Source organism: Marmota monax, unplaced genomic scaffold, assembly GCF_021218885.2.
Source record: "Marmota monax isolate L192 unplaced genomic scaffold, Marmota_monax_Labrador192_F-V1.1 WCK01_AAM20220418_F8-fsc00069, whole genome shotgun sequence".
Taxonomy (NCBI): Eukaryota; Metazoa; Chordata; class Mammalia; order Rodentia; family Sciuridae; genus Marmota; species Marmota monax.
Window position 1 is genome coordinate 4,710,002 of NW_026695243.1, and position 70,852 is coordinate 4,780,853.

Consider the following 70,852-nt stretch of genomic DNA (forward strand, 5'->3'; position numbering starts at 1 on the left):
AAGTTTCCCAGAAAGCCTGGCCAGCAAGTTCCTCCCTCTGGTCAGCATCTTAACTTGGCTGCTCCTCAAATTCCAGCAACCAAGACTTCCTTAAGGCCAGAGGGGGTGCACAGAGCCCAGATCAGAGTAGGTTTAGGGGCAGCAGGAATAACTGACGGCAAGAACCTGCATCTCTCCAACATGCTTTCCCCAGGGGACCTCAGGCACCCTGACACTTGTGCACCAGGACTTCATTGGAACATTGTTTGCTGTAACAAAAGAACAGAAAACAACCGGTTTCAATAACTCCGATTGTGTGCAACCAAACACTGCAAAATTTAACTGCCCAAAGGCTACTTTCGCTTGAACTCCAGAATATATCACTGGAGCTCATCTAAACGAAGTCACCGATGACCATAAGATACGTCATGGATTTATGTAGCATTAAGAAACATACACCACCAATTAAACCATGCCATCAATTGTACAAGAGGCTGGATTTCAGAGATGATACACGGTGGGGAAACTGTGAAATATTTTAAAGGAGAGAGCTTATAAATCATAAGTGTTTTAATAGACACAAAACATTATATATCCAAGAAACTGATAGCAAGACTGGCCTTTATAAACCAGAATAAGGGGTGGGATTCAGGATAAGAGAGAATCCCTGTTTTCATCGTTCGTCTTTTTGTAAAATCTGAAAAATTCAACCACATACTCCCTTTTAAAAATAAAATTCTGAAAATATACTGAACGTAAAATAAAAGAGCGCGTCCTCCTGTAATATAATATTTGGAGCCAGCATTGCAGCTGAAGCCGGGGCATCCAATGCCGATTCCACCCCAGCAACCTCAGGAAAGTTCCCACTCGGACTGGGTCTTGGTTTCCCTGAAAGTCTAATCGGATGTCGGAAAGCTGGTCTTGCAATATCCCTTTGGCTCCGAGACCCGGGCAGCCGGCGAGGCCACAGCGCTGCTGGTGCCCGGGGTCTGGGCTGCAGCCGGCTGACACCCCGCGGTGCAGACCCGGCCAATCAGCGGCCGCGGGGCGGGCGGGGTGGCTGCGCCGCACACACGAAGCGGAGCGCGAAGCAGAAGCGCCACTGCCGTCTCGGAGCAGGCCATGCTGCGCTTGTCGCCGCTACTCCCGCTGCTGCTTATGCTGCCGCCGCTGGTCCCCAGCCTCGGGCTCCGGGACGCGGGCGGTCGGCACCCGGAGTGCAGTCCGTGCCGCTCAGAGAACTGCCCCGCGCCCGTGCGCTGCCCTGAGCCTGGGATCGTTGCGCGCGACGAGTGCGGCTGCTGCGCGCGCTGCCTGGGCGCGGAGGGCGCCAGCTGCGGGGGGCGGGCAGGCGCGCGCTGCGGCCCCGGCCTGGTGTGCGCCAGCCGGGCCGCAGGGGCGGCGCCCGAGGGCACCGGGCTCTGCGTGTGTGCTCAGCGCGGTCCCGTCTGTGGCTCCGACGGCCGCTCCTACCCCAGTGTATGTGCGCTTCGTTTGCGCGCCAGGCACGCGCTCCGCGCGCACTCCAGCCACCTTCATAAGGCACGCGACGGCCCCTGCGAGTTTGGTGAGTCTTCTGGCGTCCCAGGGCCCTGGCGGGTAGAGAAAGTGGGACCCCAATTCTCAAGGATGGGGGGCAAAGGATCCTTCTGCACAACGGTGGATCTCGCTGCCTGGGGCCTCAATTTCCTCTTGGGGAGCAGTATTTCGCATTTTGCTGGTGTTCAGATAGACCAGGGTAGAAATTCACATCCTGCGCTGGTTTATTAAGTGCTTGGAGACACCAACCCTGGAGAGAGAGGAAGTTTTGATAAGCCTGCTGCCCTCTTTGGTACTTAGGTGCCTGCTCATACAGTGATTTGCAGGCTGGCCTCTTTGTCCCAGGGGAACTGGGAACTGGGGAGAGGGTTTCTCATTGGGTGTTCCCAGGTGTCCTGTGCCAGGTGGATTGTTTGAATGGAGAGGAAGAAGAGGTGAGGCTACTGGAAGAGCAGGAGCTCCTTGCAGGAACTCGGGAGTAATCAGGACAGAACACCAGGGATCCTGGTTTTGTGTGAGGCCCAGTCTAGGATCCTAAAGGAGCTGCCACCCAGAACAGCTGAGCCCTTTGGAGACTTAAGCTCTGAAAAGATTATTGCACAATCAGAGGCAGACCCAGGTTTTGTGGGTCTAACACACAAACAACTGGAAAAGTCCTGCTTTAAGAAAAGGAATAGAAAATTATGAATTGCCAGGGACTTAGAAACTTAAACTTCATTAACATTGCAGTACAACCATATCTGGGTGCCATAATTGCCCACCTTCTCTGTGTAATTTTTAAAAATCAAATAGAAATAAACCAAAACGTTAGTATACAGGAATGTCCAGCAAAGCACCCTGCTCTGCTAGCCCACTTTGCCTTAATGCGGACATGACCCACCCATGAGGTTTTGGAGAGCCACTCATGTCTACTCTGCCTGGAGAGGGCAGTGGAGAGTTCAGGGTGAGTAAGCCTGTGGCTGGTGAGTCCACAGGAACGTGGCTTACCCTGGGCTTCAGGCTTCTGGGGAGGAATTCTGGCCTGGACCTGGAGACCAAGTACAGGCTAAATGCCTAAGTCAGTGGATGACTTCGGCTTCAAGATGGAAACCTCAGGGTTGGGTGAAGCTTTTTCCAGGCCTTAAGAAGTGTCTAATATTGTGTTATTCCCTACCTCTCCAACATATTCCAGGTAGATGTACTCAAGTCCAGGAGATTCAATGGCTTGTTGAAAATGGGGCAGGAAGTCTCCTGGCTGGGAAACAAAGACCATGTGCAGCTCTGTGTAGTCCCAGTTGACAGTAAAGTGGCCATTGCTATTCCTCCTTGGGCTCCCAGTGCAAGACAGAGCTGGGGGGCTTTCTGAGTGGCCTTGGGCCAATTCTTTCTCCTCTCTGGCCAGGTCAGCCCCTGGGGAACTATTGTTTAGGTCCCTTCTCCCTCAAACTCTTGTTTCTGCCCTGCGGTACTTAAATGGTCCTGTCCTTGCCTAATACTTGGGTTTTTTTTGTGTGTGTGTTTTTTTTTTTAAATAATCTGCTTTCCTCAGCATTAAATTCACAGACAGTTCTCTTTGTCTGCAGACAGGTAACAGTCCACATTCAGGAGATGTAAGAAATGCTGACCTGGTTCCCCAGAATCCACCCAGTGCTGATGGTCTCAGATCATTTCTCCCTAGAGTGGTATTCTGTTCTTAAGAGAAAGACACTTTAAAAGACATGTAGAATAAATTTTCTATTATGCAGAGGAGACTGAGACCCAACCAGGGCAGGGGACTTGTCCAGGATGTCCAGTGAAGGCTGACTAGCTCCCAGGGACACCCTATCCACTGCTCTTTCAGGACAGGACTTGATAGTCAGGCAGATGGTGGTTGTCATGGTTACCAGAGTAAGGACAGATGGCAGATGGAAACCCCATACCCCTAATTCATTGAAAATTACCAAATGACAAGTAAATGTGACAGCCTCTCAATTCTGATCTATGGACTCTGAGGCCCTCCCCAGGCTCAGTCCCCAGGAATAAAGATGTACTTGGGGCCAAACGGGAGCAATTCAGAAGCTGCTTTTCATGACCTCATCAGTGACAGGCGTCCTGGCTCTCGAGCTCAGCTGTCCTTCCCACCAGCATTTGTGTCATACACCGTCAGACCTGACACCCGTGCCCTGTCACCTTCTGTGCTGACTTGCTTGTGGGACACCCCCACCCCCACCGTGCCTGTGTCTTGGTAAGGCCTGAAGGTGTAGACAGGGAGATGTTTCCTTTTCCTAGCTGCTGTGACACCTCATTCTGTGCTGCCCTAAAGCCATCTTTAATTCAGAAGACACAGCAGGAGCACTTTTTAACAATGCCCCTGGGGACCCTGGTTGAAGGAAAACAGGAGTCGGAGCTGAGCTGTTCTGCTTTAATATTGGTGAGAAAATCACCCTTAACTTGACCAGAGTGAGGCGTTATTAAGTATTAATTAGGCTCCTCCCAGTGTGGAAAAGTGTCTGACACATGCCCCTGAGAGCCAGTGGGAAACAGTTTGGGGACTTAAATGCTGCTCTTTCCTTCTGTGCTCTGAAATGCCCCAAACTGCCTAAAAATGACAGTGATCCTGTGATCCACACAATGATTAAAGGCTCATGTATAAATAATTCTTTCCTGTTGGACATTGTTTTCGCACTCATCTTCTTACTGCGTTTCTGCAAATAAATTTGTTTTCATTCGAGAGGGCTCACTCCCATTTAATAGAAGGGAAAACTGAGGCATGCAGAAGGGAATTCCCTGGAGCCACCTGGCTACCCCAGCTGAAGGCAGCCCAGGTTTGCCTGGCTCCTTGTGGCTCCCTGCCATCCATCTCTTGCCTGCAGTGTATGAAGCCCCTGCGGCGGCAGTGAGCTCTTGAGATCCTGAATCTCAGAAAATTCACCTTGGTTGAAATTCCAGCTCCACTTAGAAACCCAAGGCGCCGTAGTGTTACCAGGTAACCAGAAGAGGCAGCGAATGCCACTTTGTGAGAGGGACAAAGAAAGGGGCCTCATGTTCAAAAGCCTTTCATTGCCAAGGGAGGGGATTTGAGGCACGGGCTGCAGGGAGCGGGATTAAGCTGTTCCACTTCCTATAGTGACTATTAGCATAAATTACCGGGGCTGCTCAGTGCGTTGATGATTAAACTCTTTGGTTGTGCACTTCTTAATACAAGCAGATGAGACCTGGGGGATGACTTTTGATATTCTTTCTTTCCCTAGCACCATTAACTTTAAAGAAATCTCAGAGGCATTTGAGAAGATCTTTTATTCCAGCCATCGAGGACCCATTTAATTGACGGGCTAGGGAGACAGATCACCACACACGATAATAATAATATTGATCCCTTTCATCTCTGCAGATCCCCACGGTCACATCCATTATCTGCCTGCCCCCCAGAGGGTGTGGCAGCGGCCGCTTTCTTCATTTGCACACAGGGAGGAAATGGCTAGCAACTTGCCCAGTCCTGAATGCTCGGCACCTGGTCCCCAAGTGTTTGAGTCTCCCTGGCTTCTGTTTGCCCACACTATGGTACTGCCCTCTGTGACCACGCGCACCCGGTGGCTAGCCATGTTACCTGCTGGTTAGCCTTTGGGTGGGTGGATTTGTGCCCTCCCTATTTCTAGGACCATTGTTAGCACGAGCAGAAGGACAGAAGCATTGAGCAAGGAGGAGCTAAAGAGATGAAGCTGTCACCGGGGTTGGGCTGACCAGGTGCCGTCCTCCCTCCTAAGGGTCACGTAATTCTTGTCAAAAGTAGGTGGGAAGGAAAGACCTGGTTCTTCAGGGATTATGGCGGTTTTGGCAATGGTAAGGTGAGAGGATGTGTGGGTGCCAGGGTGAAGGCTGTGGGTCATGGCCTCTGGTGCCTCCAGGAAGAACCCTGATGGGCCCTGTCACCAGTAGTCAGCAGAGGGTTGCAATCAGGCCAGGCACCATGGAAGAGTCCGCCCCTGAGATAAGACAGCCGGCCACAACTTTGGATCCCTCTGTAAACTTTTACAGTTTGTGGGGGTCTTGGAATGCTTTCTTCTCACAGCAGCCCACAAGGAATGGGCAAGGGGATAAAGGGCCTCCTGTGCCCTTTCTAAAGAAAGCTGTAATCTCAGTGGCTCCGGAAGCTGAGGCAGGAGAATCCCAAGTTGGAGGCCAGCCTCAGCAACTTTTAGCAAGGCCCTGTCTCAAAAATAAAAAATAAAAGGGCTAGGGGTATGGCTCTGTAGTTAAACACCCCTGGGTTCAATTCCTGGTACTTACTAAATAAACAAATAAACAAACAAATAAATAAATAAAAAGGGGAAGGGCCAAATCATGACACTGGGAATGGTACAGATAGAATTCAAAGCAGGGTTCCTCTGTCCCAGCTAGCACACTGTCCCTCCTGCCTCTGGTAGCATCCCCATGTCATACATTTAGGGTAATAACGGGGACTGGGACTGTCCAAGCAAGGGCACAGTCCCTTGTGCGCTTTCAGGGCACACAGTGCATCATATGCATTTTCTCTGTCCATGGCTGTGTCCAGTGCAACCCCAAGGAACGAGCTCTTAGGAGCATAGGTCCCCCACGTCATAACATTGCCCTTTGGTGATCTGCTTTTTATGCTTTGCTGAAATCAGTCAGAGCCTAGGAATCCTCCTAGTAAAACTTTGGACCTGAGGGTTCTTTTTGGGAACCCCTAGCACAACCCCTAAATAACTAATCTCTCATTGTAGAATGGAGTCCATACAGATAACAAATGTTTCACTTTAAAATGGAGTCAGGCACGATGGGACAAGCCTGTTATCCCAGCAACTCAGAAAGCTGAGGCAGGAGGATCTCAGATTCAAAGCCAGCCTCAATAGCTTAGAAAGGCACTAAGCAACTTAGTGAGACCCTATCTCAAAATAAAATATAAAAAAATGGGGATATGGCTCAGTGGTTAGGTGACCTGGGTTCAATCCCCAGTACCAAAGAAAGAAAGAAATACATATATGGGCAGCTTGAGCAGTGCCCCCATCTGGCAACCGGGAAGATTCCTGGAAAGATGAACCCCTCAGTGCTTGGTTGTAAAAGAAGAGCCCTCAGCACACAGCAATGCCACGTTGAGCCGGTCGTCATTACCATTGTTACTGAGAATATTATTGACTATGAAGAGCTGCTATAGATGAAAATGTCTTCAGTTTTAAAACCAACCATGTTACAATTAAAAGCAGATGATTATGGCAAAGCACGACATGAGAGCATTTTTTGAGATAATGGAATGGTTGCGGATCTTGGGAGTTAACTGACTGCCTGCCTTTGTCAAAACTGTGAACCACGCACCAAGAAGAATGCCCTGTCCGTACATGCAAATTTATGAATAAATCATTGTTCAATGTTCCTTTGAGTGGGGTCTCTTTTGTAAAAAGAAATGGTGTTTCCTGCCATGAAATCCAGGCAGACCCAGTATTGCCAAGGCAGTCTTCCTTAATTGTCGTTGTTGGAGAGAGGGAGGGTCAAACACGAGGAGAGAGGAAGAGGAAATGTGATTTGCTGGTTTATTCATTTAGGCCTGAAAGGGAGTGATGAAATCTCATTTAAAATTTATGACTTTACATGAATGGAAGTGAAACACGGTGATGGAGCGTCCCCTTGGAATCTACTGGGGGCTCTGGAATAAGAGGCGGTTCTGTTTGTTCCCGCAGTGAGACTTTTGGGGACAGGTTTGGGCTCTGGTGAAGGTGGCATCCCAGCGCCTGTGTGGCTGAGGAGGCGCTGGCAGGAGGATGTGAATAAATTAGCCTCTTTGTCATCGCAGATGGGGTCCCTGCCAGCGAGCCTGGATGTGGGACTCTGTGTGGCTGGGGGCAGGATAGAAGTCCATGGCTCCTGGGTAAACGTGGGTTGGGGTGGTCCTTCACAGGGCAGGCAGTCGGACCTGGCAGAGGAGTGGCGGGGAGCCTCCTGGGAGGGGAGGGGAGTCCCTGGAGAGCTGTGGGGCACCCAGGGGCTGTGGGCTCCGGAGGGCAGTCCCGGGGTCAGCAGGTGGCCATTACAGAGACGCAGGTTTAGCTCCAGGTTAGGATGAGCTTTTTTACCAGGAGAGCCTCCGAGGAGGGCAGGTGGTCTCCGGTGATCTCTGCACCAGCCCAGCCTCTTGCCTGCTTCTCTCTCTCCCTTAGTTCTCCTTTTTTACTGCACAAGCACCTGTCCCCTCTCAGGGCAGCCTGTGGAGACCAGGGTTGTCTCTGAGTCACCAAGCCTCTGTAGTTTGATGGCCCTGGAATGAAAGAATTTGTTCTTTTCTTTGCCAGGGATTTCTTCATCTAGTCTCCTCAGTTGGCCAGACCTGAGCCCCGTCCCCTGTGTCTCGCTCTGTCACTCATTCCATGGGTAGACCCACTCAGCAGTCTGGGAGCAGAGTTGTTATCCCCGTTTTACAGAAGAGGAGGCCTGAGCCAAGAGCATTTCACTGGCCAGGCCTTCACCTTGCACCTTGTCCAGGACTCCTGGGCTGGATGCCAGGGTGCTGAGCTGGCCATCGGCACAAGTGAGACTGCAGAGATACACCTGGACTCTGAGGCCAGCTGTGACTCAGCAGAGCCAAGAGGTGCAGCCCCTGGTCCTGGGTGAAGTTCCCAGCCAGGCCCTGTGGGCTGGGGGAGATGCCCACCCAGGGAGCTGTGGGGGTGGGTGTATCCCATTGGAGGGAAAGCAGGGCACTGGGGGGAGGCTGGATGGGGGTCTGAAGGCCGAGGAGGCTGGACTGGGTATTACACAGCCCAGTGGGGGCAGAAGCTAGGGGCAGGAGGAAGCAGGGCGTGGAGCATGAACTAACAGTTTGTAACTTGATGCCAGGGTGCTCCCAGGTCCCCTCCAGAGAGCCCACCTTCCCCCTCCCCCTGTAATATTATGGCAACCTAGAGTGGCATTGCCTCATTTTCTGAGTAGCTCTGGCTCTGCTCCCTTGACCTCTGGGTTTCCAGGTCTGCACTTGGGGCCGGGGAGTCCATGGTGTCTATGTGGTGCCCATGCAGACAGAGGCATCTGGAGTGGACGGCAGGGCTCAGCGCCAGGGTGTGGCAGCCATTGGGCATGGCATTCTCCTTTGGAACACCCTGCACGTGGAAACAGAAACGCCCATCTGCTTGAAGTCTCTGCCGTCGGTGATGTGACATTGGTGCTCTTGGAGTCCGTCACCCCCATCCTGTAGCTGAATAAGCAGATGGCAGCCAGGGAGGGGCCGGGGAGGGGGTATGCTGAGACCCAGGCTCTGCCACTGAGCTTGGGAAGTTGCCAGCTTCCTGGTGGTGAAACAATGGCAGTAGGTCACAAGAGCAGCAGAACCTTCCAGGTCTGAAGAGAGCACCCATCTATGATCCCTCGCGCAGGGCAGGGTCCTGCCAGGCCCTCAGCAGGCAGGGTGGTGTTGGAGGTGGGGTGCTTGGGACCTGCCAGGGTAAAGGGTGTGTTCCCTTGTCTTCTTCTCCCAGCTCCTGCAGTCATCCTGCCACCCCGGAGTGTTCACAATGTCACTGGGGCACAGGCATACCTGTCCTGTGAGGTGAGGGCCGTGCCCACCCCAACCATCACATGGAGGAAGGTATTTATTTCTCTCCAAGACTTGTGCGTCATTGTGTGTGTGTGTGTGTGTGTGTGTGTGTGTGTTGGTGTCTGTGCCAGAGAGACAAACATGGAAACTGCCAGGCAGGTGTGGGTGGGAAGTATTTTTTCTTTAAGTGGTTTATGTGTGTATATCTTTGTGTGGGGGCCAGAGGATTAGGAAAAGGTACTTTGTATATCACTTTCTGCCTCAGAAACTTTCACCACAGCACTCTCTCCGGAGAAGGGAGTGGGATTGCAATCCTTCCTGTGCCATTTGGTCCCTCAGGTGTCCAGAAAGTTCTGCTGTCACCTATCCCACATCAACTGCTAGGACCCAAGACCCTGCTTCACCATGGAGCTAAGTGGTTGGCAGGCTTGGCTGATGGCAGAAGCCCCAATCCCCTTCCAAACCCAAATCTTCCTAAAGACCAGTCAGCTTTGTCGTCTGTCCCCTTGTCTCTGCAGCCCTCTTAGTAATAAGACCAGCAGAATTCCTTCTGCCACTGTGGCCGCCTTAGTGGTGATGTGTGGTGATGTCCAGCAGGGGGTGCTGTCTCTACGCACATTTAGGAATGAGCTGTATTAGGGTTTCAGCCTTTTAGACAGTGAGAGCAAGCGTGCGGGTGGCGAGGATGTCTGCGAGGTGTCCTGATCCAGAAGTCCTCTCTCTACACTGCTTATGTTTTCTGCGTGCTCTGTAGGTCACACACTCCCCTGATGGAACTGAGGTGCTGGAGGAGTTACCTGGGGACCATGCCAATATAGCTGTCCAGGTGCGAGCTTCCAACCATGAGGCCACAGCCTGGATTTTGGTGAGTGTTTAGGATTATTGGGTGCCACTGACTCACCCTATGGAGCACCCTTGATCCTTGGGTAACACATTACCCTTTTCAAAGCTGTTTCTATCCATTGCTCACAAGACCATCTAGTGGCTGTGAGGTGGGTGGGGCAGGTTGTGTACCTCCTGAGAGCACAAGAGGTCTGCTGCTGTGGCCCTCAAAAGATGTCTTTGTCCTAAAGTGCAGGGAGGGGGAGGGGTTGCTAAATGGCCAACTTTAAGATGGGATGAGGAGCCAGGGGAAGTGGGCATGCCCATCATCCCAGCAATGCAAGAGGCTAAAGGCAGGAGAACTGCAAGTTCAAGGCCAGTCTGGGCAATTTAGTGAGACCCTATCTCAAAATAAAAAATAAAAAGCTAGGGGGGTATTACTCAGTGGTGCAGCATCTGCCTAGCATGCAGGAGGCTCTGGGTTTAATCTCCAGAACCCCAAAACAAAGGGGAGGGGAGTAAGCTAGATTACCCAATGGGCCCAATTTAAAGGTGAGACTTTAAATGAGGACAAGGGAGGCAGCATCAGGGTGGTGTGATGTGCAGGACTGTACCCACTAGTGCTGGCCCTGCAAATGGAGGATGGGCCCCAAACCAAGGAGCACTGTTGTCCTCTAGAAGCTGTACAAAGCAAAGAAGCAGATTTTCCCCTAGGACCTTAAGAATTCTGCTGACACCTTGATTTTAGCTCACTGAGACTCTTTTGGGCTTCTGACTTCCAGAACTATAGATGATGGATTTGTGTAGCTTTAAACCATCGAGCCTAGGACGGTTTGTTACAGCAGCCTTGAGAAACGAATACACCCATGTGACTGATAGAGGGAAGAGGCACATTCAAGACCTCCTGCAGGGCTCTATTATGTCACTTGCAGCATTTTTGCTAAAATAAGGGAATGCCATATGTTTCAAAGGCTGGTGGAGCAAGGAGCTAGGGGTCCATGTTGAATAGTCACAGTTATCCTATCTGAGCCTCAGTTTCTTGTGACCTTAGCAGGCCTGAAAATGATGCTAGTTTTATTTAGAGACAGTGTCTCACTGAGTTGCTTAGTTCCTTGCCTTTGCTGAGGCTGGCTTTGAACTTGCAATCCTCCCGCCTTAGCCTCCTGAGCACCTGGGATTGCAGGCATGCGCCAACGCGACCAGCCCTTATTTAGTTCTTAATGGTATGGCCGAACACTTGCTGAAAATGTTCAGCTGGTGTGTTCAGAGGGGGATGGTGTGCGTAGCCTGGTTTGCGAGAGATAGAAGCAGTGATTGGAAGAGAAAGCGCAAGAGATGAGAGCCGGTTATGGATCTGGTGGTGAGCACTTAGGGACACTCCGCGAGGAAGTCTTATCCTCCATAGCCCTGGGAGGTTTGGTGATGCTTCACTTAGCTGAGGGACTCGGAATGCAGTGCACATTCCCTCATTTTCTTACAAGGAAAGATGGGGAAAGGTTATATCTGGTGGTGTTTTGTGAAGGTCACCCACATAAGGATCATGCTATGGGGTCCTTCTTTGGACAGTAGATTTTGGTTCTTTTTGTTTGCAGTATATTCCTCATAATTTGTATATGTCACCTTCAATAAAAGGGTCAAGTAGCTTATGTACAATGCAAAGGAATCATTAGAATGAGAGTCACAATCGGGAGCATGCTCCTCAAGAGGGTCCCGAAGAATGAATTTCACTGTGTGCTCTTCGGCAGCCAAAGCAAGAAGAGAAATAGCTTGGTCTTATTCTAAAGAGGAGCAAGTATTCGGCCATACCATTAAGAACTAAATAAGGGCTGGTTGCGTTGGTGCATGCCTGCAATCCCAGGTGCTCAGGGGGCTAAGGCAGGAGGATTGCAAGTTCAAAGCCAGCCTCAGCAAAAGCAAGGCACTTAGCAACTCAGTGAGACACTGTCTCTCTAAATAAAACACAAAATAGGGCTGGGGATGTGGCTCAGTGGCTGAGTGGCATTCCTGGTACCAAAAAAAAAAAAAGAACTAAATAAGGGAACCATGTGCAATAGCACATGCCTGTAATCCCAGCAACTTGGGAGGTTGAGGCAGGAGGATTGCAATTTCGAGGCCAGCCTCAGCAACTTAGTGAGATCCTGTCTCAAAACAAAATAATAAAAAGGTCTGGAGATGTGGCTCAGTGTCAAAGCGCCCCTGAGTTCAATCCCCAGTACCTGCACCCCCCCCCAAAAAAAAAAAACAAAACTAAAAAAAGGAAGTCATTTTTGTCTACTACATACAACTATCTAAACATGTCTGTTGTATTTCTAGATCAACCCTCTGAAAAAGGAAGACGAAGGAGTGTACCAGTGTCATGCGACCAACATGGTCGGGGAGGCCAGGTCCCACGGCACAGTGACCGTCCTGGATCTGAATAGATACAGAAGCTCCCTCTCCCCCGCTCCAGCAGGCCTCCTGTGATGGGGTAATGTATACATTCTAGTCATTGCAGTGTCCCTACGCCCACGTCTAAGGGATCGGAGGCAGTCATTAGATGTGTAATATAAAGAGAACAGTACATAAGTGGGGAGAGTAGAGGAAAGCAGGGCCGTGTGAAGATTAGCAGGCGGACCCCCTGTTATGTTCTGCACATGTTGCTCTCTGAGTTTCCCAGCATGCAATGCCCAGAGCCATGGACATGATGGGTGTCCATGAGATGGAAAAGCCAGTGGTGTTTTCAGTTTCTGAGGCTGGAGGGAATACTTCCACTGAGCCCTGAGAGAGGGCAGACGGTGTCATTGTGACGGCATCCAGGTGGAAACGTTCCTGCAGAGAAGGCTGCTAGGCTTCATTTGCCTCTTCCCAGGACGCTTTGTGGGACAGCCCTCCAGCTCCAGGCTTGTCTTGCTGGCCCCAGCCCTGTACGCTGCTTAGCAACGGCTCTCAGGGGGAAGGGGAAGGTAGGCAGGATCTCTGCATCTCTTTTTAACCAGGTGGCTTAGTCTTCCTAGTCACACAGGTGACAGCTGGGGTCACATCTGTCCCCTGCCCACAGGCAACTGTGAACTTGGGAAATGAATCACTTTAATTAGCCCACTTTTGCTATATAACAACTCCCAAACCTGGCTGGTTCACAGCCACAAACATTTAGCTCTTGCTCACGTTCCACGCCACTGATCCGTGTTTGCTGTGGCTCCACCCCATGTCTCCTCACCCAGTACCTGCACCGCCCCAAAAACCAAACCCAGCTGGAGGAGCAGCCCCAACGTGTAATATGTCCACTCTGCAGCAGAAGGGACGAGCAAGAAGCTGGGCCAAGCACACAGTCTCCTTTGAAGTTTCTGCTCAGATGTGATACACATCCTGCCTCCTTACAATGCAGGGAGGGAAGAAGAGCCATGAACAGCTTCCATTACTAAGACAGACCAACAGGGTCTGGATAGAGCAGGAAAAATTAGAGACAAGTGTGACAGAGTCTCTTAAAAGCAGAAGGATTTTGCTGGGTGCAGCGATGCTTGCCTGTAATCCCAGTGCCTTTGGAGGCTGAGGTAGGAGGATCACAAGTTCAAGGCTGGCTGGGGAAACTTAGCAAAACCCCAACTCAAATAAAAAGCAAAAAGGGCTGAGGATGGAGCTTAGTGGTCAAGCACCCCAAGTTAAATATCCAGTACCAATAAAACCCAAATGGACAAGAGCAGAAGGATTTGGCTGTGGCTTGAGCCACACAATGCCTTCGGCCTCTGCTGTTGCACCCACTCTGTGTGCAAGGCCTTACATCAGGTCTGTAGGGGATGCACAGAAAAATGTAAAGTGAACATTATTACGGTATCAGGAAGAGTGCTAAGGGAACAGGGGAGCTGTGCGGGCTTGAGGCAGGAGAAACATCCAGAACTGGGGCAAACAAGGAAGGAAGTGCTTTAGGGTTCAAGGGCAGGTGTCTGTGGGCAGTTAGAGGTCCCAGAAATGGCTAAGAAAATGTGTAAGTGTAACCATGAAGTAAGAATTCAGCAAAGAGTTAGGAAATCAGGCCTTCCTGATACTTGACTTCTTATTTTATCCATCTATATAAAATAGGTTATTCTATGCATTGTAATAATATATGCCATATAGATAATACACACATTGTTTCATTTTGAGGTTTTGTGTTCCTTTGACACCGTGCAGTATGGAGCAGCTCTTGTTCACAGGCCTCCAGGAGCACAGAGCTCACTATCACCTGCCGGGTTTCTGTTCTCACGACTAAAATGCTCAGGGGTCACTCTAGTTAAACTGGGCTGACTGGGCTGCACGAAATAACCACACAAGAGACACAAATACCTTTTTCTTTGGGGTTGCTGTGACGGCTCCTCTGACCTTAAGGGTCCACAGAAAGAGAGAGAGCACACACCCTGACCCCTTTTATTGAGGAGAAGCTATTCAAATGAGGCAAGGGGTCAGGTTTCAGGCGGCTGAGTCTATCTTCATGATGTCCACTGTCAGCAGGTTGACTGACACCTGGGTAGGCAGCCCCACGAAGCCCTTCTCAGGCTCCCAGTCCCTCCATCTGCACCTTTTGTGCTGAGGATACTGAATTTAAAGATGATTTCCTCCACTTCCCAATAAACACAGGGTTGGTCGTAACAGAACAGTCTTCTTTTCTCTAATCCCCACTCCCCTTTTCTTTCCAGGGTCTCCGAGACATTGATCACGGGATGATGGCGAAGTCGAGTCCCGGATCTTGTTGTTTGGGAAGACTAAGGAAAAAACTGTGTCTGTAGATAACCCCTTTTGTATGTTTTTTAAAATTGGATGCAAACTAGATTCATATGCAGATGTAGTTTTTAGCAGGGCAGACAGTGGGGAAACAGAGGTGCATGTTGCTTTTTTTACACTTTGGGAATGAATCCTTTTGTAACTGTTCCCTCCCAGGAAAAAGCACATAGTATTTGTCATTCTAAAGGGCTCACAACAAGGCATGTGCCCACTGTGACTCTTTACCTCGGAGTCTATGACTGATAAGTGGGCACTCTGTGACTTAATGTGTGATAAGAAGGAGAGAAGAGGGCCCTGGCTCTCCTTGGCCTGCTGTGTGACCTGAACAGGTCCTTTCCCCTCTCTGGACCTTGGTCTCTCCACCTGTGATTGTGGCATTTGGACTAGATATTACTTACCAGGGCCCCTTCTAGCCCTTCCATCTTAGAGCAAGATGGTCCCATGCAAAAAAAAAAAAAATATAGAGAGATAGATAGAAGTATAGTCCTCGCATGTTTTTTAAGATAATGTTCCTTCAAAAACAAATCATGGCCTCATAACAGAGTGTGCTCATGCAGATGAATGACGTACAGCTGTCACGGCTCTCCTCCTCCTGCCTTTTTCCAATTCTAAGTAGACTTAGTCCTAGATGGACAGTCTTCTGGACTCAGAAGCCCCTTGGCTGGTGTTTGGGGACCAAGCCATCCACTTGTTAGCCCATCCCTCCCTAAGTAGGTGGCAGTGCAGGCCTGGCTTCTAACCTCACCTTGTTGAAAGGGGGCCGGGTCAGCTCTGGCCTGTGGAGTCACGGTGAAGTACAACACATTTTACTTAGAGACGTGTTGACCTCCCTCAAGGATAAAGCTTTTTTTTTCCTTATGAAAAAAGGGGAATATTTACTATCTGGTCCAAAACAGTATATTTCTAGGTGATTACAATTTCTGAACATGAGAATTTGGATCTCCCACTGTGGACAGCCCTTCAAGTCCATGAAACACCTTCCCACCCATGATCCTGACCCTAGGAGGGTAAGCAGGGCAGAAATTAAAGGTCCCGCCCCTGTTACAGACAAAGACACACCGGATCCTAGGAGGGAAGCTTCTGGAAACCAGATGAGTGATTTTCAAACTTTGCAACATCGGGACCCCTTCTTTGAATGAAGTCAGATTTGAAGTTGATTGAATTGGCTGCTATTGGCTATGGGGTGTTGGAGCTGCCAAGGGACCTGCTCACATCCCCTCCCCACTGGGCACCTCCTGCCCGTCTCCCCTCCTTGCACTGTGACTAGGGTCTGCCATTGATTCCCTATGAACTGTGTGGCTGAGAGATGACTCAGCCAGACACTTAGTGAGATTATGTCAGAAGAAATAGGGACACAGTGGCTCCGGAGAGGTAGCCCAACCATATCATGCACCTAACAACACGCACATTCTGCAAAATCAGATGAATCACCTCAAATTTGCCTTGTCAAAATTAGACAGCAGGATCTAGACCCAGAAAATAGGGCAGATGGAGCCCCATGGTGGAAGCCAAGTATCCTGACCGCATGGGGCTGGATTTAACATATATCTACGTGCAAACATAAATAAAATAATAAATGCTGTATTGTCCGAAATTTTCACCAGGACCCAAAAAGCAGATTAACATAATTTTCCAACTTAATGGCTTGTCACCTGGGAGAGCCCAGACCTCTTCTCAGACCTAGAACGTGAAGCATGATCCCCTCCCCCAGCCCTCCTGTCAAGCCTGTCTTCTACCCATATTTTCATAGATGCCATGATGTCCCAATTCCTGCACACTGAAAATAAATGTTTTTAAGGATGGTCTTTGTGGTTTCTGTCCTAGGTTGTGGCTGTAGATTTACTCCAGGTCCCACTGACACTTCTCGGCCATCTCTCCTGCATCTTGTCCTATTTTTCCCTGCTTACATCAGCTACTTCAGTCCAACCCTCCTTACCCTTCATACCTGCCCCCCTTACTTGCAATTTTTCACCAGCCCTAAACCCCTGACACTATGGATTCTTCTAAGGCCCCCTGAATTTGCATGTCCAGCTATACAAGCATTCTAATATTCCATTCACTCACTGAAGTTAATTTTATGATGATGATTTTGTATCAGGGATTGGACCCAGGGTTCTCCAGGAGCCTGGAGGCTGTGAGACGCCAGGAAGGGAGGGCACATGCCCAGGTGCCAGTGGTCCACGACATACCAAGAGCCTTTTTGAAGCTGGCTGCCTGGCTGTCCGGCTGCCCAGTAAGATATTCTGAGAGAAAACAAACATTCTTATAACATTTATTATAGCATATCACTACTGTTCTATTTTATTATGTTATTGTTTTAATCCTTACTATGCCTAATTTATATTCAACATTGTAGGCATATATTGTACATATAGGAAACCCACAGTATATGGAGGCTTTGGTACACTCCATAGTTTCGGGTGTTCACTCTCGTAAGGATAGGAGGGTCTGCAATAATCCTTAAGTGAGTGTTTGCCCAAATGTACCCACTTTTTACCTTAAACCAAAAAACGGCTGGTTTTTTAGTCAAGGTGGATTTTTCCTTCAGGTTTCAGGGTGAAATTAATTCCTATGTCTTTAAAAAACATTGCTCTCCCCTCTCCCCCAGGGATGGGTGATACAGGGACAATGAATAAGAACGAGCGAATCAGTCGGCAGCAGAGTCTCCTCTAATGAATTTCCTCATTCCCAGCCTTTGCCTGGGCCTCTTGAACATTAAATCAGAGAATGGTTATTATGTGATATTTTAATTAATTAAGGGAAATCACAGTACTCTGGTGTCTGCAGTTTAATGAATTCAGGACGTGGAGCCCATCACCCAGGGCAGGACTGGATGGCTGGCTCGTCCACGCCGGCTGGCTCAGGGCTGCCTTGGAGTTCAGCCTTGACTGCCTCCAGGGCTGAGAAGTGCCTGGTACCAGGAGACAGAGATACCTGTCTTATCGGCCACTACTCTTCCTGTGCCTAAATCTACCCCCACCCATGATATTAAGGAGAGGTTGACTGTTGAGCAGAGTGGAAATTGGAGGGGACGGAAGCCTCCTTTCCCCTGAATGAACTGACCCTTCGAACACATTTGCAGAGCACCCGCTGTGCCCCAGGCACTGCATCCTCCGGAGTCTCAGCCCTGGCACAGAAAGCTGCCCATGGTACCAAGCATGGACCCGGATCTGTGCTGCGGAAGGTGTGGGCAGGGTGGCTTGGGAAGAATGGGCATTCGTTGGAGGACCTGGAGCCAAGGTGGAGCACTGTCATAACCTATGGGTCTGGGTCACTTCCCTCAACTCTCTGAGCTTCTGTTTCCCCATCAGCCCATGGAGATCAGCATCATTACACTGGCCTGCTGCTTTGAGGACTCCTGACCATTCTGCAGGATATGGCAAAGGACAGGGAGAGAAACTAGACGTGCTTGGAGTCTGTGAGAGACAGTCTAGGGGGACCGGACCAAACCAAAATAATAATAATAATATTATTATTATAAAAATAATAATAGATCCATTTTATGGCATGCTAACCAGCAAGAGCTGCCTAAGGTCAAGACCAAGTGACAGGTGACCAGTGACCACTGTGAGTCCAAAAGGCCTGAGGTAGCTTCATTGAGAAGATCAGACAAAGGGCCTGGAGGAAGCGAAAACAGACTGATTTTGGAGAAGAAGAAAGGAGGAGAAAGGAGTATCATGGGTAAGGCTGGGTATCAAATGGCTCACGACAGGACTGACTGTGAATACGTCCTGAGAGAATCCCGTCACCGTCCCACACACCTGCCTAGAGTGGCCACAGGCAGCAGAGCCGTCAGTGTGCTGTCCCCCACAACCTGAACCCCTCCACAGCGTCGCATTGTCAGGTGCCAAGGACATTGGGTCACGTCATTTTTGCCACTGAAATGTCAGTTAAGGTGTGGAGTTCAGAGGTTATGGCTTCTAAGAAGTCACTGTGCCTTTTCTGTACCTTCCTCCCCATCTCCCAGCTGACATGGGTCTCTGTGGCCCTAAGGAGAAGTTTTTAACCTCTTAACCCCAAAGGTTGCTTGGGATTCTAGATGTGAATTCACGGGTTCTGTGAAATCCTTGAAAGTGTACAAAATTTGGGGTGCATGTGCACATGTGCATTTTCGTCTGGTGAAGAAGTATCATGTTTTATTAGCTTCTCCTAGGATCATGCCACATACAGATGGTTAAGACCCAGTGTAGAGGGCGCAGCCACAAGATGGAAGTTAAGCTGTGCCCCTGAACCTGTTAGAAAACTGCAGTGTGAACAGATTCCTGCATTAGGGTATCAACAAAGAGCCATGGACGTGTTGAACCCTCAAAGGGGCAGGGGGTTCATTTGTTATGGCACCTATTACACATGGGGAGAATTCTTGGTTAGGAGCCAAGAGGCCTGTGATTCATGCCATGTTCTGGTCCTACCTGGACTTATGACCCTGGACACTTACTCTGTCCACCTCTCTGGTTAGGCAAGGTGAGGATATGCTAGAGGCCTTCAAAGGGGCTTATAACATGACTCCGTCTCCTTTGAAGGTCTTCCTCACTCATGGACAGATCCCTGTGGCTTGAGACTCTCAACTATGTCAAGGCTCTGTTCCCAGCCCCTGCACACAGACTGCTTCTACCCAAGTCTATGGGGACAATCTGTGGCTGCAATAGAGAGGAGCAAAAGACTCGGAATGGAGTTCTGGTCCAGTTACCAGCTAAACATCTCCAGGGCTTGATGTTCTCCAAATGTAGAGTGATAGTCCTATGTGTCTTGAGGCTAGTGGGGTATTAAATGGGATAGCCTAATCATTGGGTGCTTAATGAATAGTATTTTTTTCTCATGACCTTCTGGCCCCTATACTTCTACTTGGCTTTATACTTTTCACCCTGTTCTGGAACCGTCTCCCCTGCCGGACTGTGAGCTCCCTCAGGGCAGAGACTATCTTATTCAATTCTCTTTCCCCCAACAATTGACAATTAGAGCCAGGACTTTTTATTTATTTATTTACTTTTCTTCCCTTAAATAATAAATGATCTGAGCAAATCAATTAACAGAGTGACCACCAGAGGACAGCCTCATGCCCAGAATTGAGCCCACCCAAATTAAAGTTCCTAAGTGGCCTCAGATCTGATCAAGGTATCCGTGTGACTGAGCAGCAGCCCTCAGGGATCCAGCAAGAAACCAGGTGATTTGGGCTTGTTCGGTGTCTTTGGGGGTTTGGAGGCTTAGCCATTTGATTCAATGGGCTCCTCAGCATGCCCCGATTCTGGATCCCAGGGCAAGCTCATGGGAGACTGGCCCCAACCAAGCTGCTTACTAAACCTCTCGGCTTCCATTTCCTCATCTGGGGAGAGCCAGGGAGGTGACCCAGGATTTTGCAGGACAGCTCTAAGGTCCCAATGGTGTATAAAGGTGAACTGCCTAGCACAGTGCTGGACCGAGTGTGAGCTTGGGGAAAGTGTGTCAAAGGATGGGTGGCCCAGAGCTGAGCAGCCACCACTCAGACTGGACAGCCATGACCTGCTGAATGATGATGCCCAGTTAAACCTCCCAGTTCAGTTCACAAGTCTGCATTCAGAGCAGTGGTAAAATGAGTAAAGAGGGGATCTATCTGAATCCACAGAATAAGAATTTCAGGGCTTGACAATCATGAAACTCACTTGGAAAAACAAGAGGCCCAGAATAGCCAAAGCAATCCGTACTAAGACAAGAGAAGCAGGAGGCATCACAATACCAGACCATAAACTATACTACAAAGCTATAGTAACAAAAATGGCATGGTATTGACACAAAAACAGATATGAAGACCAATAGTACAGAATAGAAGATACAGAGACAAACCCACATAAATACAGTTATCTCCTACTAGACAAAGGCACCATAAACATACATTGGAGAAAAGATAGCCTCTTCAACAAATGGTGCTGGGAAAACTGGAAATACATATGTAACAAAATGAAATTAGACCTCTAAGTTTCACCCTGCACAAAACCCAAATCAAAGTGGATCAAGGATCTAGGCATTAGACCAGAGACCCTGCACCTGCTAGAAGAAAATGTAGGTCTAATTCTCCATCATGTCAGCTTACAAACTGAATTCTTCAACAAGGCTTCTAAAGCATAAGAAGTAAAATCAAGAATCAATAAATGGGATGGTATCAAACTAAAAGGCTTCTTCTCAGCAAAGGAAACAATCAAGAATGAATAGAGAGCCAACAGAATGGAACAAAATCTTTGCCACCTGCATCTCAGAACATTAATCTCCAAGATATATAAAGAACTCATATACTTAACACCAAAAAAAAAAATAATAACCCAATCAATAAATGGGCTAAGGAACTGAACAGACACTTCACAGAAAAAAAAAATACAATTGGTCAATAAATAATATGAAAAAATGTTCACCATCTCTAGCATTTAGAGAAATACAAATTAAAACTACACTGAGATTTCATCTCACTCTAGTCAGAATGGCAATTATCAAGAATACAAGTAACAATAAATGTTGGCAAGGATGTGGGGGGAAAAGGTACACTCATACGTTGCTGGTGGGACTGTAATTGGTGCAACCACTCTGGAAAGCTGTATGGAGTTTCCTCAGAAAACTTGGAAGGGAACCACCAGTTGACCCAGTTATCCCACTCATAGATATATACCCAAAGGACTTAAAATCAGCATACTACAGTAACACAGCCACATCAATGTTTATAGCAGCTCAATTCATAATAGCTAAGTTATGAAACCAACCTAGATGCCCTTCAACAGATAAATGTGGTACATATACACAATGGAATATTACTCAGCCATAAAGAAGAATGAAATTATAGCATTTGCCAGTAAATGGATGGAACTGGACACTATCATGCTAAGCAAAATAAGCCAATCCTCAAAAACCGAAGAGTGGATGTTCTGATATGTGGATGCTAACTCATAATAGGTGGGGGGGTGTGTTCCACCAGATTAAAAGGGGGGTTGGGGGGAAGGGGAGGGAGATGGGAATGGAAAAGATAGTAGAATAAATCAGACATTACTTTCCTATGTTCATATATGAGTACACGACCAGTGTAACTCCACATCATGTACAACCACAAAAATGGGAAGTTATACTCCATGTGTGTATAATATGTCAAAATACATTCTATTGTCACGTATAGTTAAAAAGAACAAATTTAAAAACTTCAAAAAAAGAAAGGAAAAAGGTAAAAAGAATTTCAGGGATTGAAATTAGGGATCTTAAAGATTGCCTTTTCCTAATCCCACCCTCTCAGGGGACACCCTCTACAAAGTTCCTCCCTGGTCTAGAAGTAATGAATCAGGGAAGCATTTGTTAAACGGTGTGATCTTTTGTGTTAGCCATTAGAGATACCCACCATCCTCCCTCAGCCATGTCCCCATACTGTACTGCAGAGGTGCCAAGGGCCTCCAGGAGAAACGAATGGAAGGTGCACTTCCGAGAGTCAGGGTCACCTCACCCTAAAGTGACATAGGAAGGAGGTCCTAGGAAGGGAGAGGAGGGAACCAAACAGACCTTGAGCCCTCAAGAAGCCATTTCAGGCCAAACCCACATGAAGACAGTAAAATAAAGTCCCCCAGAGGCTAGGGTGTTAAAGCCAGGGCCAGGTGTCAGCTCACAGAACGAGTGGACTTCAACACAGGGTGATCTCCGAGCAACGTGGTCCAGGAAGACGGAAGGGGACACAGGCTCAGCCTTCTGCTTCTGACTCTGGCCTGGCTGGCCGGGTCCACCTTGACTCCTTCACTTTGGGAAGAAAAGCAGCAAGACTGGTGACATCACAGTGAACTCTGAGGCTTGGAGCTCTGGAAACCTCCATCCAGCGTGTTGGAACGGACCTGGTGCTATACTTGGGTTGAGGTGGGTGTGGCTTCACAGGGGGTGGGGGAGAATGTCAGTGAAGCCTCAAAATGAGATAGGCTTGTTCGGGGCAGGAGCTAGAAATTTTCTTTATAGTCTCAAATTTGCACTTTGTCGATCAGCCAAGAGAAAATGAAAAACGAGAACAGAAACACTGTGGAATAGACTTTGGCACCTGACAGGGGGTAGACAAGAAAATTACCTGGGTCCCTTCTGGCCCCAGGACTCTAAAATATTCAACAGCTATCTATCTATCTATCTATCTATCTATCTATCTATCTGTCTGTCTATCTATCTATCTATCTATCCATCCACATACATACAAACACACACACACACACACACACACACACGAATACACACAGGATTTGCAAATAGAATGTGTATTTTAATTTTTAAATGGAATTAAACATATCACAAAGTGTACAATTCAGTTGTTTTTAGTACATGTTCAAAGTTATGCAATTATTACCACTTTCTAATTCCAGAACATTTTCAAATCCTCCCAAAAAGATATCCCATATCCACAAGCAATTAGTGCCCAACCCTCCTCCCCCAGCCCCTTCCAACCACTAATCTGCTTTCTATCTATAGGGATTTGCCTGGTCTGGACACTTCATATAAATGGAATCATACAACATGTTATCTTGCATGTCTGGCCTCTTATACTCGGCATGATGTTTTCAAGGTTCACTTATATTGTAGCATGTATCAGAAATTCATTTGGGGGGGAGGGGGCAGTATTGGGGATTGAACCCAGAGCCTAGCATGTGCAAGGCAAGTGCTCTGCTGCTGAGCTATATCCCATTGAAGCAGGGTCTCACCGAGTTGCCCAGGCTGACCTTGCACTTGCAATCCTCCTGCCTCAGCCTCCAGAGCAGCTGGGATTACAGGAGTGTGCCACCGTGCCTGGCACTCATTCCTTTGTTTGGAGAATAGTTAAAGGAATGGAAACCTTTTGTTCATCCACTCATCAGTTAATGGGCATTGGGGGTGTTCAAGTTTAGTTTAAAGGTGTGATTATATAGAAATGCATTCCTCACCTACCCTTTTCCTCACATGAAGGAAAATCAGTAATAAAATGAAGAGCAAGCAAAGCAGCCAGAGATTGGAACTTAGAAAAGAAAAAGCCCTCATTTTGAGATTAAGTCAATGAAAAACAGGGCCAAGATTTGTTGTCCACCTAGGTCAAAACTCTTATTGTCTTCAAATCCTCTGAGACGAGACCATTTTCAAATCCACCGATTCATCTACCAGAAAGTCCCTGGATCAGCAGGAATGACCAAAAGTGACTGTCCACCCAATGAGTGGCTTTAATGTCTTCCAGAGACTCCTAAGGGTTCACAGAAGTAACGCGAGGGCCACCAAGAGTGCAGGGGCTGAGGAGCAGAGGCAAAGGACGTGGAACCCAGCCTCCAGCCTGCTTTAAAAGGAACAGCTCTGATTTAGTTGTTTTATTTGTTGGAGTTCCTTCTAAGAGTTCATTTGGAACAAATAAAGGGAATCCAGGGCCAAAAAAAAAAAAAAAATTGGAAGCAAACGCCCAGTCTAGACAGCTGTGGCATGGCTGGGCTGGGCTGGGTCTGGAGGTGAGCATTCTCATGAGTTTTTCTGGGGAACCTTGATGGTGACAGTCTTCACCTCCGTGTAGGCTCTAAGCCCATCCTCCCCCAGCTCCCTCCCATTGCCAGATTCCTTAAAGCCTCCGAAGGGCGTGTGGCAGGTGACGATGTTGTAGGTGTTCACCCACACTGTCCCAGCCTGCAGGGCCTGGGTGAAGTACAGGGCCTTGTCCAGGTCCCTGGTGAACACGGCAGCAGCCAGGCCATACCTGGTGTTGTTGGCCCTCTCAATCACCTCTTGGATCTTCTTGAACTTGAACAGGGGCTGCACGGGCCCAAAGATCTCCTCCTTGGCAATCGTCATGTCATCCTGCACCCCACCAAAGACTGTAGGCTTGATGAAGAAACCACGCTCCCCAAAACGCTCCCCACCGCAAAGAAGTTTTGCCCCCTCCTTCTGGCCCAGCCGGATGTAGCCCAGGATTCGTTCAAACTGCTCCTTGTCCACCTGGGGCCCCTGCTGGGTGTCCAGCTCAAAGGGGTTCCCAACTTTCCTCTGCTTGGCCTTCTCCACGGTTCTCTCGAGAAACTCATCGTAGATGGATTCTTCGACAAAGGTCCGGGACCCCGCGCAGCAGCACTGGCCCATGTTGAAGAAGAGGGCTTCGTGACACTGGTCCACGGCGTGACCCATGTCGGCATCGGCCAACACGATGCTGGGGCTCTTCCCACCCAGCTCCAGGGTGACTCTCTTGAGGTTGGAGTCGCCGGCAGCCTTCTGGATCAGGTGCCCCACCTCCGTGGAGCCAGTGAAGGCAACTTTGTCAACATCCATGTGCTGGGCGATGGCCGCTCCTGCTGTTGGGCCGTAGCCCGTGATGATGTTCACCACCCCCGGGGGGAAGCCCGCCTCCTTGATGAGGGAGGCCAGGTACAGGGCAGAAAGGGGGGTCTGCTCTGCAACCTTCATGACCACGGTGTTGCCTGTGGCCAGGGCCGGGGCCAGCTTCCAGCCCTGCATGACCAAGGGGAAGTTCCACGGTATTATCTGGCCACAGACGCCCACAGGCTCGTGCCGGGTGAAGCAGAAGTGCTCGCCATCCATGGGGATGGTCTTGCCATGCCATTTGTCGGCCCAGCCGGCAAAGTAGCGGTACACCTTGATGACCTCATCCAGGTCCAAGGCGTAAGACTCTTGGAAAGGCTTCCCGTTGTCCAAGGTCTCCAGAGAGGCCAAGTAGAGGCGATCCCGCTCCACGAGGTCCGCCAGGCGGTTCAACAGCCGGCCCCGCTCAGATGCATCCATGCGGCGCCACGGGGAACCCAGGCGGAAGGCCTCACGGGCTGCTTTCACTGCCCTGTCCACATCTGCCCTGTCCCCTTCAGCCACGTGCCCGATGACCTCACCTGTGGTGGGGTTGACCGTGGGGAAGGTCTTCTTGCTGACTGCGTCTTGCCACTCGTTGTTGATGAACAGCTGGTTGTAGCGGATGTCTGGGTTGGAGATTGGGCTTGGGAGGGCTGCTGCTGAGGAGTACCGGGCAGTCCTGCCCTGGAGGCAAAGCAGCCGAGGAACCAGGAAGCGCAGCATGCTGACCACTCTGGAGACGGACAGATGGAACCGGGTAAGCAGGTGGGAGGGGGCAAAGGGGACACCCCAAAGGTCCACCAATTCACATATTCTGATATTCTGATTATAGCATAAAGGGGTATAGCCTCTGAAAACATGGGTTGCTAAGGGGGACGAGGGCCTGAAGAACTCTGGTCCGGTTCCATCATGTCCTATCTCTCTTCTGACTCACTCTCTTGCCTTTTCTGCCCAAATACCATCATCTGCTTAGCAAGGCCTTCCCTGATCAGCCTTTACAAAACCGAGACTCTTCCCAGCCCACACTCTATACCTGCATCCTGCTTGGCATTTCTCCATCTCACATGCCAAACACTATATTTACATACATAATGTTATTATTATTATCTTTGTCTCCCCTGCACCGTGAGGGCAGGGCTTTGGGCTTGTCAGTGTTCCATTCATGGCTGGGTCCCTGATCTCTAGAATTATGCTTACTACAGAACAGCTGCTCAACAGATGGTCACTGAGTGATATACTGAGGACACAGGGGAATTCCCACAAAAGCCATTGAAGAATTGACCTCAGACTTTGGTAGAAACTAAAGGAACTTGGAGGCAGTTGCCTTCTGGGAGTGACTTGCTGCATGTCACCTCATATGTGAAATGCCCCATGAGGTTATATGGAATGGGGTCTTGCATATAAAACAGTCAGACACACTCCACCCAGGACATCAGAGCTGTCAGTGCCTCCAAAACCAACCTAGCCCAACCCCCAAGCACAGGTCTCAGTCGGAGCCTCAGTTTGCCCAAGGGTGCTGCCAGTTAAGCAGCAGCTGGGAAGAAGAGTCTGGGTATTCTGGGCTATGACTCTGAAAACAAGGTAGACTTTATTAAAACAACTACTTCAGTAAAAGTTAAGCAGCATATAAGAGTCACTAAATAAACATTAAACAGTGTCTAAAGTTCCTAGATTAGTTGAAGCAATTGAGCAATCCCCTGACCCCCACCGGACTCCATCTCCACCACTGACAGCTGCAAGGAACAAAGAACTCATTCAGGAAAGCAAGGCTCCAGCCAGGTCCCCAAACCCATAAAAAGCAATGCCCACCCGGCAAGCCCTTCCTGGTGGGGTGGGAAGGGGGCCAGCTGAGCCTGCACACTTATCAGGGGTGCACCTAAGTTCCTGGGCCCTGAGCTCTGCCACAGGCTGAGACAGAAGCAAACTTGCAACAGTGGGAGGGGAGAATCCCAGGGGGAGGGGGAGGAAAGGGGGATCATCCTAGAGGTCTTGGAGATACTAAGCAGGCTGGCAAACTACTTCTTGCCCACACCAAGGCTATTCCCACGCCGGGTCCTAGATGGAGTCTATGCCAGTTGACTCCAGATCCAAATAGGAAGCTCACTATTCACAGGTGCAGCTCATTTTACAGTTTCCAGCCCATCTTCTCATTGTAAATTCATCAAGCCTCCCTGAACCTCCTTGGCGATCCGGGCAGATGTTGATCCCCATACTGGAAGAAGGCTGGGTATCAGAGAGGTTCAGGGACTCACTGAGGACACAAAACAGGACTAGCTATGCATTTCCTCGAGTACAGGCAGGGGTTTTCTTATAGGTCACCCTATATAAGCGCCCACGGAGCTAAGGGCCAGACTTCCTGGGACATAGGCAGCACTTAACTCAGCCCTTCTAGAGGAAGGGGGTGGGGCGCGTCCCAGTTTCTGGGCTATGGCCAGAGGACCAGTGCTGGAGTAAGCCTGGTGGGCGGGAGTGTTGGGGTCGTAGTAACAGGGAAGGTTTGGAAGGTCGGTGTCCTCCGGTTCAGCGCCAACCGGAGACTGAGGAGAGTGAGAGAGGGCGAGAAGTGGGTCCTGCAGTGAGCGACAAGCAGAAAGGCCGCCGAAGATGGGAAGCCCCGGTGCAGGGAGCTGCGGTTTCCCCGGGGCGCCGAGGGAGGAAGGGCTTTACTACCTGCAACAGGCTCGGGATCGGGTTCAGGACCAATTCCGGGTTCAGATGAGACCTCTCTCCAAAGTCCGGTACCTCGCCCCTCCGGGACCCGCTGCAGACCCCGCCTCCACGCCCCCGCTCGGCGGCCAATGACGCTCCACCGCAAACAGGCTCCTCCTGCGCCCCAGGCGCTCGCCTTGGGCAGGGGCCGCTCCGCCCAGGAGCCCGGGCTGCGCCGTTTGCTGCTCGCCTGCGCCCCGCCTTTCCCAGCCTCCCTTCTCCGGGAAGCTCGCACAACTCCAGCGCTCCCTAGCTCCTTCTCCGGGGGGTTGGCGGCCACGTTGTCATGTCTCAGTTCCCAAAGTGCTCATCTGGTAGGGAAGATAGAGCTTGGAGAGAGAGGGGCGTCCCCAGGTCACCCAGCACTGTGCACTTGGCTAGATGGCGACCCCGAGCCTCTCCTTAACACTCCTCTGCCTCGCCTCCCCCCTGTTTCCCCCCGCCCCCCTGGGTTCACCGATTTCTGACTGCGACTGCGACTTCCATTTTCTTTACCCTTCCCGCCCCCCCCCCCGTTCCTTTAAGATTTTATATTTGCGCATTTTTTAAACGTCGATTTTCTTTGTCCCAAGACCACACACACACACGGTTGTAGAAAACTTGGGAAACGCAGAAAAGGATGAAAGAAGAAAGAAATCACCTGTAATCCTTTCACCCAAAGGTAGCCATTCTTAAGGTTGGGTGGGTTCATCTTGCCAGTCTTTCTCCCTCTGCATCTTTAAAAGCAATTATTTTAATAAAGATCAAATCATATAGTGAATTCTAATGCTTAAAACAATCTTAGCATTATATCAAGAACTTTTGTCCTATCACTTGATACGGATGACATCATCCTCTGCTAGGTGGCATATAGTTCCGCTGGAGGGGTGAAGTTTCTGAAGCCTGCTGCTCTCCATCTTAGTGCTGTAAAGGATGCTAAGACGGGCAACCTGAGCGCCTCTCACTCCACAGCCATACACCCACCTTCTGGGTGGAGAGGTCAGAAAGCTAACAGTTGCGTTTCTCAGCCACCTCCTCAGAGTTCTGGATGTGGACTAGGGGCTGCCAATCAGTACTGCTGGATGGGGAGCAGGCAGGGTATTGTCCTGCCCCTTCAGGGCATCACTCACAGAATGTTAGAAAGGTAAGGATTTTCTGCAGGAGAATTCCTGTCTTTTCCCTGGGTTTCTGGAGTGGCAGCTGTGGCTTCAGCTCTTTGACCCCTGGGTTGAGTCAGGAGTGTACCTTGCTCAAATAACCCCAGGGAGCCTCAGATAGTAATGAGGATTTAGCAGGTCTCCTCCAAGGTGTTCTGGGAGTCAGTCCTGGTCTTCCTCTGGTCCTTCCAACCAATTCCCTGTTTTAAATCCCCATGACTCCACATACAGTGTTTAGAGTGCTCAGGACATTTTCCCGCTGAACCTAACTCCCACAGTTCTTTCATTAAGCCACATCACTATGGAATCCTTATTTCCATATCCTCCTCAGGATGTTCACAGCGCTAGCTGCAGAACTGAGCCCTTCATTAAGGCCCTATGTTTTGTATCTTGTCACCTTGATATCCATGCGTTTGTGGGGAGGGTCCCCAGCAATCATGTCACCCTCTTGCAGAGCCCTTTCTGTCTTCCCCATAGCACATGGACAGTCAACACCCCTCGGGCACTTGGCACTCCGGGGTGAATTGACTTAATGATTAGTTGGACAATCATTGACAGGCTTTATTGATGGACGGTGGTGAGTTCATGACAAGTCAAGCATCAATCCTGGTGTGGTCAGACTGCATTGGAAAGCAGCAGACCTGAGAGGCCAGTGGCAGACAGGAAGTGGCCCCCACGGTGGAAGGCTGGGGGCTGTGTCTGTGAGGAACAGCAGAAGAACCTGGGGTGTTGGCCCTTCACAACTCGAGGGACAAGGTGTACCTTCTCTGAAGGACAAAACCAGACAGGATTTGTGGGATCCTAGAAGGCAAAACCAGATCAGTGAGGGGGAGTTACAGTGAAGCAGAGAGAAAACTTCCTGGTGGAGCAGAGCTGGCTAAGGACAGGAGGGCTGCCTTGAAAGGAAAGGAGCCCTTCATCGCTGGAGGAGGACAAAGAGGGGTAGGAAGCCATTTGGCAGAAGCCTGTGGAGGGGAGTATCACATAGGGACTGGACTATATAAGTGGCTCCCAAGTTTAGCTGTGCATCCGAATAGCATGGGGAGCTTTAAGAAAGGATAACCATCACCTGGCCCTGCCCTCAGCCATTATTAGGTATCGGTTAGAGCCTGGGAATTTAAAAAGAAACTCCCTATGTGCATCTGATGTGCAACCATATTTGGGAAGCACTGGCCTAAAGTGGTCTTTGGGGATTCTAGGACTCCATCGTGATGTAGAGTGTTGACTACTTTTCAGGAATGTGTTGGATTCAGCTTTTTAACTAGGGAGAAAAAAAATCAGAACCTCTGTAATGGATATTGGGGCTGGAGCCACTGTGGGTGTTTGAATAGAAAGCTTGAAGGGGAAAGAGTGAGATAACACGTCAGTGTAGCAGGGGTGTGTTTACACTAGGCTGGTGGGGGAAGGGAAACTACTTCTCTTCCTCAGCATTTTAGAACCTTATATGTCTAGGAAATCGCTGAAGAAAATTCCAGCTCTGAGAATGATGAACAGATCAGCCAGATTAAAACAAAACAAAACAACAACAACAACAAAAAAAAACACATGAACTGTCCTATTTATTGTACACTGAGTATAGTCATTATCTGTATTTGAACTGAAGATGGAAAAAGGTCACACAGCACTATGCACTTGGCTAGATTTGCAGGGAATTGGGCATCGAAAAGTAAAGATGAATTTAAAACCAAACCTAAATGTATGTTTGTTTCCTCAGCCCCTGAGGGAAGCTGACACCATCTAAAAATGACCAAAGTCTGAAGGTTGTCAAACAAAACCAGCCCTGCGTGTTGGCTACAAACTCTATTCTCTTTCTACCTATCTTCCTCTTTTCTCCTTCTGTACCCCATTTTATAGCTGAGAAGACTATGACCCAGAAAGGGAAAGGGATCTGCTTAAGGTCACACTGGATATTAGAATCCAGTTCAGATTAGGAGCCAGCTTCTTGCACAAGCACACAAAGCAGGGATGCAGGGCCCATGGCAAGTGTGTGGGCATCTGTACAGCTGGGTTTCTCCAGATAAGAAGCTTCCAGTTCTGGGCTATAGGCAGAACACTGGTGGAGGCTCCCCCATAAATCCCAGCATTTCCAGATGTCCTGAAAATGGCTTCCTGCCCTTGCCTCCCCAGCCTTCCAGCCCTCTGTAAGTCTGATTCCCTGTATTAAATCTCTTCCTGCTCAGAACACCTACAGCAGCTTCTGTTTTTCTGATCACACAACCATTGAGACTGTGAAGACCCAGCTGACATAATGGGGTGGTGGGGGGCAGCAGGGGCTCGAGTGTTTACATACTATGTAGCATCTAGCAGAGCAGATGTCCCAGCCCTGACAGGTCTCCCCTGATGGTGGCTCCCCTCCTCCCGTTAGGGTCAAGGAGAAAAGCTACACACTGTGCGTGAACTGAGTCCTAGAGGGAGAGTGTGCCACATGTGGCCTGGGACATTCCATCCTGGAGGAAGGACAGGGTGGAGTTTGAGGGGACTTGGGTAGAGGTCAGAGGGAGAAATTATAAAGGGAAGACCATGGGCAGTAAACAGAGGGGAAATGCCCACCCTGCCCTGGGGGCCTGGGAGGCCTGGGCTTCCCGTAGGCCACTCATTCCTCCCACCGACACAGGATAGGTCAGTGATGCCCCTGCTGTCCCGGTGAGGAAACTCCAGATCAGAGGCTGCAGCTGCCACCCGAGCATCTGGCCAGCTCACAGGCTCTGATTGTCCCCGCAGAGTTGTGGGGGGTTTGTCGTTACTGTTTTCCCTTCTATGCTTTCTAAGGCTAAACATCGAGATACTTCACATTAAAAATTTGCATTCCTAGTTTTCTTTGAAAATTTGGAAGACCTGGCCTTCTAGGTCTACACTCCCATGTGAGCTGCTCAGTTAGGGATGTGGGTAACAGCTGCCCCCTTTAGATAAGGCCTTCACTCTCCAGTTCCCCACAGGCCTCTCCCTTTGGCTTCACGTCACGTTCAAGATTGTGGTAGACAGAATAATGGCCTCCTAAAGATACCAAAGCCCTGATACCTGGTTTCACCATACCTATCAATATGTTACTTTACATGGCAAAAGGGACCTTGCAACTAGTGATCTTGAAGTGGGGGGTTATTCTGGAGTATATGGGTGGCCCAATATAGTCCCAAGGGTACTGATCAAAGGGAATCGGGAATCGGGAGATGTGGTGATAGAAGATGAGGTTGCAGTGATGCAGCCACAAGCCAAAGAATGTGAACACCTGGAAAAGGCTAGGGGACCTGTTCTCCCACGTCTACAGGAAGAGCATAGCTCTGCCAACCCCCAGATTTCAGCCAAGTGAGACATATTTCAAACTTCCGAACTCCAGGACTGTAAAATAATTAATTCATATTGTTTTAAGTCAGAGTTTGTGAACATCTGTTCCACTAAGTAATAGGAAACTAAGACACTAATTCACTCACTCATAGCCCTCGCAAGCATTTGAGTTTGCAGCTCCTGGCCTACACAGGGCAGGACAGGTGGCCAGCAGCATTCTGTTGTGTAGACACACCATAATTTTAGTGGACAGCTTCTGTTTTGTTTGCCCAACATCACACTTTTTTTTTTCCCCCTGCAAATCGTACTTCACTGCTCCGACCTCCACCCCAGCCATACTTTTGAGGGAGAACTTCCCATCATGATATCCTGAATATTCTGGGGAACTTGTTAAAGCTTGTTATGTGTAAGTGCCTTATGTTCTGCTTTTTTTCTTTTCATTTTTTTCTTTTTTTGGTACCAGGGATTAACCACTGAGCCACATCCCCAGCCCTTTTTATTTTTTATTTTGAGACAGGGTCTCACTAGATTGTTTAAAGCCTCACTAAGTTGCTGAGGCTGGCCTCGAAACTGTGATCCTCCTACCTCAGCCTCCAGAGCTGCTGGGATTACAGGCATGCCCCACCACACCTGCCTATGTTCTGCATTTCCAGCCCATTCCCCAGTGAAGCTAATGCTATTGGTGTCCAGATCATGCTTTGAGAAATGAGTAGAGGGTGAGATCTAAAGGACAAGTAGGGGTCAAAAAGGCAGGTAGAAGGACAGGCACATGCACAGGCCATGAGGCAGGAGGAGTGAGGTGCAGGCAAGGAACTGAAAGAAGACAAGCGTGGCAGAAGCCAGAAGAATGAGGGGGCCAGGGGTGATGGAAGAGGCAGGGGCTACACCATGCAGAGGCCAGATAGGAGCTCTGACTCGTGGGTCAGGCACCCTGCATAAATCTCACAGGCTTCCACCCTGGAGGAGCTTAGAGGACAGTGGGGAAGCTGATCCAAGCCAAATGAATGCAATAAACTGCCAGACTCCTTCTAATGATAGAGGTTAGCAAGCGCCAAGCTGTGGAAGCAGAGGAGGAAGCGCTGAGTTCCCCTCTGAATCCTTTGGGAGAGGATGACCTTCAGCTGAGCCATGTATCCATCAGAATCAATTCAGACATATGCAATCGAGCAGTGGTTCTCAGCTGCACTGCACGTTAGCATCTCCTGGAGAAGCTTTTAGAAACACAGGGAGCCAGGTGTGGTGGTGCACCCTGAAATCCCAGCAACTCAGGCGGCTGAGACAGGAGGATCACAAGTTTGAGGCCAGCAACTTAGTGAGACCCTGTCTCAAATTTAAAAAACAACTTTAAAGAAGGGATGGGGATGTAACTTAATGATTAGAGTGAGTTCAGACTAAGTTCAGACCCAGTACCAAAAAAAAAAAAAAATGGTAACTCAGGTGCCCGAGCTCTAGGCATTAGTCAGCTTTGCCTCTCGGTGACAAATAAACCTGACAAGAACAACTTAGAGGAGGCAGAGTTCCTTTTGGCCCATGGTTTCAGAGGTTCAGTCCATGGCAGCCGATTCCGTAGCTCTAGCCCAGGACGTGAGGTAGAGCATCATGGCAGAAGGAGATGGTGGAGGAAAGTTGCTTACTTCATGACAGCCAGGAGGCAGAGCAAGAGACAGCTCCACTTCCAGGGACAACATAAACCCCAAAGGCAGGCACACACCCAGTGACCTACTTCCTTCAGCCTTCTGCACCTGTCCACAGTTACCACCCAGTACAGCGGGCCTTTCGAGTTATTGATCTATAAAATGGATTAATTCACTGATTAGATTACAGCCCTCATAATATAGTCATTTCAACTCTGAACATCCCTGATGGAAGCAGGATGACACCTCATATCGAAACCTTAACATCCTGCTCCAGGCCAACAGGGATCCCAGCTGTGGAACCTGGTTTTATGATTTGATTGTTTTGTTTGAAGCTCCTCCTTGGATTTCAATGTGTAGCCAGGCTTGAGAATTATCAATGCAAGAGAAAATTCCAAATATTATGGACTTAAATCAGAGAAAAAATATTTTTATCTCACTTAGAAGTTCAGAGGTAAGCTGTCCAGGTGGCAAGCAGGAGGGGCGGGGTGCTCTGCTCCATCTTTATGCCAAGAGCAGAGCATCCTACTAAAGAGCTTTGAGGAAGAAGGAAGGGAGGGTGACACCACCCACTTTGCGATTTGAAGAGGTCACTCTGGTTGCAGTGTATGTCTCTTCTAGCTCCTAAGAGGCAATAAGACTCCAAGTTGTGGCACCAAGAGCAGCAGGTGTTGTTAATTACTGAAGCTGGCAGCTGATGGGCACAAAGGGATTCATTATACCCTCTCCCTATTTGTGTGTATATTTTAACTTGTTCATAATAAGAAGCTTAAGAAAATATGATGTTACCAAATGAGTAAAATGCGTCCTCCTGGTTCAGAGGCTCTGTATGGATCTCCCCCGCTTTGTGACCATCATGATTGGGCTCAAGGGGTCCTTGTCATTATGTAAATCCAAAGTTAATTATTGAACAGCAATGACCAAATGGACGGATGCAGTACAAAGGGCAGGAAGCTAGATGTCAGAGCATCTGGATCCTAGTCCCCACTCCAGCCCCTCTGTGTGATCTTGGGCGACTTCCTCCCTCTTAGCTGGGTCTTTGCATTGTAAGAAGAGGGGAATATGAAAAGGACCAAAGAGCCACAGGAGGACCAGACCCGAGTAAGTTGTTGTCCAGCTGTTACATAATGTTCTTTGTTAGCAGAGACCTTGAGCCACACACTTTGGACCCTGAATGCACGTTGTTTGTGAAACTCAGTTAACTGACTTTCCCAGCCTGTTATCACGGCTGGTTAGGAGCCATTAGGAAGCGCTGGTTGAAGTACAAAGTGTTGGCAGGGACCCAGTGTGTCTTCACACATTTGCTGATTGAGCCAGCTTGAAATGCTGCCCACCGCTAATGTCTCGCAGTGCAGATTTGCCAAGGAACACACAGGGCCTCTGGGATCCAGCAGGGATGATGTCAAGGTGACCAGAGGGGGGAACCGGTAGTTAGTAGCATCTGAGGACACCCTTGCCTTCCACTCTGTCTTTAGCCAGCTCCTTCAGGTTCAAAGACAGTTTCCTCATCGCTGTCCCTCACCAGGCAGCAGTTTCCACATTAGCAAGCGTCTGCCATCCACAGTGCCTGCCTCCACTCAGCTCCTGTGACTGACAACCCGCCTAGGCCAGGCCCTGCGCCAGGCCCGAGATGAGGCAGACACCGGCCTCAGGAGGCTCACAGACTGGGGAGGCAGACAGACGTGGAACCTGGCAAGTTTCTCTCCGACAGTTCGAGAAAGCCCAGCGGTGCCAAGAGAGCAGGGGAACAGGAAGTGGGACCAAAGAGCAAAATGAACCAAAAAACTCAGTCGGCGAAGGTCCCTGGAGGAGGTGAGGCTGGAACTGAATTCATTCAGAAAACTGAAAGAGGGAGAAAGAAATGGTATTTCTAGAAGACAGAGCTGCAGGTGCAGATGGCAGGAGTGAGAGGAAGCTTGGTGCCTTGGAAATCGGGGAGCAGCTCTTCCAGGCAGGGCCTGGGGCATGACTAACATGAGGGCCTGGACTGGAGTAGTACATGCCGGGCAGACCACAAAGGCCTGGTATGTCACGCTAACAAGTTTGTTTCCCTGAGGAGACCCAGAGGGATATTAAGGCAGGAGGGTGAGAACCATCTGGTTTCACTGAAATCTCATGGCTGAGAGTAAGGATTAGGTTCATATCCTAAGACCCCAATAGCAATGGCTTACTGCAAAAGGTAGTTGATTTCTCTAAGTAAATACAAGAAACCCAGAGTTTAGCAGTCGAGGGAGCTAGCTCCATGATTCTCAAGGATATGCACACTTTCCAGTTTCTCCTTTTCATCCCTAGAAGTGGGGTGCTTCAAAATGACAGCTACCACACCCACCTTCTAGGCAGCAGGATGCAGGGAGGGATGGAGAAAAGAGCCAAGTGTGACTGCCCACTGCTTCAAAGGAATGGCCCCCAAACTCACTTTTATCCCATTGGCCAGAGTTCAGTCACATGGTACAAGGCACTGCAGGGAAGTCTGGGAAATGTAGTCCTTTTTGGGTGGCCAAAATACTGGGGCTTCTATTTCTGTGACTCAGTGGAAAGACACACTGGGAATAACTAGGAGGCTCTGCCACTGACCTGTTGGACTCTGCTGTGAGAACAAGGGTTATCAGCTTTAATCAACAGATAAGGACACTGTGATTGGCTCATCTGTAGTGCTGCTGGGGTTACAAAACTTGGCATCAATGCCAGGCTCTCGAGTACTAGGCAAGCTAACGGAGAAAACTGAGGTGGTATCATGTCTCTTCCCAAATCAGGTTCCCAAGATCCCTGCTTGAGTGCATCATCCAAGATGAGCAGCCCATCTATAGAGGATTCCCCTGAGGTAGTATTGAAGGGATAAAATTGGTAGAAAGGAGACGTAAAGGAAGGACAAGGAAAGAGCTTTGAATTCAGAAGTTCTGCATACTTTTGCAGACCTGTCATTCCCTAACCAGTCTCTCTCTAGACCTCCCCAGTTCCTGGGAAATCTGTATATAACTGTGAATCAACCCTGCAATTAGTTGATTAAGCAAGAAGAGATATGATATTTTAAGGATCCTATAATTTAGGGGACTTTTTAGTGCTATTTATGAATTAAATAATGACAACCACATCAGTCTGAGGACCCAGAGACTGACCAGACCACCAGCAGTCACCTTGAAATCACCAGACTGATGTCGTTCCTACATACCTTCCCACTCCCACCCCTTAACACACTTCCTTTACAAGAAGATCTGAGGCTGGGCTCAGTGGCTCGTGCCTATTCAAGGACATGAAAAAATAACATCCCCCAGGAAAAGGGGAATGACAGCCCCCAGGGAGGAGGGAGGACCCTGTGATCCAGGAGGGGACCCACGGGGAAAGCCCACTTTCACTGCTGTCTTATTTATTATTCTCCTGGTGTTGGGTGTGGAAATGACTCGGGTTCTGCTGGTACAGGGCAGAAGAAGCTCCTGGGAAGGCAGAGGGACCCAGAGGGCAAGGTTCAGTGGAAGCTGTGGTATCTGCAGTCTGGGAGGTGCAGTTCCTGCCTGCGGGACAGATCAATGCCTTTAAGAGAGGTGTTTATTGAACAGCCTTCCTGAATCTCAACACCCAGAGAAAAAGAAAAGATCATTCAATCTTGTTTTCCAGCAAAAGGGAAAGGAAAGAAGAGGGGTGATAAGAAGCAGGCAGTCCTGCGCCTGTGGAGGCTGGTGTCTCAGATCCTGTGCATCAAAATGATTGCAGATGACGGGAGGGAGACTAAGGAGTGAGTGGGCTGTATTAGGCTGTTCCTTCACTGGTGTGTGCAAACCTACGTAATGATTACCTTCTTACAATTATTATTACCATCTTCTACTTCATAGAGCATGGGGTGCAGAAGAGAGTACCTCTCCCACAATCGTACTGGCTTTAGTCCCCAAAAACATGGGTCTGGCCCTGTCTACTCCCCTGATTCCTGCTCTCTGGGCTCAAAGCCCCCTGGGTTCCCTTCCCAAAGCTCTCTGAAGCAAGGCAGCTCCCTCTCTCTCTAGCAGAGGAGCAGAGATACCTCTGAGCATAGAAGAGGAAAGCAATTATTTAAAATAACTCAAGGGCACCCCTTCAGGAAACTGTGGAGTTTATAGTAAACTAAGTTTCTGCTCTTAGCTGTGAGAACCCCGAGGGAGGATTTTTAAGAGGCTGGTTTGCCTGTCATTGCAGAATACACTTGGGGCATTTCTTGCCACCTTAAGGTGACTTAAGAGCAAAATACATGCCAAGGTGACATTGGCTCATGGCCTGCACTGTGCTGGCTCTGGAACCACACTGAGAAACCCCGGGGGATACAGACTCCTGACTAGACCCTGCCTTGTGTTCCCCTGGGGTTTGAAATGCTTGATTTCAGTGTGCCTGAAAATGTCACCATGTCAGTGACCTACTGAACCATCTGACTCATTCTGAGAAACTTAAGAAAACATACAGCAGGGGTTGCTGAAAAGACGATCCATTTGTCCAGATTAAAATGTAACGGTAATGCATGTTTATTGAGGTTTTACTGTGTGTTAAGGGCTTGTACAGATCACCTCCTTTAAGGGTTATTGCACCCATGGGTAGTGGACCTCCCAAGCAGTTCAGCTTAGAGGAGGAAACAGATTCAGACAGGTGCAGATGATGCTCTCCCAGCTGCATTTTAGAATCACCTGAGGGAGGTGATCCCCAAGTCCCATCCAGATGTGGTGAATGAAATGTCTGGGACCTGGCTGTGGGTATGATGTAAAGTGCCCCAGTGATTCTGATGTATGCCAGAGTTAAGATGGGGTTGCATAATTTGCTCCACTTCAGACCACAAATAAGTGGTGGGTTCTGCCCCAGGAGGTCTAACTCCACTGGATCTCACTTGAACATACTGGAAACAGTGTAATTCATCATGCTCCCAAGAGAATCTGAGCTCTGCTGTTACATACTTTCTCCCTTAATAACATGGGCTCTGTTGGATATGATGGTGCATGCCTGTAATCCCAGCATCTCAGGAGGCTGAGATAGGAGGATCCAAGTTCAAGGCCAGCCTCAGCAATTTGGCCAGATCCTGTCTCAAAATAAAAAGAACTGGGGAAGTAGCTTACTGTTTTAATCCTTAGTACCAAAACAAACTTAGGAAGCCCCAAATCTCTAGCAGGTCCAACTCTGGAACCAGAGATGTTTATTTCCTGCTCTAAACTTTGCTGATGGTACCAAGTAGATGCAACAGTGTATTTATTTGCAATTCCGTTGCAATCGCCACTGTAGCAAATCACCACAGATTGTGGTTTAAAACAACACACATCTATTACCTTATAGTCTGGAAGTCAAAAGCCTCAAATACTTTCCATTGGGCCAAAATTACGGTGTGGGCAGGACCTTGCCCCTTCCCAGGGCTTGGGGGAGGATCTATTTTCTTGCCTTTTTCAGTGTCTAGAGCTGCTTTTCTTGCATCCCTTTGCTTTTGACTCCCTCCTCCATCTTCAAAGCCAGCAGCCCAGGGTCTTGCTGGACTTTAACATTGCTTTCTTTATCTGCATCAACTCCTCCTCTGCATCTTTCTATAAGGACACTTGTGTCATGTCCATAGCCCAATTGTGCCAGAGCAGTGGGATAGGTTGCAGATAAGCCAAAGAAAGTGCCTGAAGACAGTACCAGAGAGAGTTGATTTATTGGGAAAAGCCTACAAGAGATCAGAGACTGCTCCGAGAAGAGTTCAGTTGCAATAGACTAACAGCACCTCCGTCCCTCATGGTGTTGGAGCATGTCCTATCTGAGATTACATGATACATACCATGTGAACTTTGGAGGGGCACATGGCAAGAAGCTGAAACCTCCTTCCAGGCTGCTGACACTCCCGTGAACTCAGAAGTGCATCCTCCAGCCCAGGTGAGACTTCAGGTGGCTACAGTATTGACCAACAGCTTGCTCACAACCCCAGGGGGCAGCCAGCTCTGCCCAGACAAGCCACTCCTAGATTCCTGACCTCAGAGACTGCTATTTAAAGGGGCTAAGTTGGAATCATTTGTTATGCAGCAACAGATGATTAAATATAATTAATATTCTCAGCCTGATTTTTTCTAGTATTTGTAATCTTTAGTTCTTTCAATGAGGTATTCCGCATACTTTAATTATAGAAGTAATTCATGCTTGTTGTAGAAAAATTAGATTACACTGAAAAAAAAATTACAGTGAAGAGGAAAATAAAAATTATGCAACGGTCACCACGGTTTCCTATTTGGGTGCATTTTCCCTACAGCTATACTTTCCTTGCAAATATACAAGGTCCTCTGGTTGGGAATATTTTTTTCAAAAGAAAAGCAGGATCTTGAAGTATATTTGAAAGAACCTTGAACTTGAAGCCTGATGACTTGGGGTCTCAGGCTCATTTCTTCACCGTATTTTGTGACCTTAAAAAATTGAAATCTATTAAAACTTTTTCTGAGCCATCATTTCCTTGTCTGCAAATTATGGATAAAAAGAGTCAACTTTTGGGATATGATAAGTACGAAAAGGTCCGCGGCTTTAAAAAGTGACCAGCACATTACAGGTCACAGACCCACTTAGAATGTGTTCCCTGACATACATGGGAGGAGTAGCAGAAGAATTGGGGAGGTGGGGGGTGGGGCAGACAGAACATCAGCCTGAGGGACAGTGGAGAAAAGACCTGGAGGTGAGAAGGGGATGGCTGGCGGGAAGAGGGGTTTAGGCAGAGAAGAGTGATTAGAGCTTAGAGAGTATGGAGGGCAGGCAGTTGGGGTCAGTAGTTATGGGCAGCATTGAAGAGGTTTTTTTTTGGCACTGGGGATTGAACCCAGTGGTGTTTAACCACTGAGTCACATCCCCAGCTCGCTCTCTCTCTCTCTCTCTCTCTCTCTCTCTCTCTCTCTCTCTTTCTATATATATATATATATATATATATATATATATATATATATATATACATAATTTAGAGACAGGGTCTCGCTGAGTTGCTTAGGGCCTTGCAAAAGTTGCTGAGGCTAGCTTTGAACTCTCCATCCTCCTGTCTCAGCCTCCTGAGCCACTGGGATTGTAAGTGTGGACCACGATGCCTGCTAAAGAGCTTTTTTGAAGGAGTGATGGTCCCTTTATTTGCCTGCCCTCTCAGTCCCCATCCAACATCTGTCCCACCACACCACACCCAGGGCACTTGGCCTGCCTGCCCTTGGTCCTTTCTGAGAGCCTCTGACTGCCCTGGACACCTTTCTCTCCTCATCTCCCTCAGAGTTCACCCCTGCCTTGTCATTCTCCCATCTGCTGTCTGCTACGTTTAGGTGACATGAGAACAATCTGAGACAAATGAGGAGGGGAATTGTCAGATGGGCCAGTCAGAGAGCTCATATCTGCTAAGGTTTTGTCACTGTGAGGATCTAACTTGACATGACTGAAGCCATCTTGGTCATAGCAGTCATGCTGCCCATCAGGTGACCTTGACGCACCTACCAAGCCCTGTGGGACAAAATCATTAAGACAGTCAGCTGAGTGGGTTGTACTGAACACTGTACTAAACATTTCTTAACTGACATGGATTATTAACAGATTTTAGAAAGGCTAGGTATATTCTGGTTGGCTGCAGCCCACCTTTGTCTAACGTAGCACATAAACCCTTGCCTTGGGGTGCTACCATCTAAGACTTGTTCTCTCTTTTAAGTCCCCAAGAAATTGTGCTTTGTGCAATCCTGGGTCTGTCAGCCTCCTTCTTGAGTCTCGTGCCACCTTTGACCTTCAGCTGCAGGTTCTCATACAGCCTAGACCTGGTTTTCCCCAAACAATTGCTATATGACATTGGACGTGTAACTTCTCCTCCCTAGATGTCAGCTAAAGCCAGGGGACTAGACTAGACTAGTGGTTCCCCATTGAGACATTTTGGAGGATCCGGTCACTTAGAAATATGTCCTCTCAGGTGAGAAGGAAATAAATGTAACCTGAGAGTCAAAATCGATTCCAGAAAGGAGCTCTAGGCAATGGGTAATGACAGGAGCCTCTGGGGATAAACAGGGTGAGACTTCTGGGCTTGGAAGTCTTCCGGGCCCTGTCCGTCTTTGACCATCTACGAGTCCCTCAATTTCAAGTCCGCTTGAGAAAGTAATTTGTAACCAGCAGAATTACCCTGGAGGGAAGACACTGCCTTGGGAGGGAATGAGCTCCCAGGCTTCAGAGCATGCAAATAAAGCTGGACAAACCGTGTGCAGGGATACTGTAGAACAGAGGTTGCAAACCAAAGTGTGTTCAGAGGCTGGCAGGTGAGCTGGTAGTGACACGGGCTTGTGTACCAGGGGGCTGCTCTTTACATCTGCAAATAAGGATCTTCTCTCCAGCTTAATTCACTTGGCATAATGTCCTCCTGGTTCATCCCTGTTGTCCCAAATGCCAGAATTTCCTGAAGACTGAATAATATTTCAGTGTTTATATATACCCACAATTTTTATTCATCCACTATCACACAGAAAGAAAAATGCTGGATTATTTCCCTTATATGTGGAAAAAGTTGAACTCACAGAAACAGAGAAGAATGGTGGTTAGCAGGGGATGGGGTGGGAGAAGTGGGGAGATACTGGTCAAAAGGTCCAAACTTGAAGTTACAAAATGAATGAATTCTGGCCGGGCTCAGTGGTGCACGCCCATAATCCCAGTGGCTCAGGAGGCTGAGGCAGGAGGATCATGAGTTCAAAGCCAGCCTCAGCAAAAGCAAGGCGCTAAGCAACTCAGTGAGACTCTGTCTCTAAATAAAATACAAAATAGGGGTAGGGATGTGGCACAGTGGTCAAGTGTCCCTGGGTTCAAACCGCCCCCACACACAAAAAAAGATAAGTAGGTTCTGGAGACCTGATGCACAGCATGCTGACTGCAGTTAACAATAATGTATTATATATTTGAAACTACAGCCAGGTGCCGTGGCACAGGCCTGTAATCATAGCAACTCTGGAAGCTGAGGTAGGAAGATCTCAAGGTCAAGTCCAGCCTGACAACTTAGCAAAATTTAAAAAGAACAGATCTGGGAGGTAGATCAGTGGTAGAGTGTTATATGGCAAGCACAAGGCCCTGGGTTCAGTCCTTAACACTGCAAAAAAGAAAAGGAAGGGAGAAAGGGAGGAAGGGAGGGAGGGAGGGAAGAAAAGAACAAAGAGAGGGATTTGCTAAAAGGGGAGATCTTAAGTGTTTTTTTGGGGGGGTAACAATGTGAGGAAGGGAAGTGAGACAATCATTCCACAACACATACATATATCAAAACATCAAACGTTGGATCCAATACCTGGATATATACAACTTCTATTTGTTGATGATACCTAGTCCAGCTGGTAAAAAAGAGAATCATCTTTCTGGTTGTCTCTTGGAGAATGTGGCCCTCTTGGCCTATTTTTCCTTCATGCTTGCCGCAGTCTGGCTGGGCACAAAATAACCGAGCCGCCACAAAGCCTTGTAGGTTCAAACAGCAACTCTTTATTCCCGAACTCTCACCAGCACTCTACACACACTTTCCGGGAACCCACTCCCTCCACCAGGCTCCGCGCGCCAATTCTCCTGGAACCCGGCAAGAACTCAACGGGAACTCCAAAGTAGAGGGCAGCAGGATCCGCCCTAATCCCGGAGCCACCCTATTCCAGGAGCAGGGTCACCTTTCAACCATTCCCTCTGGCAAAATGCCAGGCATCATTCCCACTAAACTGTGGCTCTCAACATCTCCCCCCTTCTGTTTAATTAAACAACAAGCATGTGGCTTAGGGACCGTGCCTGTCTTAGGTTGTCTAATACTACATATGGTCCTTACCCATCATTGGATGAGCTGACCTCAAGGCGTCAGCCTCCTGTCTTAGGTTGGTACCATTGCAATTGGATCATACCCATCACTGACTACCGGCCCAGCATACAGCCATACTTGTGGATAGGCCTTTGCACCAGTGGGGGGTGAGGTTCTTTGCCTCACCTCTGTTGGCCCCCAAATTTGGCCTTGGTGCCAGTGGGGGGGTGAGGTTCTTTGCCTCACCTCTGTTGGCCCCCAAATTTTAGACCATCACAAGCAGAAGGGAGGAGGATGCAAAATGCCACGGCACCAAGCCAAATGATGGCTCTTTTTGGAAAAATTGTATCACCGGTGACACCCAGCACTACCACAGTTTGCTGCACCAACAGATAGTTCATAATGCAAACAAGTAATACATAGTCCAGCCAAGTTCTGCAAGCAGTTCAAAGCAGAGGAATCCATCAATATGTCCATTTCCTCCCAAAGTAAATCAACTTCTTGATTGAGCATTACTTGTTGAGTTATTATTCATTGATGCATCAGTTTATATAGTTTACTGTGATAGCTATCGAAGAAGCTGTAGCTTAGTTTTATCTTTGTCTTCACCGGCACTGGGATGAAGATAGGAATTCTGGCAATGGTGGCTAAAAAAAAATTATGTAACATTCCAGCAGGCACTAAGAAAACAATTTTCTGAACAATTTACATTATCCTGAACAGAATTATTAAATATAATGAAAAGGAAAGGTGAAAGTAAACAAACAGATCTGTTAACCACCTTTAAAAACAATCCTCAACAGCTGTTTACCTAATTTAAATCAAACCATTTAAATCACGTGAATAAAAAAAAATATTTGGATCCATTTATTCATGAGCACTCCTCATATATGATATATGGACATATGCACATACAGACATACAACACAAAACAGAAGTGTGCACACATAACATACAACACATAAGACAATAGTAAAGGCCTTGTAGTTTTACACAGGTGAAATCTCCATTGTAATGTTTGAAAACTCCACAGTCAAAAAATAGAACTGATCAGAAAAACATTAATCTAGGTCTGTATGAGCTCAAAAAATAAAATTAAACTTCATGATGTGGGAAAAGGCAATAATAAAATAGATATTGAAAAAAGGCATCCTGGTTACCACCTGGGTTTGACTTTTCTTATGATATCCCATCCTTCTTCCTGTTACTTGCATATGAGTCTGAAGGTATTCCCACAAGCAAGCCCCAAGGTTTCTTACATTTGAAATAGGCCTTAATGGTGTTCATTATTCATAGCCTCCAGGTGTCGGAGAATCACTGTCGCAGATGTAAGGATAGCCAAACTGGAGTTCTGAATATCAGCTGTTATGGATTTGAGCCAAATCATCTTCTTTTTGGTCTGTAGAAATCGCTTTAGTTAATCTCTCTGGAATCCAAATCGGCTGCTGTTCTCCCTGTGGAAACACACAAACAGACCCCCGACTCCAGACAATCACTGGGTCAGGACCTTTCCATTGTCCTGTTAGAGTATCCTTCCAAAGTACCTTAGGCTTATGTACATTTTTTGGACACATATGCCTTTCCGCAGCACTAAGCCCTGATGAATCCAAATTTAAAAAGTTTAGAGTAAAAAGGGTTATTTTAAATTTATCTTTGGGGGATATATACCCCTTCCCAATTCCCTCTTTTTGCTTTAATAAGTACATTTTAATAGTTTGATGAGCTCTCCTTTTAAAGCCTTTTGTAACTTATTTAGAAATTTTATAACTTTTTACTTTACCACACAAAGATTATCTCATCTAGAAACATTTCTTTTTCCTTTAACCTTTTATATTAAAATATATTTCCACATCTTGAATCTTCTTATATCTCTTTTCTAACCATTAACCCTTTTTTAAAAAATTCACATTCTGAAACGACCCTTATAAAATTTCTGAATTTAGACAAATTACTCCACTTTAATAAGATGAAATACTTTCATTTTTTTTATGATACTATAATACTATAATTGAAACCCAACTGAAACTTTTATACTCTTTGTATATAAATTACACCTGATAGAATCTTAACTCTTAGTAACCTTGTTTCAGCAAAGACACAGACACAAAGCAATATTAAACCTTTTTTTCCATTTACCATTTATGAAAACACACATAATGTTTAAATATATTACCTTATGGAACTTCATAAGAGTACTTGATTTTATGTTTAGTGGTTGATGTTTCAACACTTTAGCTTTGTAAATTAATTAGATGTCTGTAAAAACCAAGATCTTAGACACGTGTAGTGAACAGGACTAGCCATCTCTTTCTTGTTGAAGAAAAATCTTTTTACAGGATACCATGATGGTCCCATTGTGATATACTTAATAACTCGTCTTTAAAAAGCCATGGGCTACATTTTTGTATTGTATCAACATATGCCTTAACTGTTCTTGGTCTTACTGGGGTGCCTCCTTCCTGTAACAATTTCTCTTCCTCGGGGCGAACAACTTCAAACCTTGAGTCAACCATTTTCCCCAGTTTGCCTGAGAAAGTTCTAGGGACAGGCAACTTGAAATAAAAACAAAATAAATCAAAACAAGAACACATTGTTTTTTGAAATGGTCACCCATTCTTTTGCTCTCCTTCAGGGGCGAGCGATTTCACTTACCCCCAAGCTTCAGGCGTTCCCCGCACGGACCACCAAATGCCGCAGTCTGGCTGGGCACAAAATAACCAAGCCGCCACAAAACCTTGTAGGTTCAAACAGCAAATCTTTATTCCCGAGCTCTCACCGGCACTCTACACACACTTTCCGGGAACACACTCCCTCCACCAGGCTCCATGTGCCAATTCTCCCAGAACCCCATGAGAACTCAACGGGAACTCCAAAGTAGTGGGCGCCCGAGGCAGCAGGATCCACCCTAATCCCAGAGCCGCCCTATTCCCAGCAGGATCCGCCCTATTCCTGGAGCAGGGTCACCTTTCAACCATTCCCTCTGGCAAAATGCCAGGCATCATTCCCACTAAACTGTGGCTCTCAACACATGCTGAGGTCGGAAACCAGGGCCTCACATGTGCAAGGCAAGGGTTCTACCATTAAGCTACACCCCAGCCCTTCCTCCTGTTTTTGAGAGATGTGATGGTGCAGAGAAATATGTCTCTGAGAAAAACAGTGCTATTGGGACGATCAACAGCACCAGCCCCAGCCTGAGTGACAGGAGGGGAGAAGGGGCGAGGACAGTGCTGGCAGACAGCTCACAGACCTCTCAGAGGGAAGAATGCTTCCTGCAGACAGCCAGGCCAGTGTGGGCAGCACTCCTTATTCTCCAGAGACGCAGGACATCTGGGTTGTCAGAAATCAGGGCTATTTATTTATTTATTTATTTTGCAGTAGAATGCATTTGACACATTGTACCCAAATGGAGCATAACCTTTCATTCCTCTGGCTGTACATGGATCAGAGTCACTCCACTAGTGTAATCATACATGTATATAGGGTGATAATGTCTGTCTCTTTCTATCCTCCTTCCCATCCCAAAACCCCACCCCTCCTCTGACTCCCCTTGAACCAAAGTTCCTTCATTCTTCCCTGTCCCCCTGCCCCACTATGGATCAGCATCCGCTTATGAGAGAATGTTTATTCGGCTTCTGGGTTTTGGGGATTGGCTTATTTCACTTAGCATGATATTCTTTAATTCCATCCATTTACCTGCAAATGCCACCATTTCATTCTTCTTTAAGGCTGAGTAATATTCCATTGTGTATATTTATCACATTTCTGTTATCCATTCCTCTGTGAAGGGCATCTAGGTTGGTTTCATGGTTTGGCTATTCTGAATTGAGCTGCTATAAACATTGATGTGGTTGCATCACTGTAGTATGCTGATTTCTTTTAAGTCCTTTGGGTATAAACTGAGGAGTGGGATAGCTGGGTCAAATGGTGGTTCCATTCCAAGTTTTCTGAGGTATCTCCATAAGCACTCATGCTGTTTAAAAATTTCTCATTGAAGTGAGATGAACATAGAGAAAAGTGCATCATAAACTGTAGCTCAAGGATTTTTCTGCAATGAACACGCTAGTGAGACCAGCATCCAGGTCCAGAGACAGAATGGAGAAGCCAGAAGCCCCTGCCTGTCCCAGGGGCCCTTCCAATCACCCTCTCCTCCACTCACACACCCCCAGGGCAACCATTGTTGCCGTTTTTATTTTAGTTTATGTATTTTATTTTCAGACAGAGTCTCACTAAGTCACTTAGGGCCTCACTAAATTTCTGAGTCTGGCTTTGAACTCACAATCCTCCTGCCTCAGCCTCCCAAGTGCTGGGATTACAGGCATGCGCAGCAAGTGCCCGGCTCTATGACTGCCTTTGAATTAGATAAACTGGGGTTTTGCACTTTGCATAAATGGGAGTCTACAACCAGGAATCACAGGGCATTGCTTCTTGAGTCTTTTACTCGGCATCATGTGAGATTCCTTCATGGGTGGCTGTTGTGCCCAGTGCTGGATAGCATTCCTTCAGCAATTTTCTACCCCTTTCATGGGTGGGTGTATCCATTACACCCTCAAAGCTGTGTGCTAGTTCACTGTTCCAAATTGTTCCATGTTTAAATATTAACTACAAATTTCAAACATCTTTTGCAGGCCTTAGTGTTTCTCTGTGGCCATCCATTTCCAGTCTCTCTAGTGGACAGAGTTCAGATGACCCAGCAGCCCATGAGCCCAGAGCACTCTCGACATCTCTCTCGCTGGAGAGCACAGGATTGGCTCAGGCAGATGACTGCAGTCTGTCGGTTTCCACTCCCACCACATACCCACCCCCAAAGCTGGTAAAACAGGCCTCACCCTCCTTATTTACCTCCCCAGAACACCAGGAGGATTGACTCATAAATGTCTGCAAATTGCTGGTGAAGAGAAACAGGGCTGTAAATATACAATAATCAGGAGCCTAATCAGCATCAGATCCCAGGGCGTGACTCCATTAAGCCGACCCCCTGCCTGGCCCTAATCCCCACCCTCCAGCTGCGGCTTCACTCTTCTGTAAGCACTTCACAGGCTCCTGCTGTGGGCTGGGCCACCTCTGGAGGCTGCAGGCCCAGGGAAGAGCCTTGAGGAGTTCGGAGATCTGCTCTCAGTCTACAAAGAGGAAACGGAGACCCAAAGACAGAAAGGAATCTGCCCAGGTCACCGTGCCCGCCAGACAGAGCTAGGGATCAAAACCAGGCGTTCCAACTTCAGCCCAAGGCTCACTTCTGTGCCCACAGAACCTGGACTCTCACAAAGGGACCGCTCTGTCCCTCGTCATTGCTTCAGCAGCTTTCCTTGGGCCTTCCAACCCCCCCAGTCCTCTCCTGGCAGTGACCTAGGTCAGGAGGCATGCCCCCCACCCCGCTGCCTTGGTTTCCCAGTCCTGTGCCTTCCCAAATCTGTCACAGACTGGCAAGCCCGCCTGGGCTCACCGTGCCCACCATGAGCCTCCTCCCTTCTGCCCCGAGGTCCTCCAGGAGGGCCCCATGTCAGACAGACCTGGAATTGACCCAGGTTTCCTGGGTTCTAGATCTGGGAATCTAGAACCACCTGGGGGGTGTTCTACTGTGCAGACCAATCAGAGGCTTCAAGTTCAGCCCTGGGAGGTGGCTGGAGTGAGCACCAAGAAGCCCATTTCCAGTCCTGAACAAAGGCTCTTCTTTCATGAGCATGAGCTGTGTCTAGGTGTACTGCGTGCATTATAGTCATGAACTCTACAAAGAAACCACCATTTTACAAAAGAGGACTCACAAGTCCACAAGCTCAGTGGCAGAGCAAGGGTTGGAACCAGGGAGAGCACATGAACTATCGAAGGCACAAGGCTGCCACCTGCTGTAGGGTCAGATTGCCCACACTCCTTACACCAGGGTCTTCAGATAAGTGGGTGGGTGCTGGCGACATAAGGGTGTGTGGGGCCTCTTTTATGAGGACAGTCAGTTGTATCCAGGGTGGCCCATAGCGCCTTTTAGCAAGATCCGCTCCTTCTAAAACTTGCCTCTCTCACCCCCACTGCCGCAGTCTGGCTGGGCACAATCAGGAGCCACTTGTCAAAAGAAACTAACTTTATTTTTAGAACCACACACGCCAAACAAAACAGCCTCTCAGGAAAAACCCTCAGAGCCTCAACTGCCACCACCGGCTTTCCACAAGCCTCTCTCTCCCACACAAGCTTCTCTCCACCTCCCACAATCCTCCTGCTCTTGAGGCCGATTGGCTGGGTCACGTGGGCGGAGCCAAAAAAGTCCCCTAATGAGCAGCTCCGTGGTCTGAAAGGGCAGGGAAACAGTCCAATGAGCATCACCGCAGAGGAGCCAATCAGCTAGATGTTGCTGGGGCCGAGGAGCCAATCAGCTAGATGTTGCTGGGGCCGCTGTGAGCCAATCATCAGCCGGCAGCTGGAAGTTTGCTGGGGCCCCTTCGGCTGTGGCTCTCAACACCCCACCGCCTTCCCCTTTGCCCTAACCTTCACTTCACAGGGGACCTTGGTGAGACTGGTGGTGCTGGGAACCACATTTGTTCCTGAGCCGGATGTTACTCCTCTGGCTACATTTCTAACCGGCTCCTGGACATTCCCCTTCTGGCTCTTGAACTCAGTTTCTCCATCCGCACACTCAAAGCTGGGCAGTAGGGACTCTGTATTTAACAGAGCTGGGGAGGCTGAGGCAGGACCGCAAGTTCAAAGCCAGCCTCAGCTTAAGAGAGAGGTGCTAAGCAATTTAGGGAGATCCTGTCTCTAAATTAATTAAAAAAAAAGAGCTAGGGATATGGCTCAGTAACACAGTGAGTCAGGGAAGCCTCTGAAGTGACCCTGAATCCCACATGACCACTCTCCCCACTTGCTGCAGGCAGGCCAGCCCAACCGCAGAGGGGGAGCCCACGGCCTGGAGCAGTTCACACCAGGAGCAGGCAGCTAGTAACTCATCACTGCTCCCTCCATACTGATGCTACCCTTACAGATACAAGTAAACAAAAAATGGGTGAATTGTCCTGGTGGTGTCTTCTGTGCACTGAAGAAGAGGAGAGAACTTTTCTCATGCGTGAGGGAGATGAGTTGGGACCGACAGCCTCTTTTCCACAGCTTGAGGTGAGGCTTCAGCTCTGAAGTCAGACAGGGCTGGGTTCAAATCAGCTCTGCCACAGGCCACATTTGTGGCCCTGGCAAATTAGTAACCTCTCTGAGCCTCACTTTCCATACCTATAAGAGGGAATAGTGACCTTTGCCCTCTGAGACTTCTCTCTCTCTCTCTCTCTTTGTCCTGGGATTGAGCTCAGGGACACTTAACCACTGAGCCACATCCCCAGCCCCTTTTTCTATTTTATTTAGAGACATCTCACTGAGTTGCTTAGGGCCTTGCTAAGATGTTGAGGCTGGCTTTGAACTCACGATCCTCCTGCCTCAGCCTTCTGAGACACCAGGATTATAGGCATGAGCCAAAGCGCCTGGCTCCTCTGAGATTTCTAATAAGTTGTAAGGAAGATGACACATGTAAGGTGCTGTAGCACTAAGCCATGCTCCTGGACTCCTGATGGATGCTCAGAGGGCAGGGTCTCCTTTCCTCCCTCCTCTCATTCCACTGCTGAATGCAGACCTCTCTCCACCTCCACTCTCAGGACTAGGATCAAGTGTGTTAGTGGAGTGGTCTGCCCCAGCCATGTGGGCAGCCATGGTGAGTGTCCAGAAGCCCCCGGCTGGGTGTGGGTTCTGGAAGCTGAGGGCTGGCTGTGGGACAGACCTGGCTGCAGGTTCTGAGGGGTCAGGCTGATGGCAGGGCAGAGCAGCTTGCTTCCAGACAGGTTTGGCTCAGACTGCTGCTTTGTTTAGTCTCAACATTCAACTTCCTGCTCTTATTTCAAAACCGGAGTCTGTTTTGATGGCCTGACAGCTGCTGGGAAATGTGGGAAGCTGCATCTGGGTGATGAGAGGCTCAGAGGCTGCCTGGAGGTGTGACAGCCAAGCCTTCTCTCTGCCTGAAGTGCATTGGTTCATTTGACTCATTCATTCATTTACGAATTCCTCTACCCATATCTGCTATGGGCTACTGTCCCCCATGCTCTGTGCCAAATGCTGGGATCTGATTAGTGAGCAAGACCGATATGGTTGGTCCCTGTTCTCCCAGTTGTCAGAGAGCACACACACTGGTATAAAGGTGGTAAGCATTCTAAAGGACATCCTCAAGGTGACCAATGGGCATTAACAAGTTAGAAGGGGGCAGCGGAGCAGTGTTGCATGCCAATAATCCCAGGGACTTGGGAAACTGAGGCAAGAGGATCACAAGTTTGTGGCCGGACTCAGCAACTTAGTGCGCTCAAAAAAAAAAAAAAAAAGGGTTGGGGATGAAATTCAGTGGGTAGAGTGCCCCTGGGTTCAATCCCTGATACCACCGACAAAAAAATAAACCGACTTTCTATTCACATCTGCTCTCTCTATAGAGATTGTAAATTAAATATTACACATAACTATGATATGCAAAATAAATTACATCTTTAATTTAAATACTTATATCAACTCTACATATAAGTTGCATTTAAAGATCACATTAAAAATAAGATATTTAAAAATTTTTTTTAGTTGTTTTTGGACCTTTATTCATTTATTTATATGCAGTGCTGAGAATTGAACCCAGTGCCTCACACAAGTGCTAGGCAAGTGCTCTGCCACTGAGTCACAACTCCAGCCCAGCAAAATAAAATATTTTAAAAGGAAAACTTTATACTTTAGTACTTTTTCAATAGTGCTTTTCTACTCTTTTTAAAGTGCTTTTAATGCTTCTTTAACTACTTTTTTCCTACTTTTTCCATGAGGGATGCCACATTTTCATTTTGCACAGGACGCTGCAAATTATATAACCAACTCTCCTAGGGGCCCTGGAGCAGGAGAACGTGCAGCAGGGGATACAGAGCTGGGGTCTCCCTGCCCAGGCCAGGGGATTAGGAGACACCCCGTGAGTAAGACCCCCTGGTTTCCACACTACGGGGAACAGCCTCTAGCTAAAATAGCCCAAGTAAAAGGACAAGGAGCCTTTTTCAGTGACTCTGTCCTGGGATGAAAGGTGAGGCAGCAAGGTCATAGTAAAGCCCAGTCAGTGTCCACTGCTGTGCAGGGCCAGGCTCAGCTGGAGACAGCACTGTCTTTATGGCACTGGGAACACTGAGCTCAGGAAGATGTAACTGTCCTGGGCCTGATTCTGGAGACGAAGCCATCACACTGGGAGGAGGGATAATCCTAGGAGGAAGTCCAGGCCCAGACATCTCCTGTGGATGGGCTTCCTATAGCCCCAGGGAAAGGACAGGAGCAGCGTCACCTAACTCTCTAGGGACCATTCCTGTCCCTTACCCTCCTTTACCCCGCCTCCCTCTTCCTCCTCCCACGAGCCTCTTTCTCTCCTCTGTCCGCCTCCTCTTCTTCCTCATCTCCCCTTCCGCTTCCCCTCCTTCTCTTCCTCTCCTTCCTCTCCCATCCCTTCTCCTCTTCCTCTCCTTCCTCTTCCCTTCCCCTCCCTCTATCCCCTCCCCCACACCCCTCCTCCCTCTTGATTCATACTGATCAGCCAGGGCCTGGCCAAGGTTCCAGCTCCAGGGGTCTAATCTAGTGACCCAGAGAGGCCCTGAGTCCTAGAGGTGGCACCGGTGAGGACGATGCAGTGTCACAGAGCCTTCCTTCCAGGGATCAGTGTCTCAAACTCTCCCTGCAGGGTTGACGTCCATGGGAGGGGGATGCCCATGGGGGGGGGGGTCTCCAAGAAGAAGGGAGCTGTGGGTGGTAGTGCTCATGGTGGGCCTGTAGGGATGGGGTGGTGGAGCCCCAGAAAAGACCAAAGGGGCAGAGTGTCAATGGCCAGAGGTGATACTGAGTCCCGAGTCATTGGGATTCCAGTTGTGTGCCACCGTGCCTGGCCATTGCTTTTTTTTTAGAGGGACTCTAATGTGTCCCATTAGAGGTGGAAGAAATTGCTGTTTTTTCCTAATAGGTTTTCCCCATTAAAAATATTACACAGGAGGGGCTGGGATTGTGGCTCAGTGGTGGAGCGAGACCCTAGCATGGGCGGGACCCAGGTTCAATCCTCAGCACCACATAAAAAAAATAAAGGCATTGTGTTGTGTCCATCTACACCTAAATAAATAAATATTTTTAAAAATATTACACAGGAAAGTTAAAGGATTGTGAAAAGAAGAGAAAAGGACTCCATATGATAGACTCAAGCCTCAAAAAATAACTATTATACTCTTGTTGTATTTCTTCCTAGATTTTGCTATGCGTATTTTTATACTGTTTAAATAATAGGTATTCTATCAAGTGAATATACCATATTTACTTTATCACTTGTGTGATTTCCAATATTTTATATTAAGAATTTTCTTTACATCTTCATGCATAATTGTACTTTTCAATTATGGTCTATCTTTTGGTCTACCTTTTCAAAAAATATAAGGTTTTGCACGACGTTTTGACCATTTCTAACCCAGGATTTCTGTTCTTTGTTCTCTGTGATCTCCTTAGGTGAGTCGTTCACTCATGTGTTTGGTTAATCCAGCACTGATTTCTCCTCAATGTTAGCATGAATTTAATAGCTTAGATGAAACAGAAAAATTCTTTGGAAGACACAAACTACCAAAGCTTCACTCAAGAAGTCAATAACAAGAATCGCCCTATACATGTTAAATAAATTGAATTGCAAACCGAAAACCTTCCAACAAAGGAAACCCCAGACTTTGATGGCTGCATTGTGAATTCAAATACCAAGTTATTTAAGGAAGAAATAATACCAATTCCACACAAACTTTTACAGAAAATAGAAGAGGCGGAAACACTTCTCAATCATTTTCGAAGCCCAATTCTTTCTTGATATCAAAAGAGGAAAAAAAAGGGGGGGAAACTACTAAAATTCCTCATGAATATAGATGCAAAAATCCTTAGCAAAATATTATCAAAGCACTGCATACAGCAGATAGTTCATAATTGCCACATTGGGAAGTAGTCAGTCTTTCAAGCGGACACACAAACTGCAGGGCTTTCAAGTGATGGGACACTGTTCTGGGAGAGAAGGGAATGACCTATAGAGATGCAAGGACATGGAGAAGTCTCAAATACATTATGGAGAGAGAGAGAAGGCAGACTCAAAAAGGGACTGACTGTATGATCTTATCTAGGTGGCCTCCTGGAAAAGATGCAATTATAGGAACAGAAAACAGATCATTTGCCAGGATGAGAAGGGTGCCCAGAGCAACACTGTAAGAGAGAATTTCTTGTGGTAGTAGAATAGTCCCGGGTCTTATGTCCGTGTACAAATATGGCACAATGTATCCCACTTTTGTGTGTAATTATTATGGACCAATAAAAAATTCAAAAAATCCAGATGCATCTCTGTAATTCCAGTGACTCAGGAAGCAGGAGGATCACAAGTTCAAGCCCAGCCTGGGCACCTTAGCCTGGGCACCTCAGGTATCTCACCTGAGATACTTAGTGAGACCCTGTCTCAAAAAATAAAACAAAAAAAGGGGGAGATGTAGGTCAGTGGTAAAGGTCTCCTGGGTTCAATTCCCAGTACCCCCACTCACCCCCCACCAAAACGAGGATAGTTCTGTATCTTTTTTTTTTTTTTAAAGAGAGAGTGAGAGACAGACAGAATTTTTTTTTAATATTTATTTTTTTTTTTTTAGTTTTCGGCGGACACAACATCTTTGTTTGTATGTGGTGCTGAGGATCGAACCCGGGCCGCACGCATGCCAGGCGAGCGCGTTACCGCTTGAGCCACATCCCCAGCCCCTAGTTCTGTGTCTTGATTGTGGTGATGGTTACATGATGGTGTGTGAAGACTCTCAGAACTCTACACTCCCAAAGCATGTATTTATCACACATGCATTATATGTGAATATTATATGTAAATGATGGCTGGTTTATTTTATGTAAATCATGACTCCATTAAAAAAGAACTAAAAGACCATCTATGCTTCCATTTTTGACATTCTAGGAAAAGCAAAACTAAAGAGAATAAAATGTGCCTAGATTGCAGAGGTGGGAGGTGGAGGAGTTTGAAGAGTCTGGAGGTAGCATTGGAGCTGATGGAAACATGCGGTTTCCTAACTGTAGTGGCAGCCACAGAACTGGGCACCCATTTTATGGTGTGGAAAACCTCAACACACCTGACTTTTAAAAACTTTTTATACCCTGGATCATCCATGACTACTTGGTTCTTCCTAAGCCCACATTTTTCTCAAGACATTGATTGATATATATCAAATTATCATCAAATGTTCTGCCTCTAGGTTTCATTTTCTCATTTGTAAAGTGGGGATTTGGTCCTTGTAAAAATGTCCTCTAGGGGAGGAGAACATGTTTTCAAAGTTTGTAAATTCTGGGTTAAAAATCTGTCTTTTCCACTTCCCAGCTGTGTGATTTGGGCACATGATCTAACCTTACTGGCTGGGCTAGCTTTCTGTCACTGTGACAGAATATCTGAGATAATCAACTTAAAAGGAGGAAAAGTTTACTGTTGCTTTGGGTCTGTCGCAGCATCGTACATCAGGGTGGGAGCACATGGCAGAGGAAGCCTGTGTGCCAACTGAGATGCAAAACAAAGCCAGAGGAAGGGACCAGGGTCCCAATGTCCCTCTTAAAGGCACACTCCCAATGACCTAACTTCCTTCCACTAGGCCCCACCACCTCCCAAAGTGCCACGGGCTGGGAACCACACCTTTAACACACTGGCCTTTGGAGACACTCGAGATCCAGACTCTAGCACTGGCCTCACTTATTATATAGTCATAGTAACCAGCCCCGTGCATGTTACCCTCCAAGGCAAGAGAGGCTGCAGATGGAGTGAAGGAAGGATTTTGAGATGGGGACATCATCCTGGATTGTCCAGGTGAGCCGGATATAATTCCGAGGGTTCTTCTAAGGGAACGAGGGAATCAGGAGAGGCACCAGCCCTGCAGACCCACTTGAGATGTCGGACTTCCACTAAGGTCAGGGCAGTCTGTGCTACAAGAGCAACAGGAGACCAACACAGCTTCTCAGGTGAAGGGATCCTGGTTCTCAGACCAGGGAGTCTTGGTGTGGTACAAGGGCATGGGACAGAACAGAGGCCATAGAGAAATTAGGGGCCCAGAAACGTGGCGCTGAGTGGGGTGGCTCCTGTGTGCAGTCTGATTATGTGCGGGTCACCTTCCTGGTTAGGTGGAAACCCAGTGATTCTGTCTCCAAACCAGAGGAGGCAACTGCTTGCCGCTGAAGCTCTCTGTGAGCGCGGGCTGACTGCAGAAGCAAGGCCCTTCCCTGCTTGCTCAAGGACCACCTGAAAATTTCACCCCCATGCCACGTAGAGCCCGGCTGGTTTTGTTTGGTTTTGTTTGCCGCAGTCTTTCCACCAACGTCCACTGGAGGGTGCTGTGTACATGTTTATGAAGGAGGCTTTGCCTGCTGACACCTGAGCATCTTCAGAGCCAGCAAACAAGCAGAGAAACAGGGACAAAGACAAGCCACACTCGGTGCTGACATCCAGACACAGGGGCAAGCACAAACTCACAAATCACCCACATAGCATGCACACCCACATACATCTGTGTATCTGTGTATATACATACTAGCACGTGTGCAAACATACTCATGAACACAGTCACATGGCCATATGCAGTAGATTCCTTCAGAGGCACACACAGAGCCACACAGATTCACACACATACACACACACACACTCAGACCATTCGCTCAGACATGCATATGGCCAGTTACACGTTGGCAGACAATCATAGCCACGTGCACAGTGTCATAAATACGCATTCAGATCCAGAGACCTAAGTGTGAAAAGGCAGACGGACAGACACATCATAACAACCAACACATGTGCCATACATGGGCCATACATGTGCTCCTAGCCTGGGCCTTTGTTGTCTCACTTTTTGTGGGAAAGGCAGTCCCTGAAGAGATGATTAACATTGTGTTGTTTTCTAAGGAAAACAATGGAAATGTCAACTTCTTAATCTCCACGGAACTGTTTTATTCGTTAAATGTTAATGAACGGCATTTCAGATAATACACGGGGTCTCTTAAGAGAAAAATAGTAGCCCTGCTCTGACAAAGCAGAAAACCTAAGCTACAGTTTTGCAAACACCTCATTAACATATGGAAGGCTCCCAGCCACTCTAAAAGAGATCTGTTTTAAAAAAAAATCTGATGCAATTTCAATAGAAAAATCAAGATAAGCCAAAAAAAAAATCATGTAAAGTTGAAGAATAATAAATCCAAACAAGTCCTTGCTTCTCAGAAAGGGAGATAAAGCAAGATGGAGCCTTTGCAAATGATTATCAGATGGCCAGCGCTGGAAATTTGCCTTTGATAAGACAAAGGCATTAAAATAAAGGAAAACATTAAAAAATGGGGCGAGAGAGAGACAAGAGCTGATTTGATAGCAGCATGGCATCGCTGAGAAAAGTCAGATGTCAGAAATGCAGCCCGGTCTGCCAGCCAAGCCCTGCCAGGAAGCAGAGGAGAGGGCGCGGGAGGATCCCGTGAGCGTGGGTGGCTTTGTGCGGACCACACTGTCGCGCTCTCTCTCTCTCTCTCTCTTCACAATCCTCAGGAGGCGGGAGGGCAGGAATGGAGCCCACTCAGGACACGCAGGTCCAAGTCCCGCCTCTGCCACCTCCATGTTCAGCGACACTGGGCAGGTCCCCGCTCCTCCTTGGACCTGGGTCTCCCCAGGTGGACCATGAGGAACTTGCCTTTGCTGACCTCCCAGGTTCCTTCCTTCCCTGACACTTCATCATCACCACCCGTCTGCTGCACCTGCGAGACCCCGCTGCCTCCCGTGACCGGAATCATTGCAAGTGACTCTATTTGTGCATTTAACAAAGTGCCCGTTCCAGCCCATCAGCTCGATCCCAGGGAACAATAGCTCAGGAATAGATAAAAGGCATTCATCAGGCAGCCAGGCCCAATTATCATGTCACACTGAATGAATGTATTTTAAAATCTTTTTTGACAAGAAAATGTTCCAAGTAGGTACCTTCAAATTAGCTGGAAAATCCAGAAAATTTGCTATTAGGCCCTCTTTGAAGAACCTTTATTCCCCCCCACTGTTCCAGTGGAATTCCTTGGATATTATTAATTCCTTCTAAGAGTCTGCCCTTGTGCCTCCTGCTGGGACTGAAACACTCTGCCTGTCTGCCCAACTCCCCAAGAGCCACCGCTGAGATGATACACACCAGGGCCCAAATGGGGATCACCTGTCCATCAATTTCAAGTGTCGGGTGGGCTCTGGTGGAAATGCAGTTAATTCCATCCCACCACCATTTCCTGCCCTGTGCATGAGCTCTGCCACAGAGCGGAGTCCTCCTAGCTCTTGCCCTTGAAGGGGGACTCCACTACAGTGGACATGCTTACAAGCAGACCAGTGCCAGCCGGAGATTGTATAACACAGTGATCAGCCAGATGGACTGAATTTAAAGCCCAATTCAGCCACTGGCTGTGTGACCTTGGGCAGGTGACTTCAACTCTCTGAGCCTTGCTTTCCTTATCTCTAAATGGGGAGATGGCACCTGAGTCCTGAGACTGGACAGTTTCGCAGGGCACAGAGCGTCCTTCTTTCTGGCCCATATTATGGTGGAGGATGCATCCAGGGATAAGGGCTGATTCCAAATTCATCTCCCCTCTATTTTCAGCTTCCTGTTGCAGGTGGTTCAGTTTGGCTTTGGTCTGGATTTATTTCTCTTCAGGAGACAGTTGGACGAAGAGAATGGCATGGTCAGAGACAGACTTCTTGGGTTTTTCAGTTTTCTCATGAAATCTTCATCGTCTCTGAAAGGAAAAGCTCTCTGGAAGTGCCCGGTCGTCCCTCAGGGTCTGTACCCATCTTAGTCTGAACCCACTCCTTCCCTGGAACTCTGGGCTTTGTCTTATAAAGTGCTGTCCCCCATGTCCTCTCCTGCCCCTCTGCTTGGCTGCACAGCAGGTGGTCTGGGTGGACAGCCTTTCCCTACCTCCAGAAGAAGCAGCCCAAGCAGGGTTGGAGGAAGGTGGTGGAAGGGGTGGGATCAGCGTGTCGGGGCTGAGTTGGGTCCCTGCTGCCCAAAGACCTGGGAACGGGGCTGGACCAGCCATCCCAGAGCCCAGCTGTAAACCACAGACAGATCCAGACTAAGAAATCCCTCATGAGCCCTTCAGTGTTTTTCCACTTCCATAAAAACCCAGGGCCTTGGGGTTCCTGCTGGCATTCTTCCTTCCTTCCCATCTTCTTATCCACACAGGGCCCTCGAACAAGCCATCTGGGGACCAAGCCCTGGGCCTTTGCTGATGACACTGTCCAGTTGCCAGGGCAGGCTGTCTGGCTAACAGGGCCGTCCGTGCCCAGAGCCCACTGTGGGAACAGGGCCTCCAAGCCCACCCTGACAGCTGCATGCCAGAGCCTCTCCACACGGCTCATTGCTGGTGTCACCCAAGAGCATGGGAGGTGGTGTGGAAAAGGGACACACTCAGGAGAATGACAGCTTTGTCTTCTCCCTCTGTACCATCTGCAAGCAAGAATCAAGTCTCACCCCTGCCGGACTTGGAGATCCACCCAGCATTCCCTGACCATCCCTCCCAAAGGGCACCAGGCTGAGCCCCTGCCCCGTCTCAGGGCCCTTACAGCCTGATAGGGCATCCTCCACTTGTTTAAGTGCTGGCCTCAAAGGCTGCTCAGAGAGGAGGTGCCAGTTCTGTCTGCCTAGACAGGGAAGAGGCAGGATCTTACAGGACAAGCAGGGAAGGTCGGGGAGGGACGTTCTGCCAGAGGAACATTCTAGGTAAAGGCTCAGAGCAAAGAAGCCTGTTGTTTGGGAACAACAGGAGCTTTGATCTAGGATCTGCATGGATGCAGGAGGGTGGGAACAGGACACATGAAACTAGCAAGTTGGGCCTAGGGAAAGGTCTCAAAGAAGAGGAGGAGGAGGAGGAGGAGGAGGAGGAGGAGGAGGAGGAGGGCCACATGGTCATTCAGGACATGGAAACAGCAAGTCCATGTTAAACGTTCTGTCTCTGTGACAGCTGAGCGTCATAGAAAGGCCCAGAGGAAATGAGCTTCATCCATTAAGCAACCATTCAACAGGCCAGGCCTCCTTCCAGAGTCTGTTACACACGCCAAGGTCGGGGCCCAAGAGATGGAATCCTGAAGAGCCCAGCACCCAGGGCCGTGGCCAGGTGCAGGCTGCTGGCCTCTGAGGCTCCACCTCTGACCATCTTTGGAGGTGACACCTTTGAGAGGCGGCTACAGAGGCCCAGAGCTGCCAGATCCCCCTTATCTCTCTTGTAAACACAGATGTATTACTACCTTGTCAGAGGCCAGCTCTTTCAACTTGCCTTGGGGAAAACAGACATTTCAACCCCTTCAGCCTCCTGAAAACAGCCAGGCGAGGTGTCTGGCTTGAATGCAAACTCACTGCAAATCTCTTCTTTGACAGCAGAGGAGGGCTACGTGGGCCTCCGCTCTTTCACCGGACCAGGACTGTATATTAGAAAGAATATTCTCTAATCCCAGCGGCTCAGGAGGCTGAGGCAGGAGGATCACGAGTTCAAAGCCAGCCTCAGGAACGGCAAGGCGTGAAGCAAGGTTAGTGAGACCCTGTCTCTAAATAAAACACAAAATAGGGCTGGGGATGTGGCTCAGTGGTCCAGTGCCCTGTGTTCAATCCCAGGTACACCCCTCGACAAAAACAAAGAAAGAAAAACAAAAAAAGAGAAGGGATTATCTGGAAGCCCTTGAGAGGGACAGTGATACTGGGGGCAGAGAAACTGAGGCACCAGGTGAGGTCTCCAGGTGAGTGACGCTAAGGCACAAACAAGGTCTGAGTGACGCTAAGGCACAAACAAGGTCTGTGTGACTCTGGGGCCTCCATTGCTTGTGTGACAGGGACTTTTTGTCAAGAGCAAGGCTGAGGATGAGAGGCTCTCCCTTTTGTAGGAGGGGTTACGAGTCACAAGCAGGAGACAAGAATTGGTTGGGCATCGCCTGGCCCCTGCCCTCCCAAAAGGCCCAGCTTTGGTTTGGTCGTGATTTCTTCAAAGTCATCAAACAGGCAAAAGAAACATGCGTGATTCGTTCTCAGCCACACTTGCTCTGGTCCTGACTATGGGAGTGACAGAGGGTGCACTGTCCCCCATGAAACTCCTGCAGACCCCGGTGTGTGACTGGGACTGGGACTGAATGGTTTGAGCCCACGAGCAGCAAGATGCCAGCCACGAGCCAGGATCGACCCCAGCCGCACTCCTGTCAATACCCTCCCCCTGGTGTCCTCAGCCCTGGCGCGGGGACGACTGGAATCAATACCTGCTTTAATGTGTTTTGGTCTCATTAACATGGACTGGATTAATCAGCCCACATGGGCTTTTCAATTAGGAAGAGAAGTTCCTGCCAGTGTTTACGGAGGGATTAGGTCCCTGCTTAGCTGTGACAGGCCCTGCTGCCCCTCCCCCTCCAGCCACCCTCTTCCTCCTCCCTTCTCCTCCGTCCATCCTCTACTTCCTGACCTCCCATTCCTTCTTTCTCTTCTGCTTCCTTCTTTCCTTCCCTGAATTTCATGGATAAATAGACTTGCCTTGTTTCTCTTTGGGGGATGTTTGCCTAGAGGGGCTGATGTGAGTAAGCCTGCTACCAGGGTCACCTTGCCATCTTAGGTGACATCTATTCCCGCTGCCCAGCCACACTCCACTCCAGCCTGTGCTTGCATACCCCCAGACCCTGGGAGCTCACTACCTCACCAGCCAGCCCTGCCACGGCCTGAAGGCTCTGAGCACAAGAAGGAGCTTCTCTGAGATGAGTTTCCCCCACACCCTAGGCTCACATTTCAGAGTCCTTCGAAGGCCATGAGCTGCTGCTCTGTGATAACCTTTTGTGACTGAAAGGCAGAAATCTCATGAGTCAGGGGAGCCTCCCTCTGTGCAGAACACTCTGCCGCTCCTAGTGTCTCCTCTTTTTTTTTTTAATTAAAAAAATTAAATTGTTGATAGATCTTTATTTTACTTATTTGTTTATATGTTGTGCTAAGGATCGAACCCAGTGCCTCACACATGCCAGGCAAGTGTGCTACCACTGAGCCCCAGCCCCAGCCCCGTGTCTCCTCTTTGCATGGACGCCCTCCTTGTCTCACACAAGGCACACGGGCAGGCGGCCTCCACCATGTTATAAATAGCCTTTGTTCTCTCTTTTTAAATAATAATTAAAAAAAATCCATAAGCCTGATTCCATGTGGTGTGCCCCTCCAAGTGGTTCAGGAATATTTCAGGTAGAAGTCCCATGACTGCTTCACCACCCACCATCAATGGATGGTACATGCTTTTTCTTTTATTTATTTATTTAATATTTATTTATTTATTGGTATCAGGGACTGAATCCAGGACCACTTAACCACATCCCCAGCCGATTTTACTTTTTGAGATAGGGTCTCACTAAATTGTTTAGGGCCTCACGAAGTTGCTGAGGCTGGCCTTGACCTTGCAATCCTCCTGCCTCAGCCTCCCAAGCTGCGGGGGTGACAGGCCTGCACCATCACTCTTGGCTTACCCTGTTTTTCAAATGTCTTCACAGCATCTTTGTTCATTTGCCTTTTCCCTTCTATTGAAAATTTCTTTGGGAGAAATTCACAATAGTGAGCTGCCTGGCCCATTTACCTTGATTCGAGTCTTGGTACAAGCTGTTAGTTAGCCTTAGAAAATGTCCATGCCAGGCGGCTGCCACCTCACTACCAGGGTATTTCGCTTCCATTGGAAACATGACCTGCACCAGGTATTCTCTTTGTAATATTTTTCCTGTTTTGTGGGAATAAAGTCATCTTAAGGTTGTTTTAATGTGATGTCTTTCACGATTGATTTAAAAAGAAAAACACATCTTTCCTTGTGGGCACTATTTGTCTTGCCCTGGAATGAATTGTCTGTACCTTTTCCTCGTTTGCGTATTGAGGTATCGATGTTTTTGTTACAAACTCCAATGAGCTCTCAGCCTCCAAGGACATTAAACCTCAGTCTGTCCATCAGATGTTCCCTCCCAGCCATTCACTTTTATTATTTATTGTAATCATCTTATTCTTTCTGCTTTGTGCCCATCATTGAGGACCACAGCACGATGCTGGTCACTGACAACGGCCCCCATAACTGGTGCTATTGAGGTCCCCAAGAATAATATTGATGAAAACACCATCCTGGCTGCTCTGGGCATATTTTCTCCACTTCCTCAAAGAAAGTAGGGAGGACATGATGCCTATTTTACGCTGTGGCTCCCAGAGGCTCCCAGAGGCCAGTGCTCTGCGCAGGTGGACCATCGGCGTGCAGGGCGGAGGTGGGGAAGTGGCCGTCTCTGGGTCCGCTGCCCTCTTCCCACCACGCCAGCAGTCGGCAGAGCAGTAAGAGAACATCTGCTGCCAACCTCTCCAGGTCTGTGACTTCAAACTCCCCTGGCAGAGGAGGGAATTACCATATTTGGGGGCAATTTACCTCAAATTACCATGCACCAGCCAACAGCTGCCGCCTGGAGCGGGAGGCGGGCGCGCGGGATGATCACATTTGTACACACGATAATGAAAACCCGCGGACGGGCCTCCACAGTCTCCCATAAATACGGTCATTATGATCTTGTTGGCATTGCTTGTTGAATTCCATCTTGCAAATTGTTTCCTGGTTGCCTGGGGGAGCTGACTTGGGCTCTTCTCACTCTCCTTTTCTCTAAGATGTGACAGGTTTTGGGGCTCACCCAATTTTCTCAGACTGTCCTTGGCCAGACTAAGGATGCTCGGGACAGCTTCCTCCTGGTCCCACCAACAGGTGTCAAGCACCTACTGTGTGCCTGCTGTGGGGGATGCTAGTTAAAAGGAGAAAAGCTCAGAGCCTTTGGGGCAGCTGACAGGCCCCTCTCGGTATAGACTACACTGACAAGTGCTGCCAGACAGGCTCGGGGCCGGAGTGAGGTTTAACGTCAAAGATTTTAAAAGAACTTTTCCATCCTCTGGGCTGAGCCCTGAAGGGATGGCACAGGGACCTGGAGTTTGGGACAATGCGTGTGGCTCAGAGTCCTGGTTGTAAATCACAGAAATCTCGTTGACCTGTTGGAGGCTAGGGGACAGGAGACGGGATCTGGTACCAGGATGCAAACAATCTCATGAAATCCAAGGCTGGATCATTTCATACCCCCGGAGAGGACTGAAGCAGGCTGTGGAAAGCTGACAGGAAGCTGGACATTTGCTGAGTCCAGCCCACACATCTGCTTCTATCTGCACAGGGGCTGTGACCACCTGTCTGTGACTGCGTGTCCTCCACTCTTCCCTCTGCAGGTTGGAACATGGACCCCCAAAGTGTCATATTATGTGTGACACAACCATAGCATCGACAGGGCGTCCCAATTCTGGAATGAGCTCTAATGGGCCCAACGGGTGCCAAGCTCAGCCTCCCAGCTCAGCCTCCTGCAGCCCAGAGAGTAAGCTCACCTCCTGACACCCGCTGAGAGCCCGCCCTCCCAGCATGGTCAGGACAGGAGACTCCAAGGAAGGTGCATTGAGAGAGAACCACATGGTGTCTACCATAGCCTTGCTTAAGCACTTTCTTAATAATTGAAGTGTTTATTGAGATAGCTGCAAATTACATCCAGTTGCATGAATAATGCAACTGTTTCCCCCACCCCCGCCCCCCACCCCCTGCCCATAATGATGTTTTTCGAAACTAGAGCACAATATCACAACCAGGATAGCTGATATTGATATAACCACAAACTCTTACTCAAATTTCACCAGTTTCATGTGTTCTCAAGTGTGTATATTAAGTTCTATACAGTTTTACCCCGTGAAGGTCTGTGTATCTCACACCACAGCCAAAGACACCAAATTGTTCCAACACCACAATGGTCCCTGTGTTGTCCTTATGGTGGGCTAAATAACACAGCCACCACCATCCCACTAGAGAGCCATGTTCCAGTTGCTGCAATCTATGAGTGACTTTATATGGCAATAGGAACTTTGCAGTTGTGAGTAAATTAAGGATTCTTGAGATGGAGAGATTATCCTGGGTTATGGAAGTAACCAGTCCTGAATGTGATCATGAGGGCTCTTTTTTTTTGGGGGGGGGGGCGGGGGTAACCAGGAATTGAACTTGGCCACTGAGCCACATCGCCAGCCCTATTTTATATTTTTTGTAAGGTTAGGGTCTTGCTGAGTTGCTGAGGCTGGCTTTGAACTCGTGATCCTCCTGTCTCAGACTCCTGAGCCGCTGGGATTACAGGCGTGTGCCACCACACCTGGCTCACGAGAGTTCTTGTAAGAGGTAGGCAAGAAGGTGATGAGAGCTACGAGAGCCTAAGTGACGTGGGAAGGGCCACGAGGATGCAGGCAGCCTCCAGAAGCTGGAAGAGGCGCTGAAGTGGGGTCTCCCTGGAGTTTCCAGAAGGAACCAGCCCTGCCAACACCTTGCCCTTAGCCCAGTGAGACCGATTTTGATCTTCTGATCTCCAGAACTGTGAGAGAATAAATTTGTGTTGTCTTAAGCCACTAAAGTGTGTGTTGATTCATTAAAGAAGCGATAGGAAACGAATATACCCTTTTATAATGATCCCTACCTCCAGTCCAGCACTCTTCCCAGTAACCACCAATGTCTTCCCCATCCCTAAAATATCATCTTTCAAAGATGCTACATAAATGGAATCATGCAGGTTGTGACCTTTGGGAATTTGCCACCTCTGGCCTCTCGGCTGTTGGAGAGTGTGGGGTGGAGGTGTTTGAGAGGACCAAGAAGGGCCCAGCAGAGAGATGCAGTGGGGTGAAGCTACAGAAGCGACCTGTGGCTGAGATGCCCAAGCAGGAGGAGGGGTGGGAGGGGTCTGTGGCATTTAGGGGATGGTATTTAGGAGGATCCTGGCAAGGAGACCCAGAAGGACTGCCTTGGGAAGGTGAGTCAACACAAGGAAAGGTCTGTGGGGCAGAAGCCACTGTGGCTGTGACACTCAGATGCCGGGGTAGCCCTCTTGTACAAGCCACATTCCGCGGATCTGTCCCATTTCTGGCCCTGCTCTGAGCACTTAGGTTCATCAGTCACCCACCTGCTGGGAGATAGATACCACTGCATTCATTTCAGGTGAGGAGACACTAGGGGTAAAGGTCACGCCCAAGGTCACTCAGAGGTGGTAATGGAACCTGGGCTGTCCCTTGGAGCTGGATGAGTGAGAGATTGGAATGGTGGCGGGGATGACAGGGAATAGGTGCCCAGGAGGAGGGCTGTGGGCTTTGAATTCCACCCTAGGGGTGTCCTTGGTGGGGACAGCACTAGGGATGGGAGGGAGGGGGAGGTGGACTTCAGGGGACTGTTTGAAGAGAAGGAGCAGTCCAGAGGGCGAGAGAGGCTGAGGATGCAGGACCAGGGACAGGGGAAGACTGACCAGCAGGAGCCAGAGTCCAAGGAGCCTCGGTTTCCTCTCCTATAAGGAGTTATAATAACACAGGTGGAGAGGCCTTAGAGGTCTCAGAGTGGGCAGTCCAGGGACATGGCCAGCGGTGCCCCTAGTGGAGGATGCACTATCACAAAAGGGCCCTTTCCTTTGCCCAGGTTTCCCTGTAAAGGAGGGAGTGGGTCTCCTGGGGCCCCTTTGCCCTGCCTCTGAGCTGCCCCACCCTCCCGGTCTCCTGGTGAGCAGTGGCCCAGGGATTCCAAACAAAGACATCAGGGAACCAGAACTAGAGCTATCAGAAGCCACACAGGCGGCTGCCAAGTCCCCGCCCCCCAACAAACACACGGGCCCCTGGGCCTGCAAACACCCCCTGGCTCAGGCCCAGCAGGGGCCTTCTGGTGAGAACCTCCCTGGAGCACAGCCTGCTGGGACAGAGCTGTCAGGCACCTCCCCTCCCCCAGGGACGCCTTTGTCTTTGTCTTCTCTGCAAAGCGGCAGCAGGAGGTGGGCTTGGAAGGGGGAACTGAGGCTGTCCCTGCACCCAGGAAGCAGCCGCGAGAGGGAGGGGTGGCCCAGAGGGAGGGGTGGCCGGACAGAGACGTCTTTCCTAAGCAGCCTCTGGAAGTTGAGTCAGCCCTGGCCCCGGGAAGGGGCAGCTGGGAGGACGGAGTTCATGGCCTTCCGGAAAGTGGTCAGAAAGGGCTTCGTGGAGATGTGGCCTTTGAGCTGTCCTGCAGGACAGTGGGCTAGGCAGCCAGAGATGAGGGAGAAAATCGTCCCCAGTGGAAAACCGCATGACCAACAGGAAAGGACTGGAACAACTCTGGGTCTGGGGACCCTGTGTGAGTGGCCCTCAGAGTGTAGGTGGACAGCTGGGGAAGTGGGGCCCACAGGATGGTAGACTCAGGGCTGAGGAGCGTGACCTTGGTCTCTTACCCAATGGGGAGCCAGGACATATTTTTGAACAGGGGAGTGACTTAATAAGGATGATGACACTGATCACTGGAGTGGAGAATAGGATCAGCAGGTGAGGTGAAGGCAGGGACACCAGCAGGAGATATCTGGTGGCCAGACTGGGCAGTGGCTGTTAGGGGGACACGTGTGCGCGTGTGAAAACTACTTTCAACAGATGGAAGAACTCATCGCACGTGGCACTGATGGAAAAAGGCTGAAGGAGAAGCAATCAGAGATGACCCCAAGGCCACCCACGCTGGCTCAGATAGACAGCGGGAGAGTGGGAGGTGGCGTTTACTGCGGTCCCATGTGTGTCGGGGACGATGGCTTCACTCTGGGCGAGCCTCTGTTGCCTTCTGCATCCTTCCTTGTCTCCCAAGCACATATGGGGCTTAGAGCAGGTGCCTGGAGCATGCTGCACGTGGCAGAGCTGGGTGCTGACCTGGGAGGGACTTCCAGGAAGAGAGAAGGAGGCAGTGGTGGGTGGGAGCCAAGACATGGAGCTACCGAGCTTCACAGGAGGGGTGAAGGGGAGCACCGTCCTTTCCCCTCAAGGGCCGTTCTCCCAGGGCCCTCTCCACCCATCATTCCATCACCAGTGAGCGCTGAGCCAAGGGGGTGGCAGAAGCATGGCAGCTTCCAGAAGCAGCCCTGTCCTTCAGAGGTCTCCAGCTAATGGAGATGGCAGGGCATGCTCCTAGCAGGTGGGGATTGCTGTGGACCTCTGTGGACAGCTGGCTGGAGCCATGGGTGTGCATCTGAGTTGGGACCCTTCCTCCTGGTTCTGGGTAACGTGTGGCCCATGCACCAATGCCCAGGTGGCGGTCAGCAATCTTGCCCTCCCAGCGTGCTCCAGGAAGGCTCTCAGGAAGGGCAATGGCTCTGTTTTAATTACAGGGCTGCCCCCAGGGAAGCCCGTGCTCTTCTCCGGGTAGTCTTGCTCCCCGTTTCCTGCCAGTCCTGTCTGTAAATCAAAGCTGCTCTCTGTTCGAGGGCTCCCGGCCCCAGGCAGGAGGAGGATTTATGAGTGGGTGATCCGGAAATGTAATATAAAGGATCAGGACCAGACATCATGTAAACGGGGAGGTCCTGGCAGGCGGGTGACCAGGACCCTCTGACCTCTCAGGCCCGGCAGTCATCACAGCTCGTCCGTTATGAAAACCTTCCATCATCTTCCGATGCCTCCCCCGCCGTCCCCGCTTCCCTTCGCCATCCTCTGCCCATCCTCGGCCTCCAGGGCAGCACCCACCTGCAGCCAGAGCCCTGGTCACCGCCTCTCCCAAACCCGCCTTCCCAGAGCTGCTTCTTCCGTCCTCCTTCTCCCTCCCCAGGTCCTCCTGGGCTCGGGGCTGCATGGGTAAACTCCTATGCCTTGGTCCAGCCTGTTTCATTGTCTTCAACTCCCGGAGAGTGGGTTCCCTGATCGGTCACCCTGTCCCTGTCTCATGGCACTGAGCATTGTGGGTCTTAATGTGGCATCTACCACAGGCACAACATTCTCCCCCATTAGCTGGAGACTTCTGAAGGACAGGGCTGCTTCTGGAAGCACCTAGTCTTAGGGTGATTGGGTACACAGCAATGGAAGGCTCACACATCTGTGATGTGAGCTGGCCCACTCCTTGCTCGACTCTCCATGTTCCCATCTGTATAAATGGGCTAATAATACTCAGCCCAAGGGATTGAGGACGGTCAGACACAAAGGCAGAGGGCAAGAGCTCTGTAAACTGCTGTGTCCACGGGAAGCATTTTTTGTCACTATGACTACCTTGGTGAAGGACTTGGGGAACACAGTTCTCATCTGATTTCTCAGTGGATAGGTCTGGTGGCCTGGGATAAGCCAAGTAAACCAGCCTGCCCTGGGTTTTCTCATCTGTAAAATGGGGCTATTGGGAGAACTAGAGGAAAATTCGAATTGCCCAACATGTGCCGGCACATAGTAGACTACTTAAAACTGAAACAAAACCTCCCCCCAAAATGGCCCTCCAGATTCATGCTGTTCTTTTTACAGTTCTGACTCAGCTGGAGGGCCGGGCACCGTGAATGCTGGCTCTGCCCACCTCACAAGGGCCAGGACACAGCAGAAAGAACCCAGACCTGGGGGCCGGAAACCTGGATTTAGTCTCTGCTGCTGTGACAGCCAGATGTGTGATATTGGGCAGGCCCCTTCCTTCTCTGGGCTGGTCTGGCATGGAGCTAGTCTTCACCCCATGACGCCTGGCCACGGGAAGCACTCTCCAGCTGGTACCCACGTCATGTGTGAGGATATTCTTTACTGTGCAGGGGAGGGCCAGGAGGAGGAAGAGCATGCCCTTGAGGACCAGATCGTTAAACAAGGAGAGAAGACACAAGGAGAAAAGACCACACAGCAGAACCGCAGGGTGGCATGGCTGGAGGGCATCCATGCGGCGCCCAAGGCCAGGCAGCACTGAGATGCTTGGGGACAGTGACTCTCCTGATTTGGGCCATGTGGGAGAGGGGTGAACATGAGGGTGGAAGGGGGGCTAGAGCCTCGCTTGCAGGGCCTGGAACGTCAGGTAGAGCCGCTCAGACTTCATCATGAAGCAGGAGCATCCTGGGGAGCACTTGCCAGGTCCCAGTAACCTACTAAAAGGCCATGCCGAGGTGCTAGGGCAGAAGGACCACCCAGGGGACTGAGTCAAGGATCTTAGCTCTCGGCACAGGGTGTGAGTCACGTCCATTCGTGAGTCACGTCCCACTCACCAGGCAGGAGCCTTGAGCAAGTCCTCACCTCCGTTATCTCAGTCCTGCCTCCTGGACATGGGGGTGGCTGGTGACACTGACTCCATTCTAGGGTTGTAGGACCCCCGAGAAGCATAGGTTACGCCCTTGATGCCACCTCTCTTCCATGCTACCCAACCACAGCACCCCCCTCGGCTTCCTGGACTTTCACCCCACTCAAGTTCCCCTCTGTCCCACCTCCCTTCTTTTCTGTTGTCTGTCTGTCTGTCTGCTCCCAGCAGGGGTTTCTGATACATGCACAGAGCATCCCAGCATTCTTCAAAAGACGTGTTTGGAAACAAGAAATTGCTAGAGAGATGATTCAGGCCTTGGCCTCAGCTTGCGTCTGGACGTAAGCAGGCCCATCTGTGGAGGCTGCACTGCCAAATTCTGTCACTCTTGCTCCATATGGTCCGTGCTCCCCCTTCC

The 70,852-nt window shown here is 49.0% G+C and overlaps 2 protein-coding genes across 3 annotated transcripts; one reads left to right on the top strand and one right to left on the bottom strand.

Annotated features, from left to right (window-relative positions):
• Positions 1-1,101: 1,101 nt before the first annotated feature.
• Positions 1,102-16,364, top strand: Igfbpl1 (insulin like growth factor binding protein like 1). The gene is made up of 5 exons (XM_046457444.2): positions 1,102-1,546; positions 8,958-9,067; positions 9,771-9,881; positions 12,152-12,305; positions 14,488-16,364. The coding sequence occupies exons 1-4, from the start codon at positions 1,102-1,104 to the stop codon at positions 12,299-12,301; spliced, it is 816 nt and encodes a 271-aa protein (XP_046313400.1). The 3' UTR covers positions 12,302-12,305; positions 14,488-16,364.
• A 6,423-nt stretch (positions 16,365-22,787) lies between these two features.
• On the bottom strand, positions 22,788-28,273 carry Aldh1b1 (aldehyde dehydrogenase 1 family member B1). 2 transcript variants are annotated; one of them, XM_046457459.2, is made up of 2 exons: positions 28,200-28,273; positions 22,788-25,583 (listed from the first exon to the last, which is right to left on the bottom strand). In XM_046457459.2, exon 2 carries the CDS (start codon positions 25,571-25,573, stop codon positions 24,020-24,022), a length of 1,554 nt encoding a protein of 517 aa, XP_046313415.1. In that variant the 5' UTR covers positions 25,574-25,583; positions 28,200-28,273; the 3' UTR covers positions 22,788-24,019. The 2 variants fall into 2 exon arrangements, with proteins under 2 accessions (XP_046313415.1, XP_046313414.1); XM_046457458.2 differs by lacking the exon at positions 28,200-28,273 and adding an exon at positions 27,521-27,674.
• Positions 28,274-70,852: the final 42,579 nt, after the last annotated feature.

Excerpts from the sequence above, each read along its gene's own strand:
- Aldh1b1 (XM_046457459.2), bottom strand. The coding sequence starts at position 25,573 with ATGCTGCGCTTCCTGGTTCCTCGGCTGCTTTGCCTCCAGGGCAGGACT.
- Igfbpl1 (XM_046457444.2), top strand. The coding sequence starts at position 1,102 with ATGCTGCGCTTGTCGCCGCTACTCCCGCTGCTGCTTATGCTGCCGCCG. Across the intron at positions 1,547-8,957 it reads CGACGGCCCCTGCGAGTTTG|CTCCTGCAGTCATCCTGCCA; the intron begins GTGAGTCTTCTG and ends TTCTTCTCCCAG. Across the intron at positions 9,068-9,770 it reads CAACCATCACATGGAGGAAG|GTCACACACTCCCCTGATGG; the intron begins GTATTTATTTCT and ends CGTGCTCTGTAG.